The sequence below is a fragment of the Euprymna scolopes genome, chromosome 29 (assembly GCF_053919585.1).
Source record: "Euprymna scolopes isolate OS-2025 chromosome 29, ASM5391958v1, whole genome shotgun sequence".
Lineage (NCBI taxonomy): Eukaryota > Metazoa > Mollusca > Cephalopoda > Sepiida > Sepiolidae > Euprymna > Euprymna scolopes.
In genome coordinates this window covers 51587275-51659363 of record NC_136510.1, presented here as the reverse complement: position 1 = coordinate 51659363, position 72089 = coordinate 51587275, and positions in this window count along the sequence as shown.

Below are 72089 nucleotides of genomic sequence, written 5' to 3'. Positions count from 1 at the left end.
CTATAAACATTTAAGACCCTAAAATCTAGTAGTAAAAAACAATGCCCCCACCCTCAAACCACGAGAACAAACCAACGTCATCTATAAGTTAAAATGCCCCTTGGGAGAATGCAGCTTCTATAACAACAATAAAACTAATAGTTACGTTATATAACGACTAACCTATCACGTCGCCTTCCCCGTCATAATACAGAATTAAGCGCAATATTACAACATTTGTGTGTGTGTATATATATATATATATATATATATATATATATATATATATATATATATATATATATATATATATATATACAGGGGGTCACAAAAGAAGCAGATGGTTAAAAAAAATTCAGACCTTTCTTAATTTTTTATATTTTTCTTTTATTTTTTCAGATCATCTAAGGTAACCCTTTCAAGGTCATCATGAGTCGTTACACTACCGAGGAATAGATATTAATCGTAGAGTCGTATTTTCGATTGAATGAGTCGATATCAGAAACTCAAAAAGAATTTCGATGAAATTTCAACACAAGAAATTCCCCTGTTCCCAATGCAATAAAAGCTATGGTGGCTCAATTTCATCTGGTAGGCCCCATACGGCAAGAAGGGATGAGAATCGTTAGAGATTAGCAGAGAGTGTGGCCGAGGATCCATCCACATCAGTAAGAAGGAGATCAAGTCAAATTGGGGTCTCTCGATCTTCACAGAAGGCTTCATGAAGAGGGCAAATTTCCATATGAAATTCATTTGGTGCAAGAGCTTCAACCAAACGAATAATTTCTGGTGGCTGTGAGATAAATAGCCACCCCGCTCGCCAGATCTCACATGTACAGATTTCTTCTTTTAGAGGAGAAAATTAGGGCCATAAGCCCTGAAACCTTACGTGATGTGCTGGACAATGCTCTATAGAGAGCACAAGAGTGTGAAAATGAAAACAGTGGATATTTGAGGAACATCATTTTTTTTTTCATAACTAAAATTAGACCTTGTGAAAACATATCCTAGATTATATTGTGTAAATAAAATTAGAATAAGTAAACTATGATATTGTACGGTATCTCAAAAAAATCACAGAGAGGCCCATCTACCTACATATGAAAATTGGTAAGCATAACTTAAATATTGAGGAAGTTAATCAAATTTAAAATCCGTCAGCTTTTTTTGGGACACCCTATATATATATATATATATATATATATATATATATATATATATATATATATATATATATATATATATATATATAGAGAGAGAGAGAGAGAGAGAGAGAGCAAGTTGCCTAGAATTGCTCGGTTTTAAAATACCCTTAAGTATGATATTTTGATTAGTACAGGTTTCGTATTTATTATTACATTATATTGGACCAATATATTGTAATGATTAAAAAATTAAAAAAAGAAGAAAAAAAATTACTCGTGTGCCACCATTGAGAATCGAAACCGAAACATTTAGCTTACCATTTACTTCTCCCTTTGACGTTATTTCCTGGGCTATGAAGACATATTTTTGCTGCATGGCAAAAAATTAAAACATGAACCAATAGCTATTACATTACACATGCATATTCGTAATGCCGTTGGCAAATTCCATTTAAAAAACAATTTTTTCACACTTTCGCACCGATTTTCCTCAGCTAAACTCCAAATATAAAGTTTCGTATGGGTTCGAATACCCTATATATTAAGTTTCATGTCTATAGATTAAAAACTGACAGGTGTTTGGTATACAAATCGTTGTAAACAAATATATATACGCACACATAAATATTCATAGAAAGACGTTTTACTATAATCTTTTTATGCAAATATTACGCAAGTATAAATCATGTAGAATATCTGTATGGATATAATTACATGTAATAGTGAACTAAAGGTGATCATCCCATCAGAACACCGAAAAACTAATAGGGAATTAATTAAAATTAATGTTAAAAAGAATATGCAAATTAGCTAGATCTTCTGCAAATGAACGCAATTCCACGACATACTTATGTATCTATCTATATATCTATAAAAGTGAACGTGTCTGTGTGTGTGTCTGTGTACATTTTCCTTCGCAATAACTCTCTTGATTTTCAGTCTACAGGCTGGAAAGTTGATATACAGGGTACTAAGATTTGGGAAAATCTATGTGATCAGTTTTCGGCCAGAAATTTAGCTGTTAAGGGGTCAAAGTTCAAGGATTTGACCTTTGAGAACTCTACCAAACTCCTCCGACAATTTTCGGTATAAACAATTGAAATTTTAGATATAGATTCCTTGGACATGAATCTAAATTAATAACTTGATTTGAGCCCAAGACAATAAATTTTAAGGGGTCATAATAGGGGTCAAAGTTTAAAAAAATTGACCTTTTTTTTTTTACTCAGAATACACCCCCAAACACCCGGGCAACGCGGGGCACCCATGCTAGTATCTCTATAAAAGTGAAAGTGTCTGTGTGTGTGTGTGCGTGTGTGAGTGTGTCTGTGTAAATTTCCCTACGCAATAACTCTGTCAATTTTTAGTCTACAGACTCAAAATTTGATATACAGGGTACTGAGATTTAGGAAAATCGATGTGATCGGTTTTTGGCCAGAAATTTGGCGATTAAGGGGTCAAAGTTCAACGATTTGACCTTTGAGAACTCTACCAAACTCCTTCGACAATTTTTGGTTTACACACTTGAAATTTTGGATATAGGTTCCTTGGACATGGATCTAACTTAATAACTTAATTTGAGCCCAAAACAATAAATGTTAAGGGGTAATAATAGGGGGAAAAGTTAAAAAAATTGACTTTTTTTGTTTATTTGTTTTTGGTCAGCATACACCTCTAAACACCCGGGCAACGCCGGGCACCCATGCTAGTATATCTATAAAAGTGAAATTGTCTGTCTGTGTGTGTGTACATTTTCCTACCAAATTATTCTGCCAATTTTCAGTCTACAGACTAGAGCTTTGACATAAGGGGTATTCAGATTTGGGAAAATCTTTATAATCGGTTTTCGGTCAGAAATTCAGCTGTCAAGGGGTCAAAGTTCAACGATTTTACTTTTGAAAACTCTACCAAATTCCTCCTCCAGATTTGGGTCTAAAGACTTGAAATTTTCGATGTTGGTTATTTGGACATGGATCAAACTTTTTAATTTGATTTGAGCCGAAAACAATAAATGTTAAGTGTCAAAATTGAGGTCAAATTTAAAAACATTGACCGCTGTGGTCTCTACGAAATTTATTAGAAAATTTTTTGTCTAAACATTTGAAATTTTACATAAAGTGTATTACGAGATAGGGCAAGCTATTTATCCGTTTTTGGCCGAAAATTTGGCTACCAAGAGATTAAAGTTCAAAATATTTTACCTTTGCGGTCTCCAGTAAACTATTCAACCAATTTTGGGTCTAAAAATTTGAAATTTTATATAAAAGATATTCAGACATGCAGTAAGTTTTTAATCCTTTTCTTTTTGCAAAAATTCGGCCGCTAAGATGTCAAAGTTGAAAGAGTTGATCTCTACAGACTCCCCCAAACTTATCCCGGAGTTTTGGGTCGAAACACTTGAAATTTTAGATGTAGGTTACCTGAACATGAGTAAAACCTTTTAATGTATAAACACATATGCACATAAAGTTATGAATAGTACATAGGGCATGAGTAAAGCTGTATGTAAATGTTACAGAGAGAGAGAGAGAGAGAGAGAGAGAGAGAGAGAGAGAGAGAGAGAGAGAGAAAGAGAGAGGTGAGTAAACGTGGAGGTAGACACGTTTACCAGAACCGAAGGTCAGCTGACCAGATTACGTATGTGTGACGTGGTCAGGTTGGCTGGATCGGTGAGATTTGATTTGGGCTTTGAAGAAGACGGACGGTTTTCCGTTGTCTCCCCCTCTTAACTGGAGAGGGGGGAGACGAACGCTGACGTGTGTAGAAGAAGAACCCCCACACAGGCCGATTTCACTTCCACTTCTGCAGGACCTCTGGGGAAAGTGAAATAAAAACTATAAAACCCATTCATCGTCTTGGAGTGATAAATCTTCGTCAAACAGGTATCAAGTCTCCCCCCCAGGATGAGAAATTTCCAGATGGTCCAACATCGAAGAAGCAGAGGTAGGTTCTGAAATTACATGTCACACACACGATTCCCTTTATGATAATCAAACACACAACCATTTATATTAGAGACAATCATACGCACACGAATCCTTTTTGATGTTATACGCCCAAAACGTAAATGGCGCCCCACAGTGATAACTCTATTGAGAACTTTAAATGATAACCGATATGTAACAAACGTTCAATTTGGTGCCCCACAGATGATTAACCCTATATATAACATAAAGGGCGAATGAACTCTTTTTCTGGGTCAACGGCCAACTAGCACCGTGTATATTTGTGTGTGTGTATATGTGTATTGGGTAGAGAGGGCACCCGTAAGCCGTAGTGAAGGCAACCTTTCAAGGAGAAGCAAATCTCTGATTTAAAAAACCATAAAGCGGAAGACCAGTACCCGCATTAAGCTGGTCTGCAGTTTAATTTGTTGCTGGCTATCTTGCTCTTGCTTGTTGCTGGATCTCAACATTTTGAACCGAGAGAGAGACTTAGCTGTCGTACAAAGCTAAGACTCTGTATCATCATATTTGTATAGATACTCCCTCAGACATTTGGGCTCATGGATTTTAAATGTCTGAGGGAGTGGCACTCGTCTGACAAGACGTTGCAATCATCATATATATATATGTATATATATATAAATTAAAATAAAATATTTAAGCGTACTTTACGATCGCGCTACGCCTGGCATACCTACTAGCTTAAATAAATAGTTTTGCAGTTTTAACAAAAGAGCTACAATAATATCACAACGTCTCAATTTACGTTGAACATCTATAGAATGCCAACATCAATATATTACATATGAATGAGTCCCCTGTGAAATTTCGACAGGTCCCACTAGTATATATATATATATATATATATATATATATATATATATATATATATATATGTGTGTGTGTGTGTGTGTGTGCGTGTGTGTGTGTGTGTGTGTGTGTGTTTATATCTATAATATAAAGCTGAATGTGTGTGTGTATGTGTGTGGGTGTCTGGTCACGAATAGGCTCCTATATGGTTGACTATTTTAAAAAACTGATTACATATAATGATAGAAGATGTATCGAGACACAAGAATGGACATGTTTGATCCTGCAGAACGGTGGTTCATTAAAATTGTGGGGTCTGCGTTCGCGCCTGGTCCACAAAGTATGAAAATAAAAAAAAACAAAAAACAAAAAACAAAAACGTTTACAAGTGTTTTTGATATAGATGTACATAGGAATACTTTGATAAGTATGTTTTAACTTAAATAGAGATTGTATATTAAAATTGTGGGGTCTGCGTTCGCGCCTTGCCCCCATAGAATGGAAATTGGCACAAACTTTAATAAAGACTTTTCATATCTATCTGCGTAAGTATACATTGGTAATTATGTTTCAGTTTGAAGAAATATGGTATAATAAAATTATGGGGTGTTCGTTCGCGCCTGACCTCCATAGAATGGAAATATGTTACAAAGTTTAACAAGGTTTTTTAATATAGATCCACAGAATATTGTGATAAGTGTTTCAGTGTGAACATGTATGGTATAAAAAATTATGGTGTTTATCTATTTTATTTTTACTTTCACAATATTTTGCTTTGGTTTTGATACCCCGGAATTCGAAGCTATCTCTTTACAACCCTTCCTTTTCATACCCTATCATACTTTTATAAATCAGAGTCCATTTTCTGTAGGCTGTTTTTGAACCCAGTCAACGACGGATACTTTTGCTAGTATATATATATATATATATATATATATATACTAGTAGAGTGAGCTGACGTTGCCCGGGATTGAGTGATGATCAACGAATATTTCACACTCCTATATTTTTATTGTAATCGAAATCCATGAAATCGTCCGGGAGGAAGCTTCACATGCCTCTATGCAGTAACTTAGTTCAAAATATGTTATACTAGATTGCACTCTAGAGAACCTACTGTTTCTTTTATAAATTTATTTTATATAAACCATTTTCCAGTTAGCGGAAAAAACATAAAGAAATTTACGTGCGGGGTCTGAACTTACAGATCACATCATGCCCCCCCCCCAAAAAACACGTAAATTTTCAAGTCTTATAAAATTCTTTGCAGTTAATGAAAAAAAATTAAGACATTTACGTAGAATTTTCACGACCCGTTGTTCTATCATTGTTGCTAAGCGACGACATGGAAAAAGGTATTACCGATGATAGATGAATAAAAATAACAGTTACGATTATCGATTATCGGTAATTATCGGGGGTATTCTGGGACAAAACTGAACTAAGAACACTTCCAGACTTATACACTGTAACTTTTAAAGAAAATCTATTAAGCCGTTTCGGAGTCTATAAGATAGGATCTTACACTCACAGAGAGAAAGTTGCACATATATATATATATATATATATATATATATATATATATATATATATACATATATATATATATATACTAGCATGTACACACACACAAACACACACACACATATATATATATATATATATATATATACTAGCATGGTGTGTTGAGCAAAAAAGAAGTGGTAGTAGGAAGGCAGGCTCGAACCCGTACTGCGAAGGAGGGAAAGAACGTGAAAAAAACGTGACGTCTTTGCTGTTACGACCACCGCCAAACCGGAAGTGACGTAGGTTTAAATTAAGGCTAGACAATCGAAAAGAGGGAATGACTTTCGAAAATATCGACGATAAAAGCAACCCATACCTGTAGAAAAGTGCCCAGGTGAGGGTGAAGAAATTAATATTTTTAGAAAATTTTTCGGTATTTGTCGTCTGAAGAGTCGAGCTTTGAAACGATACTGAACTTGTGAAAATTCGTCGCCTCTCTCGAAAGTTTTAGGTAGACATGCAAACATACCTACACACATTTATATATTGGAAGCTCAAATTTTCGACCCAAACCGATTAAATAGCTTGCCCTATTTCTAAACACCCTTTATGTAAAATTTCAAATGTTCAGAAGGTGTCTGAGTAATTTGGTAGAGACCGCAGAGGTCAATTTAAAAAAAAAACTTTGACCTCTATTATGACCCCTTAACATTTATTGTTTTAGGCTCAAATTAAGTTATTAAGTTAGATCCATGTCCAAGGAACCTATATCTAAAATTTCAAGTGTTTAGACACAAAATTTGCGGAGGAGTTTGGTAGAGTTCTCAAAGGTCAACTCGTTGAATTTGTCCCCTTAACAGCTAAATTTCTGGCCGAAAACGGATTACAATGATTTTCCCAAATCCCACTACCCTGTATATCAAATTTCGAGTTTGTAGACTTAAAAATGTACAGAGTTATTGCGTAGGGAAATGTACACAGACAGACACACAGACAGACGCTTTCACTTATATATATATATATATATATATATATATATATATATATATATATATATAAAAGTTGTGCCTCGTTGATCCTCTGAAACACTTCGTAGCTGGGGTTGGGTCAATCCTAATGAGTTAAATGAATTCTTGTATCTGAGTTCAGCCAACGATATATATATATATATATATATATATATATATATATATATATATATATATATATATATATATATATACTTGTTTATTGTTATATAAACATGTTTACATCCCGCTGTATAAACAGACACTTGTTTCAATCAAACAACAGATATCATCAGGCAGCGACTTGACTATTCAAATGTTCAATGAAACATGTTTATATAACAATAAACAAGTATTATCAGCTCTTTTTATTGAGCACTATCTAACAACCTCGTTGAATTCATGAGTCCATTACTTTTGAATAAAAAAACCCCGAGAATATATATATATATATATATATATATATATATATATATATATATATATATATATATATATATATGGTATAACAATGACTTTCATCTATTTACATAGTCATTATTGTGTCGCTGATGAAGCTAGGAAGATGGCAGCAGTAGGATTTGAAGTCAAAGTTCCCATCTCTTAGCCTTTTGCTGTGACAAGGCAATGGTGTTTGATTTTAGGGTTGGTTCCCCTATATATATTATTCCTTAATTGGAATTCATTTTTTTTTTTGAGATGAGCATTATATATATTAATTTATTTTTTATTTCGGACTATTATTCTCATCTTTATTAGTTGTTGTTTTTCATCTTTTATTGGTTTGTTTATTCACAACGTTTCTGCTTATTTACTGGCTTATAAGACATTTTTAGGTTTTATAACACCAGTCTATTCCTGTCTCTTTGCATCATTCTAAGTTTGTTCATATGAATATTTAAATGTGGTCGCATGAATGTTATAGATTTGTAATACAAATGTTTCAAGATAATGTTTTCTCGAATACTGTTTCTTTCTTCTTTACTAAATATGTTTACTAGACCTTTCCCGCTGTATATGGGGGACAGGTTATTGGATTGACGAATATTTTTTTTTCTTTTGGGTTAGTGTGCTTTTCTTTCTACATGTTTTGTTGTGTTTCTGTTTATCTACGTATATGTTTCAAATTAGTATTGCTTAGTTATATTGGTTGGTTTACGCATTCGAGTATTTTGCTTAAGGTTTCGGCTGTTTTCGTCGTTGTAGGTCTCATTTTTTATTTTATTCTAAATATTGATTAACTCATATTTAGTATAATATCAGATTAGCAAAGAGTGAAGTATATACCGAATTATTTTTCCACTTCAAACTTATGCATTGATACTAATGTTTTAAAGCACCCTTAAATAAAAATTTCATCAAACATATTTTCTCGCAACAATAGAGTTTGAACATTTCGGAGTACATCTCAATGAAACAAAATGCACGTTTTTAACGAAAAAGTGAACTAAAACTGATTTCAAATCGACACGTGTGGCCCCGCCCATCGCTACGCTGAAACCCAGTGGAGCGAAAAGAAAATTGAGAGTTTGAAGTCACAGTGCAGTTTTGTTTTATTACAATCTGAGATTTTTATCCCTGTTCAGTTGCTTGCCGACGGTTGTTGCTGTCTCCACCGACATGTGGTTCAGCTTTAGTGTTGACGATTCGGGCCATCCACATAAAAGGAATCAAATTCAGCCGCTTCGTTCTTTTGATTACCTTTATAGCTGATCAATGTTCTCATACACTTTCTAATATATCTGACGTTCTGTGTCTTAAGGGAGTGGTGGGGAGTGGTGCTGATAAGTGAATGTCATCGGTTCGACATACTAACATAGCGGAAGTCGGCCTATTCATAACAACGGACACCTGCCGCGACACATCGTCAAAGTATTGATTTGAAATTATATATGTCTATTTAAACAACATACACAAGCGCATGTATATATATATATATATATATATATATATATATATATATAAATATATATATACATGCGCTTGTGTGTGTGTGAGTGTGTGTATGTGTGTGTGTGTGAGTGTGTGTGGTACATATCTCTACACTGATGATTACACGTGCCTATTCAGAAACATATCCATACATATACGCGTTATTCTCACCATCTTTCGACAACAATAGCGGTTAGGACTCCCAGGACGATATCCGCCATCAAATCTGGCCTGCAACGTTGCACCCAATACTTCAATGTTCATTTCTCAATCTATTTAAAACGTATCTGAGTGGGCTTGGTTTTTCTGTTTTACTCATAGATACCCTTCAAGGTTATTAGTGAAAATGAATTAGCTATGAATACAGACGGATACGTCAGCCCGAAGAGACGTTGAAATATGCGCTAAAAGCCTAAAGTTTAAGTAAATTATCAACTACAACTACGAACAGCGGTCAATTAAGGTGATTACTAGATTGTATTACTTTACACATAGATTCGAAAAAGTTGTCAAAAAACAAATATATAACAAATAAATGTTATCCAAGGCAAGATAAATTACTTTTCTACCAAACTGGATAATTTCTTGTGTTTTTTATTTAATGTAACATGTTTCTTCATCTCGAAAAACATACAGTGTTTACCGATGTATTAGAAAATTTAAAATGGCGCCGAACTCTCTGCTGAACGCTGTAAGTTCCGGAAAATGAGTTAAAAATAAAAAATATACAAAATACTGTTAGAAACTCACTCAATATATGTTACCGCTGACATATATTCGGTGGGTTTTTAACAGTATTTTGTATAAGATGGAGAATAAGAAAAAACAGAAACTAATTACGTAGTCTATATCTAAGACGAACTAAAGAGATCACCCAGCAGATAATATGGACATGGTTACGAAAAGGAAACTTGAAAGCGGAAACAGAATCGTTGATGACACCCACAAAAAGCAACAACAATTTACACGAAAGCAATGCTAAACAAGACATCGAAAATGGCAAATGAAAGCTCTATTGATATGCATTATTAATAAATAAAGCAAGCTCGCTCAAAAGGAATATAAAAATAAACATCAATGCGTTCGGAAGGTAGCTTTGAACAGACACATGTTGGAAACACAAACTCGAGACGATGTTGGTCAATAAAAGGTATAATAATAATAATAATAATAATAATAATAATAATAATAATAATAATAATAATAATAATAATAATAAACAGAAATAAAAGCAAACTAATCCAAGTTGAAAGAGTAGACATAATAGTTAAAAAAAATAGATTTCATCTTCACATCCGATCGCTGCGACAAACTGAAGTAGACAGAAGAACTAAGTAAATAAACGCAACTTTCCCGCGACCTTAATGCAGTAATGGGCGTGAAAACTACCGTAGTATCAGTAAATGTAGGGCGACTAAAAAAGTAGTAACAACGATTGCACTTTACTTTTTGCTGACCCCCTTCCATAGTCATTTTCATATCTTCCTTGCGCAATTTCTTTGGTCTGTTCTGAGAATAATCACCGATTGCTTTTACTCCCTTGTTTTCCAAGCACAGAATCGATACAATTTTCTAATATATTTTATGTATATTTTTTCACCCCCTTATAATAAAAGTATAGAGAAATACGTAACCTTTTATCAATTATTTTTCTTTATTTTTTCATCCCACATCTTATATATATATATATATATATATATATATATATATATATATATATATATATATATGTATATATATATACATACATATATATATGTATATATATATGTATGTATGTATATATATATAAATATATGTATATATATGTATATATATATGCATGTATATATATAAATATATGTATATATATATACATATATAGCATATTAACTTAATTAAACATAGTTATTTATAAAGATATGCGATTAAAAATCAAAAAAAATAACTGATAAAAAAGTTCACATATTTTTATATATTTTTATAAATTTTTTGTTCATGTATTTTTACAAACATATTTATGTTTTGTTTTTGTTTTTTCATATATTGTTAGTTTTTTATTTAAACCTGCGTGATCTATTACGATTTTTACGTTTCGACAATATCATCTACTGGATTCGTACTTATGTTGTTTGAATTTAATGTTTTTTAACATATGTGAAATACTCACATTTTTAAATTGTTAAAACAAAGTCGATTTTGAAATTTTCGGAGTAGTTGTAGAATTTGGTTACAAAGTAAACAGATTTTGGCTTACGTGAGAGGTCACCAGTTTGTGTCCTTAGACGCGTGATTGGAGTTTTACTGCCGTGATAGTTAGTCACCAAAGATCAAGCTGAAGAGTTGGCGAGAAACGCATTAACGATCAGACGTGTGAACGACTCTGTTGGAAGCAGCAAGAGAAAGAATCAGTGAAAACGCAGAAAGAGATTCAGCGTGCCAAAGTCTGATTAGGACATACATAAGATGAATAAAACCCGTGTAAAATATAACTCATTGATATGGCGTTCTTTTGGTGTTTGGACAAATAAGAAGGCATTTGTTTTTTTTTTGGTCTGAGAAAGCAGACATTTTGCTTGTAAGAAAGCTGTCTATAATAGTTTATATGTCGTATTTGTGGAGAAGAGACTGCACACGCAATGAATATTATATATACATCCAAGACACAATGAATATTTCTATATTCTGTATACACGCATTCATTAGATATCAAATATGATGTTATATAAATACTAGACAATACACGAGCTCACGTAATCTATGTTGATACATGTAATAAATAGGGCTGTGACAACAGCATATTCTTTTCATTGTTTTGACTCTTGAAAATATATCCGTTAATATCTTATATGTTTTTATATAGACTGATGTGGTTCTCGGTTGCTTGACTGTGTCTTACTGTGTCGGATATATGCTTCAGAGTCAAAAGAATGAAAAGAATATTCTGTTGTCACAGCCCTAGTAATAAATACAGACACATATATATATATACAAAACACACGTCTATATTATACACCCACCGGCCACACAACACTAATTCTAGTATTCAAATCGTTGAGTTAATGATTTGCTTAGTTTACGAAATGCCCGGAGTATTTTGTTCTTTTATACTTTTACGCTATTCAAATGCTTATTTCTTTTATTTGATTTTAATTACATTCTTTGTTGTCTTTTAATCATCTCTTTCATCTCGACTCATTCGATGGTGTCTGATTAAAAATGCTCAGTAATAACACTCACCAAGTGCCATCATAATCTTTTCAATGAGTAGATCTGTCTTTTGTAATTTTGTGTTCTCGCCTTTATCTCAATATTTCATGTTTCTTCTTCTTCTTCTTCTTCTTCTTCTTCTTCTTCTTCTTCTTCTTCTTATTATTATTATTATTATTCACACTATGAATATATATGATTATTATTATTATTATTATTATTATTATTATTATTATTCACACTATGAATATATATGATTCACAAGAGAAGATCAGTGACATGAAAGGATTAATTGCTAATGATAGGAATCCTCCTCATTGTGATTCATTGATTACCATTGATAACAGGCAATATTTAAAAATGGCACGAGGGTCGTTTCAAAAGTAATACCATCTATTTTTTTAAAACTAAAATAGTTGAAGAGATACGTAGACTAGAGTGGTACCATTAAAACAACCAAACTTTTTGTACTCCAGAATTTATTTTTCTACATAGTCACCACCATTCCCAAAACATCTGTCCATGCGATGAACGAAAGCTTTGATGTTTTGGTCGTAAAAGTCAGCGCCTTCCGAGGCAATCCATTTTTTCACGATTGCATTTCAATCCATTTTTTCACGATCGTATTTCAATCCATTTTTTCACGATTGCATTTCAATCCATTTTTTCACGATTGCATTTCAATACATTTTTTCACGATTGCATTTCAGTCACCTGTATCCGCCGATCAGCGCGGATGACTATGTCGAGGCACACAGTGTTTTCCGAAGCGCGCTTTGTCACTCACATCTGTAGACACTCTGAAATCTACGAACCTATCTCATAACTGTGTTGACATCAACTGCATTGGCTTCGTAAATAGTTAAGAGGCGATGGTGCGGTTCAATTTTTTTCTACATCGAGTCATTCAATGACGCATCTCTGCTTTTGACACGCGTCCATGACAGGGATAGCTGTCTTAGAGTTAATATCTGCTACCAGAGAGATGAAACTTTTAGGTCATGAATGCATAAGTTCAGTCACCATTACAATGGAACTCGCAAGCTCCCCCCCCCGCCGGATGTAGTTAAGGGAGTATTACTTATAATATACTCTTATAATAATATACACTTACAAAAATAATGACCAAAATTAAGGATGGGGGAAAGAACAGAGGAAATAAGAGAGAAAGGAAGAAGGAGAAGGATAAAGAAGGAGAAATGAAAGTAAAAAAAACAAAAACAAAAAAAAACAGACAGAACTTTTATGAATGATAACGAGTGCTAACACAATAGAAACAGTGCGCATTCAAGAGAACGATTTTAATAGATAAAAGGATAGTAAGAAAGATAGATAAAGATAGTGTTAGGTAGATAGATAGGAACGTGTGTCTAATGTTATAAGAATTAGGTATACTCCTATATTTTGTTGTTGCCTGAACATGACGTGGCTGACTCTAACAATTGTGACACTTAAAAGACTTAAACGGTTGAAACGAAAAGACGCCGTTGTTTGAAAGAAGATTACAGAGAGAGAATTTTTTTGCTGGACAACAAAAACAGACAAAAAAAAAATCAACAAAAAAGAGGTCATCTGAGGAAACGATGAAGCGTTGTCGTGGGAAGTATGCTGTAATGATCTGGTAGGGTGGGAGGTCGTTACCCCGCTTTGTTTCGCCAATCGATGGAGAAACAATCCCGAACGCGGTTCGATTGTGCTGTATTGAAATAATAAAACTACAAGAAAAGAAAGCAAATCTGCTTCTCTTTTTTTTACCACAAAAGACCAACGCTACGACCGTCTGCGGGTGGATTCGATCTAGACCCGCGTGTGGAAAAAAGGGAGCAAAAGGTGTGTGTGGATGGGAGGTGAGGGTGCGCGTTTGATCCATCCTGGAACTAAGCAGTGGTCATTTGGCGGTGTGGGAAAATTGTTTGAGTGTTGATCACTGTAGATGACATTGGCCGACAAAGACGCAGCAGAGCAATCGGTGTTCTAACCTAATTCGGAGATGTTCATTTCAAATGCCCTATTCAGTATTCAATTAACCATAAACGATAATGGTCGCGGTCAGAGGAGATTTTGTGAAAAAACTCATTTCCATTCAAAATCGATTTAGTATTATGCAGGTAAAATTGAGAAAAGCACGATTGAAGCATTATGTGAATAAATCAAAGCAAAACAAAATGGCTTCTGTTGTCTTTTATCAATTTTACATAGAAAATTCTGGTTCGGCTTGCTCCTCCCGAATAAGGAAGTATCTAGAGAACATCAAATCCACAAGCGTCTCCAGTCGCCCTGTGTGTCTCGCCAAAGCGAAATAATTTTAACGTCGTTTGATTTTGTAGTTTTCATTTTTACACATACGACTTCTGGCATTCCAAAATGGTCACCCATTTGGTACCAACAAGACCCAACGGCGCTTAACTTTTTCCATTAAACTGATGTGTTAACGTGATTATACCTCTAATTAATCCAACTCTATATCACGTCATTAATCTAAAATATAAAGTTATATTGTAAGATTTAAAAAGTTGAATCTAAACAGTATTTATCTACAATACACATTTTCTCATGGAGTAAGAGATGGCTTCGTTGTCGGGTTCGAATCTCCCGACCGGCGGTAATCATGACACCTTGCACTAATGATTCCCGAAAGGATGAAACACTAGTGTCTGTAGTTATTAAAAAATAGTAATAATTATGTCAGCCTCTTTAAGAACTCGGTTCTTATTGTTGAACACTCTAAGTTGAATTTTAAAAGTCGGTCACTTAAGCTTACACGCGCAGATCATGATGTCATAATCATTAGATCACTATCACCGTCTTGGCATTTAAAACTATATGTTTAAATTTCAAATGTATTTCTCGCGGATTTCTCGTTTGCCTTGTCGGTTTGTTCCTTGCTACTATTAGGCAGAGATAGCTTGGTTGCCGGGTTCGAATATCCGGACGGGCGGTAATCGTGACACCATGTACTGATGATTCTAAAAAGGATGAAACGCTAGTGTCTGTATGCACAACCCCCCCCAAGATAAATTATAGTAATAATTATATTTAAACGTTAGCAGGGTGCCTGGCATTGCTTACTCGTAAAATACGCTTAAATATGATATTTTAATTAATACAGATTTCGTATTTATTATTATATAATATTCGACCCAATATATAATAATGATTTAAAAAGTTAAAAAAATGATTCGTGCGCCACCCCCGAGAATCGAAACCAAAATGCTTTACTTTTTCTTTAACGTTAATGCCTGAGCTATAAAAATATGTTCGCTGCAAGGCTAAAAGTTAAAACATGAATCAATAGCTATTACGTTGCGAATGCATATTCGTAATGTCGTCGTTCGATCTTCACTAGCAAATTCCATTTTTTAAATTTTCATACTTTTGCACCGATTTTCCCCGGCTAAAACCCAAATATAAATGTTTTGCATAGTTCTAGTACCCTATATATCAAGTATTATGTCTGAAGAGAGGAAGTTTGGTCGACAAACTTTAAAAAATATACATACACATACATAAATTTTCATAGAATGAGGTTTGTGTTTACTGTAATCTTTTTACGTAAATATTACACAAGTGTAAATCATGTAGACTATTGGCATGAATGTAATTACACGTAAAAGTTAACTAAAGATGAATATCCCATGAGAAAACCGAAACAACTAATAGGGAATTGATTAAAATGAATGTTTAGAAGAAGATGCAAATTAGCTACATCTTTTGCAGATGAATGCAAGTCCACAACCAATGTTTAACAAAGTTGTATTTTCTATTTAAATAAATAGAAAAAAGGGTTTTAATATGAATATCAATACTCACGCACACGCACACACACACATACATACAAACAACACTTTATAGTATATATATATATATATATATATATATATATATATATATATGTGTGTGTGTGTGTGTGTGTGTGTATACGAGGGACGTGCAATAAGTAATTCCCCTGACCCACTTCCAGTTGTCTGATCTAGCTGAAATTTTGCACGTGCAATGATTTATATCTCTACGGGTTATATGACAAATTACAGCTCTGAACTAATTGTGGTTTCTGTTGAATGTCGAGCAGTGATCAGGTTTTTGTATTTGAAAGGACGCACACCACAGGAGACTTTTGATGAAGTGAAAGAAATTTATGGTGATAATGCCCCATCATATGACCTTGTAAAACGCTGACATCGTGAATTCAAACATGGCCAGAAGTCTGTGGAAACAGCTCCCAGACCTGGTCGCCCCCCCTTTTGCCATTGATGAGGCATCTGTCCGTCAAGTTGAGGCTGCCATTTTGGAAGATCGGCGCATTACTATTCGCCAAATAACCCAAGATGTCAAAATTAGTACAGGGTCTGTGGAAACTATCATTCATGACCATTTGCATATGCATAAGGTGCTTGCGAGATGGATTCCAAGGTTCCTCACATCATTCCAGAAGCGAGAACGCATCGAATGCTCGAGGATGAATTTGGAGATGTGCCAAGAAGATGAGTCAAAGTTTTTCAAAAGACTGATTACACAGCATGAAACCTGGGTCCATCACTATGATACAGAGACCAAAGCCCAGTCAATGCAGTAGAAGCACTTGGACTCACCACCTCCAAAGAAGGCAAGGGTGCAGCTCTTCGCTGACAAGGTCATGCTCACAGTCTTCTGGGACCAGGACGAAGTAGTGGTGACAGATTTCCTGACAAAGGGTACCACAATTACAGGAGCCTATTATGCTTCACTTTTGAGGAAATTAAGCGAAGCTATCAAAATCAAGAGGCGGAGCAAGATCAGCAAAGGTAGCCTCCTCCTGCATGATAACGCTCCGGTCCACAACTCGCATGTCGCTAGATCAGAAGCACGGGCGTGTGGTTATGAAATCCTCTCCCATCCTCCCTACTCTCCTGACCTTGCACCCTCTGATTTTCACCTCTTCCCAGCATTGAAGTTTTTTCAGATGATGCAGCCTTGATTTTTGAAGTCACGTCGTGGTTGGAGAGCCAACCTGGGGTGTTCTACAAAAACGGTCTCCAGAGCTGCATCAAACGATGGGAGAAATGCATAATTCGCTAAAGGTAATGAACATAGAAAATTATAATTAAAAGTTTTTTAAAGTTTTTAAATCATTTTATTTACATGCAATAAGAGAAATTAGATATTGGTGTGAAATGAAAAAGGATATTGAACTTCAGATCCAAATTGTATGGTATATATATATATATATATATATATATATATATATATATATATATATATATAAATATATATATATATATATATATATATATATATATATAATATACTTATATTAATATACTGAGTCCGTGTAATCCAGTAAATTTTCATATACCAATAAGTTTTAAGCCAAAAAGAGATGACTTAAAAAGTAAGCTACAAAATTATCATATTTCATAATGGAGCATTAATATACTGTGTAAGCAAAATCAAGACTTAAAAAAGGGTGTTGATGGCAACAAAAAGTGTGTTTCATTTTACCTTACAATTCTTTTCATGTCCAGTCGAACAATTTCAAACATTATATCGTTTGAAAATTTTCAAAAACCATCATTTCTTCAGATTTTATGAATAAAAAACACTCTTGACAATAGAACATTGTTTGAAAAGAAAGAAAAATTCTCTTAACGGAAAAAGCATGTGAGAAACATTTATCCTTGAAATAACCTCCACGGAAAGACCTTATACTAGCAAAAGTACCCGTCGTTGACTGGGTTCAAAAACAGCCTGCAGAAAATGGACTCTGATTTATAAAAGTATGATAGGGTATGAAAAGGAAGGGTTGTAAAGAGATAGCTTCGAATTTGGGGGTATCAAAACCAAAGCAAAATATGATGAAAGTAAAAATAAAATAGATAAATCCCATAATTTATTATACTATACCTGTTCACACTGAAACACTTATCACAATATTCTGTGGATCTATATTAAAAACCTTGTTAAACTTTGTGACATATTTTCACTCTATGGAGGTCAGGCGCGGACGAACACCCCATAATTTTAGCATACCATATTTCTTCAAACTGAAACATAATTATCAACGTATACTTACGCAGATAGATATGAAAAGTCTTTATTAAAGTTTTTGCCTATTTCCATTCTATGGAGGCCAGGCGCGAACGGAGACCCCACAATTTTATCATACCATCCCTATTTAAGTTAAAACATACTTATCAAAGTAATCTAATATACATCTATATCAAAAACACTTATAAACGTTTTTGTTAATTTTTAAATTTATTTCCATACTTTGTGGACCAGGCGCGAACGCAGACCCCACAATTTTAATGAACCACCGTTCTGCCAGATCAAACATACCCATTCCTGTATCTCGATACATCTTCTATTATTATATGTAATCAGTTTATTTAAATAGTTAACTACATAGGAGCCTATTCGTGACCAGACACACACACACGCACACAAACACAGGCATTCAGCTTTATATATATATATATATATATATATATATATATATATATATATATATATATATATACACCGTTTGCGAGACTGTTTCATCACTAAAGGTGAAAATATATATATCAGTTTGACTACGACCACTTTGTCGAAGATATTAACCATGCACCACTCCGCAAACAGCGCTATATTTAACCACTTGACTAATTAACATTCCTGTCTTCTGTCCCAAGTTAGGAAGATTTTAGTTGGCAACACATGTACACTTGAACAAACCAATAATAAACGAAAACTTGAAATACTAGAAGCATTAGTAATAAGACCTAAAAATCTACTATTAATAAAATAAACTTTACCGATATTAATAACACCTGAAGTGTTTGTAAAGTTATTTATTTAATCGCTTTGCAAACATTTAAGGATGCTATTAATGGAAAAAGGATAAAATAAATAAATAAAATAAAATAATTAACCATTGAATAAAAAAGTCGAAAATAAAAAAAAACTATATAAATTGTCCAAACCAGTAAGATAAATTTATCTCTGACGATGAATCCCGAAGGATTGGAAAGTACTAAGATTTATGATTAATATGGTGATTACATCAGCCATTTCCTGCCAGAAGTAAAGACTGTTATTTGAAAATTGCAAAGTGTCGAACATAGAATTAATAGACGCAAAACGTCTATTTTATATTTTATTTAATGAAATATTCCTTAGAGAAAAAATGCTGCACGTATATATATATATATATATATATATATATATATATATATATATATATATATATATATCAGTGTATTAGAAAGTTTTCATCTTAAATTCTATGCAATTATGCAGAATGTAGAAACCATGCACAAATAGAATTCAGCGAAATATGAAACCAATCATCTAATAAAAAACTCCATAAAACTCAATAAATTAATAGCTAGCTTTTATGCAGTCGGTCGCATATCCATGACTGAGTATATTAAAAAGTTCCGTTTTAATAATTTTTAAATAGAAAAGGTAGGTTTCCAAAATCAATGTCAGAACGAAAAAAATCTGAATTCCATATATATATATATATATATATATATATATATATATATATATATATATATATATATATATATATATAACTATTTAATTTACTCACATAAAATTAATATACGAAAGTATAGATTTATGCGTAAACTTTAAGTATTTATTTCAAAAGTGCTCAATACGTAGGTAGAGCTATTTTATAAATTACTATATATATATATATATATGTATATATATATATATATACATATATATATATATACAGCACTTGAATAACCATTGGAAAATGTATTTTACTTTAAAATACAAGTAACTCAGATGGGTCAGAATATATCCTACTAAATAGTCCAACAAGAAGTTTAAACTCGAGTCGAGTCTAGGATTTCCTATTGAGGGTTTACTCGGTGTATAAGGACTGCATTTTGTGTCTTGTTGTGGAAAACCCCTATTATATATTTATATCTGTATATCTAAAAATCGTTGATATATGATACCAGATTCTATTCGAAACGAGTAAACAGATAAAATTAGAACACTTATTACTTATTACTTATTACTTATAAACCAGTGTAATTCATTCTTATTCTTAACTCAATTCAGTACTACAAGGCCTCTGTTTAGGCCCCAAGAAACGAAATTATCTCAACGGGTTTGATAAGAAAAATTTCCTAAAAATAAATCCCTAAGACACAATAATAAATTGTAACAACTATAAATCTGTGCATCTGAAAAAGTCAACACAGGATAGTAGGTGTAAGATGAAAACAACCAGTTGTGATCAGATATATTTTTCAGAGAATGGATTCCTAAAAAAAATGCTCTACTTGATTAGGTCCTCGAGCCTTGATGACAATTTATCATATCACTTAGCTACAAAGATGGATTTATCCACCATAAAGTTCCGATGATATTATGAAACCGTGTAGCGAGCGCTTCACATAATAATTCTACAAGTCTTTAATCGGAAGGACATCAACTATTAGATGATGCATCTTTCCTACATTTGAGAAATCCGTAAGGCTAATAAGAAAGTTGATGCAACAATTTTCGCCGAAAACACTTTCTTGAATCAGTGGAGATGATTTTATGTAAAATCTTATTAACCGACTTACTAGATTAACGTGTTTCTCTATTATCCTGGAAAACCAGAGCAATTCTAAATCATTTCTGCCCAACATCTTCGTATATTCGTTTTCCATGTATCAGAAATCCCTATCTTTGCTAGTTGATGTTCATTGCCGAAACAATCTTCTCTTCAGTTAAGAGGTATTTCACCTCCTCGGACTGAAGGTAGAACATAAATGTCCGAGTTTCAGACAGAAGTTGGGGAAAATTGCTCAAAGTATCGACTCTCCCGACTAATATTCCCCCGGTAACTTCTCAGAATAATGAAGCACTCATATTCTATCCAATGTTAAAAAAGAATATAGTAGCTATGTAGGTGTGTCTTCTGTAGTATTTAATTTTTAGATGGACATACAGATACACAAACAATCGCCCTTTATGTAAGACTAGTACGGCTACTCGGCGTTGCTTGGTGTAAAAGTGTAACAGATTTCTAATAAAAATTCTATCTCCCCCCCCCGTTTTTCCCATCTCGTTTCTCATCTCTTATCTATCCAGCCTATTCCTCTCTCTGGAATACGCACTTTCATACGCATGAACAACTCGAGGAATGAGTCGCCATGAAGGGGATTAACTCCATGAAAAAATGGGGTTCTTCCCTTTAGTTAATAGCCGAGTAACAGATCCCTCCGGGCGAGATATGCACCAGTTTCGGGCCAAAGAATGAATAATATTTTCTAAATTGTAGATATTATTCATCTATGACAAGGCAGATCAAGAACATAGCGATTTTGTGCACGCTTGTTTGATAGTTTTAGAAGTTTAGCTGGACATGCCTACATACACACAAATTGTTCTTTATATAATATATAATGCTTACTATACTTCAAAGTGTACTCCAGCTAGTATGTATCTATCGTATTATATGCTCTTTGTTTTTACAACGCTTGTGTTATTTTTATTTTGTACAAACACCTCCCCTCAAAACTTTTTTCCGTAGACTTTTTTCTTAACTAGATGCATTGAATAAGACATCCAAAAAGACACACACACAATGAAAGTGACAATGAAAACAACAAAATGAAAGGGACTTTAACGACGTCGACCAAGACGAGTCTTGAATGTAGTTACAATAAGAGAAGATGGCGGTAAGACGGGCTTTAACAAAAGAGGCGAAAACACTGCAGAGACGCCCTCTCCATTTATCGCTTTCTTTGATCGTCTGCTCGTTCCAATTCGTATTATAATCATGACTGCTCCTGGGCGTCTGAGACTTAAAAAGAAAAAACACTGAAAGAAAGGCAAACTATTTTGCAGATTTTTTTTCTCTCACTCATGAATCCCAAAAGGGAGCTCCGCCAAAAAAACAAAACAAAAAAAAAAAAAACACCGTTTTGTCTTCATTATTTTAATAAGTATTGGAAGATATTCCAACCCTCGGGAGTTTATGAGTGAATTTTAAATTATAACTACACTGCCACTCAGCAGAGCGCATGCTTCCAAAGCACAGCATTAGAAATAAAACAATACTAAATTATATCAATAAAATACAAATAAGAATAACGCAAACAATTATTTTAACACTAGTTCATACCCGCTACCTGAGTAGATTCCATGAACAAAGCTTCTTTCTTAGAAGTGCATACTTGAGTATGTCAATTTCTATCTTATCTAGCTTCTACCGCTTTATTCTTAGTATGAAGAAAAATATTTATAAATTTTGTGGAATAAAGGAATAGATATGCTGATGAGGGAGTTTTACATAAAAAATGCTACTTTTAAATAATTTAAAATACAATTTTATAGTGTTTTTTTTTTTTTGGCTTCTAACAGTTTTTTTAAAAATTCAAATATCGCAATACTTTAAAACAGAGGAACTATCAATAATTTATACTTCACATAATTTTTTAGAAATTATGTTTTAAGCAATAGATTTCATTGAACTAATTTTGAATAGCATTTACGTCTAATTTTGAAAACTGATCATCAAAAAAAGTGTTGCTTGATAAAATATATTTAAATAATGTTCTTTATGTTATTATATTATGTTCATTTCTTAACATTTATAAATCACGTATCCAGTTAAAATATTTTTCGGCTTACATGAGATTCGAACCTGGTTATCATAATGCCAAATGCCTTAATAATATGAATCCATTCCGTTTTTGTTAACAAATCACACGTTTCTATTTTCGTACAAACAAATAAACCAAAATGCACCATAAAATTTTATAGTATATAGATTTATTAGCATATTAATAAAAAGTGTAAAAAAGGTATATAGTACTAAAAAAGATCTTATTTTCTTTTTATTTTTGGTTGGATAGGTACGTACTAAAAAAATAGAATCTCGTGTGAGGTCAACTTTCGTGGTTCCCATTTAATCGTTTGTTATATAGCAATAACAGTAAGTATATTAATGTACACCTGTTTTATATCTTTCGATACACGGATCTCAAATATTTAGCGGCTAACGGGAAACCGTTTTGTGAACAAAATATTTCAAATTTTTAATGAGCTTCATAAAGGTGTTTTTGGTCTCTTCTATACTTTTGCGTTGGAAATAGTAAACTTAATCCATTCACCAGGTGTGTATAGGTATTCAACTAATTCTAACATCAGAAAAGTCAGATTTTGCTGCTCTCTGGGTTAGAAAAAGTTTTAGCTGAGAAGAGAAAAACTGTATCGTCACCATCATGAAACTCATTTTGTGAATGTGATTTAAGTAATTTTTGATGTTCAAGCAATAAAATATGTTTCTACGAGTGGTCATGTCCGGTAACTATGTTCCAATGACCTATTTGTATCTGTAAGTGTAAACGATCCAGTTTTATTAAAACATCCTGTGATGAGTATTGCAGCTAGTAAAATTTATGTTGCATTTTCATAAAGAAACTCGTCACGATCACAGAAAACAATCCAGACGGTGAAGATACTAAAAATGACATTCAGCATTACCTCCCCACGAAGGCAGATTTAGGTACAAGGTCGGATTTTAATGTAGGGAAAATCCAGCTATTGAAAAAAGAACACTCTGCGAAGGAAGAAAAATAAAAATGTCCTCAGTTTATGAGAACTTGTTCACTGAACGAGGACAGAAAAAGTACATGCAGCATAAGAACGCATACTAACACATTACTTCTAAGTATTGTGCAGATAAATTTAGAAACACTGAATCAAAATGGCGCCGTTTCTGTTTAACACTGAGTTGAGACGTTGGGGTCAATAGAAGGAGAGCCATTTTATTGATAAACAGTTTTAACGTTGTGTCACGCGATTAGGCCGTTAGCCTCTGGCTTGAACGTCCGGCATTATACATCTAAGCAAACCATGTCAAGAAAATGGTATTTATGAAACCGAAATGATAAATAATGTAAATGAATACATTCATAATTGTTTGTAGCAAAAAAAAAAAAAAAAAAAAAACCCCGATGAAATTCCACGGTGAATATCAAATATATAATTATAACAATTATAATTTACTTGCTCATGTGTCTTCAACTGAATTAAATATTCAAAACAACATTAGACAACGTATTTAAATGCGTTCTCACAACTTAAATATTTTTCCGTCGGTTAATTTGTCAAGCTGAGCTTCTCACATTGTGATACACAGGAGTTTATCGACAGTAAATCAAACCTCTTTATTTGTATAATTGTAATAATCATCATTGAAGCATAACATTTAACTAACAACTAGTGGAACCAGCAATGTGAAGCCAATAGAATAAATATGAGATAAACTGCATTGAGTTATGTCGTGGCTCATCTTGTCTCTACTTCATGTCAAGATCAACCACCATACATCGTAAAACGCTTCGAATTCATAAATGTCGGAGAGGACAATTACAAACCTCACACATTATAAACAAATGTGAGTCATTATAACCTACCCAGAAAAATACCAATATCGAAACTCTTTAATGTGTAGTTGTTTTTAATGTTGAAGAGAACTTCCCGATTACTTTATTATACAGTTCTTCAAACTATTCACTGTTGAACGCTACACATTAGAACATCGTCTATAATTTCACGATTTAATTTATACATTTTAGATTAATGTTTAGATGTTTATGTCGGCGAAAACCCAGGGTAATGGGTGTGTATGGCCTTGAGCTGACCAGAAAATATTTTCGACATAATGTTAAAACGAAAGGACATTTCTGTTTTTTGCAATTTTATTTTTTGTGTGTTCTGCTAATAGATGCCAAATACATGCTCGCTATTTCATATATCCTTCTACCGCCCAGAAGATATCTCACTGCTGATACAATTCTTTATCTATATAAAAGCCAAGTACGTCGAAGGATGGAGTACTGCTGCCATATCTGGGTAGGAGCTGCTAAAAACAGCCTATCCTGCCTTGACACATTACAAAATAGACTTCATGTCTTAGTGGGGGATGCCCTTTTCTCTTCCCTGCAACCTCTCTCCCACAGGAGAGATGTTGCGAGCCTGTCTTTGTTTTATCGTTACTTCCATGGTAGGTGCTCGTCTGAGCTCCAATCTCTGCCCCCCCTCGTTAATCTTTTACTATAAACACCCGTCTAGCTAAAACCACTGTCAAAAATTTTCCCCACTCTTTATATGTGCTAAAACCGAAACGTAGATTCCATGAACAAAGCTTCTTTCTTAGAAGTGCACGCCTGTGGAACACTGTTCCGTTTGCCTGTTTCCCACCTGACTACAACTTGGATGTCTTCAATTCCAACATAAGTAAGACACTTTATCAAATCTCCAATACTAACGTACTGTACACGCAATAACCCTTATCGCCGAGTGGCTTCCGGGCCTTGATAAGTGGTGACTACCTTGTAAAAAAAAAACTCAAACGGACAGAAGTCTGCAGAATTCTAACCATCCTGTAAGTACAATTGTTTGACTATCTCTTGCATTTCTTAAGGTAATGTTTTAACGTTGATTATTTTATAAGTCCTGTGCTTACAATGATTACTTAAATAATTATAATCTTCCTAAGTTTCCAGTTTCTTTTCATGTCGTACGTAAAACCCTAGTATTTAGTTCTGTTCTCCATCTCTTTAAACTGGCATCATTAGGGACACTGATTTCAACTAGGGTTGTTTCTCCATCATGTCCCATATCATGTGTGTGTGTGTGTGTTTTTTCAGCTGCATTTTCTAAGAATATAACCTTACAGTCATTGATTATAGCGTATGACTTATTTCCACAGTTATTTAAGGTATATGTTCCCAGGACTTACTGCTAGACTAGGTATTATATTTTTTGCAGATGGTCCAGTGAAGAAGATAGCTTCATAAAGGTGTGTATATATATATATATATATATATATATATATATATATATATATATATATATATATATATATATATACATGCTTTATATAGATGCATTGTATAGGCATATATATATACATACATATATATATCTTTATATATTTATATATATATATATAAACACAATGCGTATATATATATGCATTTTACATTATACTGGTGTAAAGGTTAAACTCTATTGTGTAACCTTTACACCAGCAGAACTTTACAAGTAGATGTCAGGTGACTCATACTCCCCACTTCCGTGTTGCAGAATCTTAATCTTTCTCGTTGATAACACACACATTCTTATGAGAATTATTAATCAGACCTTGGTCTTTAGCAGCAATTATCAATTGTGGAGTGATCCTCTTTTGACCTTGTCTACACAGCCTTTCTTATTTATATATTCCTGAGATAGTTCTTCCAGAAAATATATGGCACACTGTTCGTTGGTCCATTCTTCTAGTAACCAATGACAATGGACGATGGTACATTGCGACTATCAAACTGGATCACGTGGTAAGAGAGAGATTCAAAATGGTTGGATGTGATCGTTATAGAATGACATAATTTTATAGCTTTAATAAGGGTGTTTATACACTTGAGGTTGATCTAAATAACTATACTAGTTGACGTTAATGAAACATTTTAATCTATGTATGTATGTATGTATCTCTCTCTCTATATATATAGATGCCGCGACACACATACAGAAAACTTTTCTTTTTTATATATATATATATATATATATATATATATATATATATATATATATATATATATATATATATATATAAAGTTTTCTGTATGTGTGTCGCGGCATCACAAATAAACTTCCGATCTCAGATCTAAACTCCTTATTTTCAATCCGATGTCATTATGTACGTTAGATTTTTAAAAACCTTTTTAAATTCATTATTCGGAATTTAAAGTCTGCAAAGAATTACATTAGAAACAACTATTTCGCCATTGTTAGCATTCATTTTTTCTTTTATCAGTCGAATAGACTTATCAATAAGAAAACTAAATAAACACATGAAAACAAGACAATATGATTAAAAAAAATTACCTCATCGTACATATCTGACATCTTTTTTTATTATTAAAAATGGAATTTTTCTGCGTTTCCTAGGCAATCTATTATATATATATATATATATATATATATATATATATATATATATATATATATATATATACGTAGTAAAGTATCTCTAGACCGAACTCATAAACTGTTTAAATGCGATAAAAAGACATGCTTTTCGTTTGAATAGTAGCCGTGTGAATAAAGCGTCTGTCTTCAGTTCAGTTTTATGCCATACTCCAGGGTTCGAATTTCATACTAAACAATTGTTTTTTTTTTTGCTTTATTATTCCAGTTTTTTCCTAATTGATTTAGATTATCATCCTAAACCCGAACTATACTTTTTAAATATTTTATTCTGATTAAAATAAATAAATATAGAAAACGTTTGAACTGTCGGAAAAAAGAGAAAGGTTTGCAAACCTAGCGTTGACGATTCTATAGCTAATATGTCCTGATTTTAAAGTTGGCAATTTCTTCTTTATTGATATATGGACATTTGCAGTTGTAGCCTGAAAGTTACATCACAAAGTAACACAACCTCAACGCCCCCACAACATCGCAATGTTGAGAGATTCATGGCCGAGCAAAAATTGGGGTGAGATGAGACTCAGGAATGAAGAGGTCACATCTTTGCATCCGAAATACTTTATGTTTCCATCTTGTCAGTGAGCAACCGACATACTTGAAATGTACTCGCATATATGTTCTTGAGTGGTGTTGGTACAGTACCTACGTCAATTTCATCTTTACATAGATTCTACTGAGTTATAGCTCATACGAAGAAAATATTTGTGAAATTTTATGGAAAAAATACGGTACTTTATATTTGCATAAGAAAATAAGTATTGATGATGAATACAAAAAAAAAAGAAGAAAAATTTTGACTCAAGCGAGATTCGAACTCAGATATTGACATCGTAAAAACTGCTGCCCTAGTAATGTGTACTCTGTCTATTCCTTTTTTTGTCAACGAATCAGATGTTTGTGCTTGTAGAAGCAGACAAACTCCAAATACATCATAATTTTATTATAGTATATAAATTACACAGCTGGGAGTAAAAATTCAAATTATAACAACGGTAAATTAATAAATTCAAACTATTTTATACCTGCTCCTTAAGTGATGCCACTCAATTTAGTGGTTTAGTCAGTTTCTGTCTTTACTTAGCATCTACTGTTTTATAGCTAGTACAAAGAAAGATACTTGCGAAATTTCATGAAAAATACGTATAAAGACTAAGTAACTACGATGATTATATCTACGATTGTTTTTATTGACAAAATACATTAAAATGTATATCTTTAAGCAAAATAGGTCGTTTTGAACCAATGCCGAATATCTTTTATATTCATTAAGTTTAAAAAATATTTATGTAATGTTTTATTATTGTAATATTCTATGTTTATTTCTTTAAATTTATAAAACACCTATCTAGTTAAAAAAGTCCTTTAGACTTAGGTGAGATTTGTACTCTGGTATTGACACCGTAAAAACTACCGCCTTGGTAATGTGTACTCTGCCTATTCCTTTTTTGTCGACCAATCGCATGTTTCTAGTTGCGAGCAAACAAGCTCCAAAATCCCCTAACTTTGTTAGTAATATATAGACCTGCACATATTTAGTGCCACGTAAATACCTAATTTCCATCCAAACAATATACAAATGACTATTACTAATAAAGCTGCTGCTACTGCTGTAAAATGAATACATTTAAGGAAAATATTTGTTCATTAATCTTTAAAAATAAACCCAGTTACTTCCCCAAGGAGCATACACAAGCACTCCTCATATTCAACACGATCTCCCCACCCAGTGTACCTTTATTCCTTCGACCCCCATATCCATGGAAAATGCTATCATGCAAAAATTAAGCGATCTATCATTGCGAAACGCCATTGCGAATCCGGTATGTTTTTCTACACCAGCCACTTCGCCAAGCTGCAACCCTTCCTTCCGTCACAAAACCGAACTGCGCCGAACTGAGAGGCCTGCAATTGAACTTTGCATTGTGACCCCATACAAATCACGTGCACTGGGGTTGGGAGAAAAAGATTTGTTTTGGTATTGTTTTTTCTTTCTTTCCATTTCCTTCTTGTCCAATATTTGTTGTTGGGACATGAATATGTTAAGACTTTTGAGGCCGGAGATGAGAGACTAGGTCCGCTAACCCCGCCGACCCTGCCAAAGTCCATCACCAGCGCCTGTCGACGAAAAGATAGATATTTTAATAAAAAGGGGATAGATAAAGAGATAGATACGGAGAGATAGAGAGAGAGAGAGAGAGAGAGAGAGAGAGAGAGAGAGAGAGAGAGAGAGAGAGAGAGAGAGGGTGGGTGGGTGTTTGGGCATATTATAGGAAAAATGTAAACGCGACAAAAATAAACGAAAATGGAGAAATTGTCCCAGAGAAAGAACGAATACCTGTTAATGATGAGAAAAAAGGTCACACACACACACACACACACACACGCACACGCACACGCACACGCGCACACATACACACACACTCGTTACATATATAAAATGATAGTTTTCACTTAGCGTAATGCAATAGTCTTCCACAAAAAGAATTGAATACTTTCGGTTTGCAATGAAAGGCAATTTTCAGTTCAAGCCAAATTGTATAAATTGAATTGAATTCTGTTAGTCATCAATATCGTAAAGAATAAGCAAATGAATACAAAAGTTCATTTATAAGCAATATCATTTTTTCTCTAAAAACGTTTTGTTCGTTGGTTCATAAGTTAGTGTGGCAGACTCTCTGGATCACTAGTAATTAAAATTCGAGGTCCGATTCCTAGATTAGAAGCGCTTGCTGCGAATAGTCACACTGATGAAACTGGCAAAGACAGAATAACCGTTTGGTTACAACTGCATTATATATATATATATATATATATATATATATATATATATATATATATATATATATATATATATATACAATTTAATTCTAATTTTTTTTTAATTGTGTAGTGATATTCATATTAAAACCCCTTTTTTCTATTTATTTAAAAAGAAAAAAATACAACTTCGTAGAATTGCAGTCACTAGCAAAAGATCTAGCTAATTTGCATATTCTTTTAAACATTCATTTTAATTAATTCCCTATTTGTTTTTTCGGTTTTCTTATGGGATGATCATCGTTAGTTAACTATTATGCGTAATAATATTCATGCAGATATTCTACATGATTTATACTTGCATAATATTTGCCTGAAAGGTTTATAGTAAACACAAAACTTTTTCCATGTATATTTATTATGCATATATATTTTTGTTTAAATATCTTCCACGAATAACGGCTGTCACGACCGGTAATGACTAAGGTCCACAGTTTAAATCTCGTGGTGATATGCTTGGTCATATTGATTTTTCTTTAAAAAGATGAAACAGCTGTCTATAAATGGCTAAGGAGGTTAAAGAACTAAAACGATTCAAGATACCAACACAAGATCAATTAATATATTAAAAAAATAGATCTTATATATATCCCAGATGCAGCAGATAGAAAATAAACTCAATAATAATAACATTATGACATAATTAAATTAAGTTTTTTTAAAAAATATGTTATAATAAAGTATCTTAAAATTAACACTCAACAATGTATATACAAATATACGCAATTTTTTGAGCGATTACATTTCCATGTTTTTATTCGTTTTTTTTATTTTTATTTTTGAACTTGTTGTGGGGTATTCGACTTTGCCCATGATGAAAATGATTAATATCCTTAGTTTCGCAAGTGTGTTCCAAACGGAGCTTCATGTCAACCCGGGGAATGCCGGGTACCCATGCTAGTATATATATATATATATATCTTGTATACGCATATATGCATTGTATACACATATATGCATTGTATATATAGATAAAATGAATATATAAATACGACATATATATATATATACATATATATATACATATGTATATATTTTATATGCATATATACACCACATGCATTGCATATATATATGCATTACATATACATTTAAAATGGAATGAGTTCTTTCAAAAAATCTTTAAAAAATTGAAACTTGAAAATAGGACCATTCTCATGTATATATACTAGATGCACCTGGCCATGCGTTACTGTGGGTCAGTTTGATTAAATGAAAACAAAAAACAAAAAAACAAAAAAAGAGAAAATGCATGTTCTTATATGCTTCATTTCTCAATACTGGTGGATACACAATATTTTTGAATGTTCAATTTTTTGTGCAGATGTAGAGATTGTCTGGTTTGCCGACTGTAAGACACGCAACATATAATTTCCATGTTAGAAGCAATCAGTGTATAGATGTAATCCACATAATTGTAAAAATTGTCCCTGAGCTTTGTTGATAGTGATTGCCAACACAAATCGAATTAGAGAGTACAATCTCTAAAATTGAAATTGCATATCCGTTGGAATTATTCTATGCTCGTTTGGCTGAGAACTACACACCGCGCTGCTTATATTCTGCGGATACGACGACCCAAGTCTAATATTCTGTAGAGCATTTTAACTAAGAGAAAGACAACAAAAATTGTAAACCCTTGATGTTTACAAAAAACAAAAAGAAAAAGTATGGGGAGTGGTTTTACTATAGATATGTATGTGAGCACCAACGTAAAAATGTTAAATTAATTAATTTAGCCGATTATTTTCATGAAGGTTTAGTCGCTTATCAATAATAAATCAATGGAAAAAATTGAAAAGAAAATTTTTAAAGCAAATCTGTCGATTAAGCCCACTGAAATTCAGGCTACAGAGCTGGAGTTGCAGGCTTAATCTTTTCCCAGAAGAGCATCTGTTAAGCTCTGTAAATCGGAATGAAAGACATATTTAATAAACTAACAAAGCTAAGTGGAGGATCGATAATAATTCATAAAAAAAGGAGAAAAGAATGAAAAAATGTTATTGGATGAGTTTAAAAAAAGAAAGGAATAGTTTGATAAACTGCTGTTTTTTGTACAAATTTTAAATTGGCACTTATGACGGCAATTATAAGTATAGAAAATACAGAAAAGTCTGTATGATATACGGACCAGTTACGGAACGAAAATGAAATATTAAAAAAAAATCACATAATTTGATCAAGTAGTTTTTTTATTCAATAAAATCATAATTCACGGCTCAGCGAGTTGTAGCGTTTTTGTCCGCCATGATGAAATCCGATGAAATAAATAAGGGGAAGATAACTCAATTCGAAGTGCACTTAGTTTTATGTAAAATCGCTAAAAGTCATAAACTTTGGTTTTCTTAGTAAAAAACACTTAATTTATATATTTTTTGGAAAATGGCAATTTCGTTCAGTGATAAGTACGTACATCGTAAAACAGTTTATGTATCCCTGTTTTTAATAAGTGCAATTATGAACATGCACCGTTTTTGATACAAATAAATATGCTTATTTTTGCACATTTTTAAAGAAAAATATTGCTTTAAAATATAATAAATGAGAATATCCGTCAACTATTTTCATAAAATAAATGTTTACGCTTTTAATGCTTAATAATTTTTAATACGCCCTATTACGTTAGAATGATAAATATGAAAAATAGCGAAAATAAACATATTTATTTAAAAAACGAATTATATGCGATGCATTAATAAAACACTAAAGCAAACATATTTATATAAAAAAACAATTTACGGATATTTGCGTTCATTAATTACTGTGAAAATGTATCTGTAAATAAATATATTTAAAAGAATATGTAAATTAATTGTAGTTGGCCGGTTCGAGAGATAAACAGATTTAACGTAAAATCGCAGAAAGTTTTTTTTTCTGACGTGCATTTTAGCAGTAAACAAAAATCACATTTTGTTAAAAACAAGCAACACTCAACAAAAACAAAAAAAAGAAGACAAGATATATAAAAATAATTAGAGATGTCGTATTAAAAAAGATGAAAAAATGATATATTTATTAAAATGTAGACTTTTGTCATTTAAATACCTCAATATTAACGTCTTTTATTAATTATTCATTCGGATTTGCAAACTGAGCTAGTTTGTAACACACATAGTATATTGAAACACAGTTCAATAACGCAACTGTAAAGGACAACGTATCGTAGTTATAAACAGTAAGTAGAAGTATTTTAAAAAAGAAAACACTGTGAAATATGTGAATGCAAATGTTGGTGTATTTTGTTTTTGTTATTCATTTACCATTTTTGTTTGTTTTCTGTAATATGCGCACCCGAACTAATAGTGATTGAGGAAAGATTGAATAGTTGTTGTTTAATGAACAGGAAATGAATTACCGGAATAAATAATAAGAAACACTAAAAGTACGTTATCCATGATGGGCGCTTACATCATGGCAAATCTATCAGGATGAGTAATTGACAGATTGTATCATTGAATGTAAGATAAGTGCAAATAGATGTAAGTAGTTATTAAAAAGAAATATACTTGACCTATTATTATGATACACAATTACGCTAAATAAAAGGTGTAATAATTATTGTATATTAATAGTATTAATATCTGGTAGCCAAAAGAAATAAATGTAGACTTTTTAAATGAATATAGTAAGCGAACGCAGTTTTTTTGTGTTATTTTAAAACGTATTCATTGTAACAATTTTCCTAAATGGAAAACGTATTAAAACATAAATTGAAAGGAAACAAACATTGGAAAAATTAATCATTTATCAGATTCAAGGCTATCGGCTGACATTTTTCTATACTAAAAGATAAGGCCGGCAAATCTTGAGTTTAGGATTTTATATTGATGACTGGTTTGTGTGCGTGGGTCGCGAAAGCTATCATATATATATATATATATATATATATATATATATATATATATATATATATATGATGCCAATGGGAAAATACCATTATAAAATCTAACATGGTTTTTTAAATTTTATTTCTAAATTTCTAAAACTTTTCTCTTTCAATCATCAAACTAAGACTAAGCGAACAAACTTTAGATCCTGGCTAACCATTTTTTTTTCACTGCCTTCCCAACAAAATAACGAAAATAAAATAATTAACAAAAACCTCATTCTACTTTATAAATTTTGAATCCTAACAGCTATGATACGTTTGAAAAAAAAAAACAACAAAATGAAACAAGCTGTCATAATTCACAACATAATCGCACCACATTAAAAAATTCATACGAGTTTTTTGTTCGAAAAAATATTCTTTTCATGTTACAAACGCATTAAATATTTTTTAATTAATGTGCTGCTGAGTTATTTCTTCAAATAAATCATATTGAGATAGCTTTGAAATAAAGACGAAACGTCGATGCTATGAAAATAATTTTTTATAATTTTTATATAGACTTGTTCAGTGCATAAAACTTTTACGAAGCATTGATCTAGATTTGTAATGTTAGTTGCCCATCTTTGCTCCGACGATTGGTTGTTCAACGTGGTTTACTCATTCTGTGCTAATTCTTGTTCATATTTCATGTATTTTGCGCGTCGGGTCGCGTGAGCTAGTTCATACCCAAATCCTGAGTTAGGATAAATCAAAGTACAAATTTTTCTGTTGATGGCTGGCTTAATGTGTGTGGGTTGCGGTGTGTGCATAATTGTAGTAAGCAGTTATGTACATGCATGTGTGTGTGTGTGCATGTGTGCAAAAGAGTATATATATATGCATGTATGTATGTATATATATATATGTATGTATATATATATGTATATATATATATATATATATATATATATATATATATATATATATATATATATATATATATATATATATATAATCTCACTCGCTTGCGTACACACACATGCGTGCATCGAATGTTTTAGATGACAGGTTCAAAGACTGTGCAACAAGGCTAACTTAGCAACCATTCCTCTCCCAAGCAGACACTCGCCCCGGTACTGCTCTTCATTTTTCTATTCTTTCAATTTTACAACAAAAACACCCTCTCCCGACCGTGCCCCGCCTTTCAATTTCAACGCCCCTCCTCTTTATGACATACATGGAAATTTCAACAAGCCTTCCATCTTTTTCCTCGGCGGGCCCATTCGCAAATGAACGGGGCTTTAACAACGAAAGGTGTAATTACTCTGATCTCGAACCCTCATTTCCTAAAAAAAAAAGAAGCTTTTATGACGTCGCACTGACACTGGGGACACCGCCTAGATGATGGTAGTGGTGGTAGTTGGTATTAATTGTAGAAGAACGATGACTACTTCTTACAGGGTTGATAAGAGTGACAAACAAGGTTATAGTGGCGGGAGAGACAGCGTCTCTCGCACGCTGATTATTTTGCGTCGAATAACTTGAAAACAAAATCTTGGCGATTCTGTGGTAGGATTCACACGAAGTGCTAACAAAAAGTTATAAAAATCTGCAGAACCAGTTTCAGAATGATCTTAATGCTAATTGGAACCAGTTGAAATTCCGCGATGGTATTTTTCATTATTCTGTATAAAAAAAGGGTCAACATAAAACTAGATTTTGACCGGCTTCATTTAATTAGTGGCATCGTTTTCTCCGATTTTTATTTTTTTTAGAATGAGGCACTTTCAAGAGGAACCTGCTGAATATTGCCAACATTCATAAGAAAAAATGACGCAAGGGAACTAACTGAATTCGAACTTTGCATACATAGATCGTCAATCCGTATCGTTAATATGTTCATCACCACCATTCAACAAAATTTACTTTTATTCCTAATAAATGAAATAATAGATTTGTTACATAGCGCAGACGTAAGCAAGTCGTGAGCTAAATGATGTCACGGTTAGGAAAAAGAAGGCTATAAAAAGGGGAGAGTACGATCAGGTTAGGGACGTTCGAGAGCAAATGGAAATTCCACGGCGGTATCTTTTGTATGTAATATATTGCTGTTGGGCATTCTGTGGGCGTTACAATATTATTGTAACAAGACATCATTGTATGGACGCCCTGCGCGAACGGAAACCCCATGATATCATTACACCATCTTTAAACAGAACATATATTACTCCTGGATCTTAGCCTGAAGACCAAGAAGGTATATTTTAGTTTCACGTACGGCCCAAAAGCGAAATCATTTAAATTTTTATTTATTTATTACATTACGTCTTCAGGAGATCCTATTTATTAAAAAAGAGGATAGCAAATGATAACATACTACGAACATTAAATTGACGTACCTATATATATATATATATATATATATATATATATATATATATATATAGGTACGTCAATTTAATATATATATATATATATATATATATATATATATATATATAGGTACGTCAATTTAATATATATATATATATATATATAGATACGTCAATTTAATATATATATATAGGTACGTCAATTTAATATATATATATATATAGGTACGTCAATTTAATATATATATATATATATATATAGGTACGTCAATTTAATATATCTATATCTCTATATATATGCATACATATATATACATACATATATATATATATATATATATATATTAATTTACTGATTGTAATATGTAATCACCTTCTATCCTCCTTTTTAATAAATAGGATCTCCCGATCGGATAATTTATAATCTGGAAACCGTGACACAAGTACGTACGTACCTTAAAACACTATTAATTCATAGATATCTAAGGTTTGATGAAATATAAAAAAATATAGTATCTTTCTTTTTTCGTAAAAATAATTATCATTTAAAACCAAAGGTTATTTTTTTTATTACATTTTCACCTCAAACAAGGCACATTGCCACTTTGATGTAGGGGGCTACTACCAGGGACATAAGCTACAGGAGTACTATGTTGGGATTTGGGCAGCAAGATGTCGGTTCACGTTACATTTGAACTTCTACATGTCAGTACAGTTGGGGAAGCAGGGACCCGGAAGAGAATTCCAAAGTCTAGCGGTTCTGGAGAAGAAATTACTGGAGTAGAAAACTCTCTTACATCTAGGGATCTCTACTGTGAAGGGGTAGGATTTAGCAGCTTGTTGGGTTTGTCGAGGTTATTTACGTGGAGGGGGTGCAAGTGCTTGCAATTCGTCGGAGCATTCATCGTTAAAGTACTTGTAGAACAGGCAGAGAAATGCAACATTTCGTCAATGGGACAGAGGCTGAAGCTTAGATGACAGTTCAAGACCTATCAGGTTGGCGACTCTCTTTTGAATTTTGTCTAGGAGCGAGAGACTAGTAGCAGATACACCAGCCCAAATATGACAAAAATACTTCATACATGGGCGAATGGTGGCCTTGTAGAGGTACAGGATACTTTCGGGCGTTAGTAGCTTTCTAGCACGATAGAGAGAACCTATATTCTTCGCAGCGGTCCTGGCAATGCTCTCAATTGTTCCTACTCATGTTTCCTGTGAACGTTCGTCCGAAGAGTTTAAAAGTTGTACTTTCAGATCAAGATTCTTTGGCCATTGCTATTGATGATCGAGAAGGTTTCTTGTAATTATTGAAGGAAACAAGTTTAGTCTTGGCAGCATTGAATGTGACCATCCATTTTCGCCCCCATTCCACTACAGATTGGAGGTCATCCTCTAGTGTTTCTGCCATTTCTTTAGATATATGTTCATTTGTTTTTCTGTCGTGTTTGTTATAGAGCGTGGTGTCATCAGCATATATATCCATCTCACAGACAATTTTGCCAGGGAGCTCATTTATGAATATTGGGAATAATAGACGTCCAAGGATAGACCATTGAGACACTCCCGCATTTATATCATATTGTTTACAAGTACGACCATCGAGGACAACCTGGATTTTTCTCTTATCTAAGAAGGATTTAATTATGTTAAGTATTCATCCAGTGATACCGTATGATCTGATTTTCCTGAGAAGCCCTTCATGCCATATCCTGTCAAAAGCCTTAGATATATCTAGAGCTACCGCTCTACTCTCCATTACTTTGTCCAGCGAATGGTATATACGTCCAAAGATTACAGTTAGGACGTCTACTGTGGAACGGGCTTGCCTCCATATTGTTGCTTGGTCAGAGGTTTAGCAGCTGTAAGGTGATTGACTAGAGCTTGGTTAATTATGGACTCAAATATTTTGGTGAAAAGTGGGAGGAGGCTAATGGGGCGATAATTTACTGGGTCAGTTCTTTCGCCAGAATTCTTGAAAACTGGTACCACAGAAGCAGTTTTCCAGCAGGCAGGACAGCAAGATTCATTTAGGAATTTGTTGTAAAGTTAGGAGAGAGCTGGAGCTATTTTTTAATAGCACAGCCGGGATGAGATCAGGTCCACATGCTTTTGAAGTGTCAAGGTTTTTTATGATAGCATGCAACTGAGAAGGGGTGATTTTCAGATCGTCTAGTGTGACGCCTGTCCGCAAAGGAAAGTCAGAGAGGGGTTGGTTAGCAGGGTCCAGTGTGGAGTTTGAGGCAAACCGACTGGCAAGTATGTTAGCCTTCTCGGTTGCTGAAAAAACAACCTCATGATTGTTGGATAGTGAGCGAATTGTTTATTGCCCATTATTTACTACACTGTTGTAGATTTTCCAGAAGTCACGGGTTCCTAATTTCTGTGCTTCGATGCGTTTTTTGGTGGTTTCAATAAATTTTCTCTTAGCTGTCGCTATTTCTTTCTTACAGTTACTTCTGGCTTCTATATACTTCTGTCAGTTTGAACTGCACATGTCGGTTAAATCTGCGGTACGCATGCTGCTTTTGCGCAATCGCAGCTGCACAAGTAGAAGTAAGCCATTCAAGAGAGTGGGGCTGGCTATAAAATTTCCGCATGGGAACATGTGCTTCAATTGCCGTTTTGAACCATTCAGTGGTCTCATTTGCGCACTGTTCAACAGGAAGTGAAAAGATATTTTGCCATAGGGCGTCTCTGATGAGATCCCTGATGGCTTCCCAGTCAGCCTTTTTTTTATAATATCTCGTTGTTTGGAGTAATGGCTCTTCAGTTTTGGCTCTAGAGTTTAGGGCATGATCAGCGTTCCCAAGTGGGCTGTTGCCTTTCGTAACACAATCCTCAGAAACTGTGGTCAGAAACAGATCTATAAGTGATGCGTATTATTCTTGCTAGGAAACGGGTTGGAAACGTAACGATCTGTGATAGGGAGTAAGCTATAGAGAGGCTATGTGTTGTGCTACCAGCTGCGTCTGTGTAAGTAGAAAATCGAAGCCAGTTGCTGTGGTGGACATTGAAGTCACCAAATACATGCACTTGTGCGCTAGTGTCGAGAGAAAGTGCTGTATCTATGCTGCTAGAGACGTTGTTTATTAGGGTACAGTCCTGAGTCGAGGGAGAGCGGTAGAGAAAATAAAAGTAACTAATGTTATGTTGCATGTTAAGTCTAAAGCACATAAAGCCTTGGTCGTCCGATTCTAGTTTTGTTTCTCTAATCAAGGGGAGGGTGTTTCGGATATAGACTCCAAGCCCGTGCATATGTCTGTCAGAGTCCTTACGGCAGAATGGGAGATATCCGGGCACGTTAAAGTAGTTATAGGGGATGGAAGAGTGTAGACTAGTCTCACTTAGTACTAAGATATCCGGAGTGTTTCTTAGGAGAAATGCTTCAACATCATTTAAAATATTTCTAAGCCCACGGATGTTTGTAAATGCAAGGGAGGAGGCAAGTTGGTTTTGTTTGAATTTTGGCCTGGTTTAAGCGTAATTTTTTTTTTTTATTGTACTCTCATTTTTTAAGAGTTTCAGTTTAGATAAGGGGTGCTGAACAAGAGGTTATGCAGAATACCAGACATACAACACAAGTAGACCATCAGTTGACCTTCTATCTACTAGGATTGCGGCCTCAGGAAAGTATAATAAATAATAAATAAAATGAATATGAATGTCCTTTCTTTAGTTTTTAAAACTTATAACATGTAATATGTATTAAAATGGTATTCAAATAAATAGATTTTTAACGTTAAAACGAAACGACAGAATACGGTTTTAGAACAATTGGTTAATAGATAAAAAAACAGAATATGGGTAAAGAACATAATTTTAATTTCTGTTTTGCAAAGTATTTAATCTTTTGAAATCGGCTGATCTCATTAGTATAAATTGTAACGTTGTCCGGAAACCAACACGTTGTAGCCTCAGTCTCAAATTAGACAAAGAATAGAAAAGAACTCCAACTTGCTTTTTTGTTGTAGAACGACCTTTATTTCCTCATTCTCCCGCCACACGCGACGTCTCTCATGTAATCGTTTTCTCTAACGTGATTTCGAACGTGATCTCGAACGTTATCCCATTTACTGACGTTCGTCTTCTCGAACGTGCTCTCGAACGTCATCCACATCCTTAACGTGATCGTGCTCTCTCCTTTTTATAGTCTTCTTTTTTCCTTACCGTGACGTCATTTTGTTCACTACTCGATATATGCATATAGCCGTCTGCGCTATGTTACAAAATGAGTGTGAAACGTGACAACGTACGTACCAACATGAAATACCTTAACGTATGTGTCTATAAATTTCTAAACAGATTTTTTAAACATGGATCACTAGCTATCAAGACTAAAAGCCAAAGTGTTAATAAAATGAAATGGTTGTCAGTTGAGAGAGAGAGAGAGAGAGAGAGAGAGAGAGAGAGAGAGAGAGAGAGAGAGAGAATTATGAGAGGATTGAAAATGTTTGGATAGACGAACTTTGAATACTTACGGGGAAGATCTATAAAGAGGAATATACTAACATTGAATTTGGAAACCATGTTGTAATCAGGAGATAAGTAGTCCCGTAGTAACGTGTTCCACGGGCGGTAAACCCCTGTACACGACTAAAAACGGGAAACTCTGTTAATAGAAATTTCAGTTGGCGCTAGGCATACGGAGGAATAAAAATGAATGTTTAAACAAGAAAGAAATCGAAGATTGGAACTCAGTCGAGCACATAGGAGAGAAAGAAAGAGAAATGGGCATTTGAAAAGAAGGAGAGAGAGAGAGAGAGAGACTAGTAACATCTCTTCTGCGAGGAAGAGGTTGTAACGGTTGATTAATACGATGAAGAGATTACTACTAGATTTCAAAATCGATTTAGAAAAAAGAACAAGAAGTTTCAAAGTTTATTTTTCCTCATGAACAGAATTATTCACATGTAGGTAATTACGAGCAAAAAAAAAAAAACAAACAACCAGATTGATACCCTTAAATCCAAATAACCCTACTAAAAGATCCCCCATGAAACTAAGAATGAAAAAAGAGAAAAAAACAGGAGTGGATACTACGATTTTTCCATTTAATCAACGCGTTTATCGATGTGAATGTCAGTTCAAGTGTGACAAAATCTCGCCTGTTAACGGAACTTTGTCTAGATGTGTGTGTGAGTTTGTTTCCTATGGACTCGAAAAAGACTGGGTCGATTTTTATGAAATTTCACAAAGAGTTACTTTATGTACCTGGCAGTGTTCTTAGATAGGTTTTGTATCGGAATGTCTTCGATAAATATCGGTAATCGAAATAATCCGATGAAAGAATGACCAGGCGATTTTAACTAAAGTTAACAGCTTATACAGCTTAATATCACAAGTGCATTTACAAGCTTAAAAGCCTGACATATAAAATCAGCAGTGTTCTTTGATATGACAGGGGCGCATCCGAAATGAATGTTTTTGTTTAGAGGACAATTGAAGTATGATACTTGACATTTGTATTTGAAACTTTATTTCAAGCCATTATATGTAAAAAATAATTTGATAAAATCAACAATAGGTTCTCTACAGTGCAATGTATACTACAATGGATTATAGACTAACTAACTGTAGAGAGGCATGTGAAGTTTTATTCGGGTTCACTGCGATAGTTCCCTAACTAGAGCCGGCAATTAATCGACTTCACTGATTTTGATGATAAAATATGAGAGTGTAAAACATATGTTGATTCTCATTCCATCCCGGACAACGTCGGATCTCCTTGCTAATTTAAATTAATATTTAACTGACAAGGACAATTATTTTTATGGAAGTAGAAAAAAGGGTAATTATTTCTTTATGATATTGACTCTGACAGGTATTTATTATTTCGAAAGGAATATTATTGTTCACAGTAAATTATGTAGAAAACACCATGGAATTTCTACGGGGCCCAGCTAATAGATACGCATCTAGAATAGCTAGTGATTCGTGATCATCGCGAGCCTTTTAGTATGTTTCCTTTTTCTTTCTTATTTTTTTTCTTAAAATTCTTTTGTTACAATTGGGTCTGGTTCGTGTGTGCCTGGCACGTTCCGTTATGGTCAGTCGATCAAATATCTTCCCACCAAATAAATATAAAAAGGGAAAACAACCCCAAACAAACAACTTTGCAGCCATATTATTAAATAGTCAAAAGCGGAAGAGAAACCGCTCCCATAATTACTAGTTCGTTTTCCAGAGTCCTTAAAAAAACAAAATGAGATTTATGAGAGACTTTGCCTCATCGAAGCACACTTTGATCGAGCCCTCACACGCGAAACCCACAATATTATCCCAACAAACTAATCCCTACCCCATTTCTTCCCAAAAGGATCGTTCTGCACCTTTGTCACTCGCGAAGGTTCATCCACCCGGTTGGATGCTCTTTAGTGTACCTAATCACCCTTTCCAACCGGGGTAACTTTCACGTGGTTTGCTCATTTGTCCAGAAAACCGTGTAATAGTGTGTCTTATTGTCTGGACCATCTAAAACATATGACTTGACAAGCTCTAAACAAGCTTAAAAGATTATAGAAGACAAACAATAACAGAATGCCTTTATCTACTTTACGACACATTAACACATTCGCGAATCATTTTGTGCCAATAAATAATACTTATTATAAACTATTGATTCGTTTCATTGATGTTTTTTTTTTTACAAAGGGGTTTCTACATGTCAAGGCTCGGAGGCCACTCGAGAATAAGAGTTAATGTGTGTATTTTATTCATTGGGATAGTAGTGTAGTTATCGTTTGTGGTAGAAATTTGGTATAATCAGATTATTTGCGAGAATGATTCAATCAGAACTTATTTACGTTGGACTTGAAAACGAAAATATGGTAGTCAGCTGGAAAGCAAACCAGCGGAACAGAGTTCCACAGACGGGTAGTTCTAGGAAAAAAGATTTGTTGATGGAATCCACGTTTAGGTTTAGGCACCAATGGAGAGTGGGGGATATTATTGATAGTGTTTTTGTCTGGATGAGAGTTTTTTGTGAAAGATTGGCAAGGCGGAACCATAGATTGGAACTCAGTCTAACACTTGCTATGAAAATAAGGATGGAGCAGAGAAAGTCTCGCAACGTCTCTCCTGTGGGAAAACGGTTGCAGAGAAGAGAAAAGGGCATCACTTACTAGATTGCGAAATCGAATTTGAACTCTGTCAAGGCAAGATAGGGTGCTCTTAGCAGTCCCTTTCCCAGACGTAGCAACAGTACCTCATTCTAGAGCTCGTATACAGGTAGAGAATTGCATCGGCAGTGAGATATCTACTGGAGCGGTAGAATTATCCCACCACCTTTCCAGCGAGCTAGGCAATCGATTTGATGTATGTGCTCCATTTCAGATCAGGAGTGGAGGTTAGACCAAGAAGCTTGTCTCAACATGAAGCATCCTCGAGGCGTTCATTTCAATAGGGACCAGATGTGGGTCAGAGCGTTGATGATGGAAAGTGAGAAGTTTGGTTTTAAATGCATTAAAATTAACCAGCCACCTTTTCCCCATTACACCACGTGCTCAAGGCCAAAGGAGAGAGAATCAGAGAGATCTTGACCATTTCCGGCCTTTGAAGTGTTGCCATAGACCGTAAGTATGTCTATGAATGATCTTAGATATTACAGCACATCAACCCTTTTTGAATTAATTCATGCGAAAACAATACATATTAAAAAATCATTTTATTGGTTTGGACCCGTCTACGTTATCGCATATTGATCCTTTCTTTGATATATGTTGTTTTGTTTTTTATATCAGATTAGGCATTATTTATGTTTTAGACTTTTTTCTTTTCCTTACATAATTTTTTTTTTCACAAAGTTTCAACGATCTACTTCAAGTGTTTTTTTTTTGTGTGTACTGATTGGCAATCTGACTATTTCAAATTGCACTCTTTATTTCGTTTGTTCTCCTTCCGTGTTTCACAATTATTTATAATATACTATGTGTCAGTCAATTTTGTTAAAAAATGCTTTCATAGGCGTTCGATTCATCCCATCGAGGTTGAATACGCTCTAAAATATATCTCAGCAAACGCCTTTAATCATTGGGTCATATTCCCGATAGGCTGCATTTGAAGAAAGAATATAATGGTTGAAACATTGTGAAAAATAACAACTAAGCCGAGGATAACTATCCTTAACATAATGGAACCAACAATAACTTATCTAAAAAATATCGGACAAAATAATTAGTTTTTTTTTTGTTTTTTTTACCGAATATTAACATTCTTGTTGATGATTTTATATCCAGCTAGTTTATAATGAACGATAAAGTGTTTGGTTTGGTTTAGTTAATTTGCGGCAAATAAACCTGTTTGGGTTGATTTAATGCAGAAACGTAACTATTTGAAATGAGTCCTTGTATACGATGACTTGAATATAAGTTGCTATTTTAGCGATGGGTGAGAAGAAAATGCGGCTCCATGCTTTTACTAAGAGTCGAGTATGGTATCTGGTCTATTGCAGCACTTCGTCTTTTCTGTTTTCGGCCGATGAGGCATCCTTCTTGAATGAGGCAGTTTTTATTCTGTCCTTATCTGGAGTGTTTCTCTTAGAGAGTTGGATTTTTCCCACATTAAAAACCGACCTTTTGTGTCTAACTCTATCTTGGTGCTGATACACGTAAACATGGACCAGATATAAATCAGATTGTATAGGTTGCGATGTAAACAATTTTAAATAATTTTGGTGACCGAATTTAGTGATAGTAAAATGGAAGCTTCATATATTTGAAATGATGTATCCTGCTGAAATGAGGGCTGTGTTCAGTAACATGAATAAACACATTTTCTTCTTAAATCTGTTTCATGAGTAATATGCAATGAAAATAGTGCTTATAGTTGGATGGGTAGTATCCGCGCGTTTTAATAAATGAATAAAATGAAAATGAAAACCGTATTTTCGACAGTGTCATTATCTGAACTGTAAATTTCCTTTAGCAAATATTACACTGAAACAAAAAAGTGTATATTTAATATGCCTCTTTTGGCTTCATTAACAAGAACAACACAGAGAAATTAGTGTAACTGGTTCAATCGAACATGATTGGACGGTGTTTAATGTTATCTTCTACATGAGACCTCAAATGAAACTCGGGAACAGATAACCACTTTTTAATTTTGTTTCTTATTTCCATTTGAACTTGGAAACATATTTTTGTGTATCTGGTAGACACGCCAAAAAAGTCTGCATATATTAAAGAAGTGGGCGGCTTACAAATTGTTTTCTTGGTTGCATCAGCAGCAGTGGTAATAGACATGAGAGAGAAATGGAACAGAATCTCGAATCCTTTTATGTATAAGCATTTCAAGAACAATAGCGACAGAAACAAATAGTAAAAGCAAAGAAATCGATAAAAGCTTTCTAACAACATAAACTAAATATGTGGTAGAAATTACTAAGTGAATAGATTTGTGTGATTTTAATTATCCAAGAAATCGAGCACAAATTTGGTTACTTTACATATAAGATATAACATTTACATATAACTTTATATATAAGATATAACATCTACATATAACTTTACATATAAGATATAATATTTACATATAAATTTATATATAAGATATAACATTACATATAACTTTATGTATAAGATATAACATTTGCATATAACTTTACATATAAGATACAACATTTACATATAACTTTATATATAAGATATAACATCTACATATAACTTTACATATAAGATATAACATTTACATATAACTTTATATATAAGATATAACATTACATATAACTTTATATATAAGATATAACATTTGCATATAACTTTACATATAAGATATAACATTTACATATAACTTTACACATAAGATATAACATTTACATATAACTTTACATATAAGATATAACATTTACATATAACTTTACATATAAGATATAACATTTATATATAACTTTACATATAAGATATAACATTTATATATAACTTTACATATAAGATATAACATTTACATATAACTTTACATATAAGATATAACATTTACATATAACTTTACATATAAGATATAACATTTATATATAACTTTACATATAAGATATAACATCTACATATAACTTTACATATAAGATATAACATCTACATATAACTTTATATATAAGATAGAACATTTACATATAACTTTACATATAAGATATAACATTTACATATAACTTTACATATAAGATATAACATCTACATATAACTTTATACATAAGATATAACATTTACATATAACTTTACATATAAGATATTACATTTACATATATCTTATATATAAGATATAACATTTACATATAACTTTACATATAAGATATAACATTTACATATAACTTTATATATAAGATATAACATTTACATATAACTTTATATATAAGATATAACATCTACATATAACTTAACATATAAGATATAACATTTACATATAACTTCATATATAAGATATAACACTTGCATATAACTTTATATATAAGATATAACATTTACATATAGCTTTACATATAAGATATAACATTTACATATAACTTTACATATAAGATACAACATTTACATATAACTTTACATATAAAATATAACATCTACATATAACTTTATATATAAGATATAACATCTATATATAACTTTGCATATAAGATATAACATCTAAATATAACTTTATATATAAGATATAACATTTACATATAACTTTATATATAAGATATAAAATTTACATATAACTTTACATATAAGATATAACTTTTTCATATAACTTTATATATAAGATATAACATTTACATATAACTTCACATATAAGATATAACATTTACATATAACTTTACATATAAGATATAACATCTACATATAACTTTACATATGAGATATAACATTTACATATAACTTTACATATAAGATATAACATTTACATATAACTTTACATATAAGATATAACATTTACATATAACTTTATATATAAGATATAACATTTACATATAACTTTACATATAAGATATAACATTTACATATAACTTTATATATAAGATATAACATTTACATATAACTTTACATATAAGATATAACTTTTACATATAACTTTATATATAAGATATAACATTTACATATAACTTTACATATAAGATATAACACTTACATATAACTTTATATATAAGCTATAAAATTTACATATAACTTTACATATAAGATATAACATTTACATATAACTTTACATATAAGATATAACATCGACATATAACTTTATATATAAGATATAACATTTATATATAACTTTACATATAAGATATAACATCTAAATATAACTTTATATATAAGATGTAACATTTACATATAACTTTACATAAAAGATATAACATTTATATATAACTTTATATATAAGATATAACATTTACATATAACTTTACATATAAGATATAACATTTACATATAACTTTATATATAAGATATAACATTTACATATAACTTTACATATAAGATATAACATTTACATATAACTTTATATATAAGATATAACATCTACATATACCTTTACATATAAGATATAACATTTACATATAACTTTATATATAAGATATAACATTTGCATATAACTTTACATATAAGATATAACATTTACATATAACTTTACATATAAGATATAACATCTGCATATAACTTTATATATAAGATATAACATTTACATACAACTTTATATATAAGATATAACATCTACATATAACTTTACATATAAGATATAACATTTAGATATAGCTTTATATGTAAGATATAAAATTTGCATATAACTTTATATATAAGATATAACATTTACATATAACTTTATATATAAGATATAACATGGTTCCAAAAAGACTTATTTTTTGTCAATGTCATTACAATTTAAAATAAACACGTGGTTTCCAGTCGAGTTGATCTGTAGAAGAGACGTAGACAATTGCTTTAACTAGGAGCCTATAAACAGTATGAAAAGAAAGTAAGAATTATTAATCAAGAAAGTTGCCCAAAGTATATATTCATCACTTATAAAATTCCCGGTCGATGGCACTGTGTGGACAGTTTAAGCATTAACATGTTTACATGGATGTTGTTGCTAGTTTATTCTAAGCATTTTGCTTTTAATATTTTATGTATTTTATGGTAACAATCGACCGTCTTCAATATGTATCTTTCCGAATTCTCATTATATACCGTAAAAAGTGTCCGCTATATCGGATAGATGCATGTTTGTGCGGAGGAACCGGGTGGCTGTTGTTTGATAATCTGCTACATCCAATGATATACAGTATCGATTTAATAGCAACTCAAAAATAAGGACGAAATGTAATCGTTAACAAATCGATTCAACAACTAAAAGTAAAATAGAAAGGTAGAAACTACACAACCTGAGATGATTAAAGTCTGTGATGCGAGACACTTTTTTGTCTTTCTCTCAAACTATCATGGCAGATCTGTTTCTTCCCAAGGACGATAACTATTCCTTTTTCGTTTTAAAAGAAATAACTGCAGGGGAGGGTAGAAAGAGTTGGCCACGAAATTTACCGTTTCTTTTTATATTTCTTTCACTAGCGTTGAGGTGATTGGTTGTATCAAACTGAAAATTTGCACATATAAACAACATTTTTTCATGATATGGAACAAATTTTATTCATACAAGTATGTAAAAACAAAATTCCAGAATGCGATATATGGGGAGAATTCGCCAGGGTATGGGGGAACTTGGCCACTTTATTGGGCAGATTTTCCCACAGATGTGGAGAGTTGACCACATTAAAAGAAGTCAACCAGAAAAGACTGTCAATAACAAAATACAACAAAATGAACATATTTACTAGTCTTCTCCACTATAATAACATCTGATAATATTCTAAAATATGCACTAGACTAAGCGATATAGTGGTCTTTGTATGATTAATACTAGATATGAATGATAAAATATAAACACGCACACATACACACACACTAGTTAGAAATGTGCTCCAAATGTGTTTTAATTCGGAAATTTTCAAGTTTTTCAACGATCCTTAAAAAAAGAAAATATTTTTTGGTGCGTTCTGTTTTTCCAGAGAGTTTGGTTCGAGTCAGCTTAGCTTTGATGATGCTAAGCAGCACTCTATCAATATCTAGAAATGTCTGGACGTTCCCGCTTCTTCTTAGAAAATCAATTTTTATTCTACCCTCTGTGTTCATGTCCTTACGACTTCACCAACGTACAAAACCTTGAACTTTTTGCCTTCATACTGAGACAACACGAAATCTCCAGAGTTCATACTGTCTACGCTGCCCAAAATCAGTTCGCAATCTTCATCTTCATTACTTTTACTTTCGTAGTCATTGGAATTGTCATCAACAAAAGTGTCAATCTCCATATCACCGTTGTCATCCTCCTCGATGGGGACAGTTTGGCTAGCTGGCTTGGGTGTCATCTTTCTTTTTTATTTGTTTTTTGTTTTGGCATTTCATCACTTTTAATCACAACTTTTCAGTTAGTTCCTCAACATGTTCCAGCGAAATGAAAATCACGCACTTGCCTCTCTTCTGACCTCTCTTGCAGTTTGTCTTTGTCAAATCTTTGGGAAATCCCCTGACATGAGCTGAGGAAACAAAAGAGTGTTGCATAGGGGGTATGTTATATAGTTGAGATATTATTTTATATGAGTTGCGTATGGGAGAGAGAGACGATATATATATATATATATATATATATATATATATATATATATATATATATATAAAGAGAGCCGGGTAATACATTTGAATGTGGGAGATATAGGTAGAGATGCATTTATACTGTTCTGGGAATGTTTCTATAACATATTTTAGAGATGAGAATCGGTTCTTATGACACAAGGAGGGGACAGTCATTATTTCTTGATAGAGAGGGAGACATTTCTTAAGATGATGGAGAGACACATTACTTAAGATGGGTTTATACACAAAGTTCATTATACAAATACAATTTCACTTTACCTTTGTTTTGGTAGAATGACACAACACAAAACGGCAGTTACAAAATGATGACGTTCCTTTATTTCTTGACCAGTCAATGAATCAAAAAATTCAACTTCTAACCTTTCGATTCCAAAGGGACATTCCTTCTGACCAATGTCAGCTGTGCCTGCCCAACACTCCCGACCCTCTCCTGACTCTCTGTCTGTTTGTCTCACTAAAACTCCAACTATATTGAGAACTCATCTCTTATCCATGACGTCATTGCATGCCCAACAACGTGCCCTGAACTCACGTGCCTGATCACACATATCTCCAACAAGAAGTCTCTAACCTATTTTTGGTTTAACCCATTTTTCAATATGTTTATTATTTACTATTGTTCGTTTTCAAATTCCTTATTTTAATTTCATTTTCATAAACAGAATTGAATCATCAGATTCCTTTTTCACAATAACATTTCTAAACAACGAATTCCTTTTCAACAAACATATCTGCTATTTATTTAAAACTCTCCTGAATCTTAATTCCAAACCTAGCTTTCTAGGTTCGAATTCTCGGACTATCCTATCTCATTTTTACTTACTTACAAGAGGGTGGCATTGCTTCTTTGACAGTGTTACAAGTTTTTCCAGTTCATATAGATGTTAGTTCTGCTCCTGACAAAATGGTGCTTACTCCAGATATGAAAAATGTGGAGAATGAGGTGTTTGATCTGTTGTGGGTAGGGCATGGTTGGGGTAATTTTAGACAACTTGTTAGGGGGAGGAAGACACAGTTTCTACAGGAAGAAGACGATTAGTGACATCGGATGGAGCAAAGAAATATTCAGGAAAGATGTGCCTGTCCAGGGGCCCCATACTAGATGCTTTGAAGTCGGCGGTGATATTTACTGGGGTTGTCTCTAGAATCAAGCATGGCTGACCAGGTCAGCAATGTTGTAGATGGTGATGATCTGCTCAGGGTTGCTTACCATCCATGAAGTGGTTCTGTAATTGAAGAAAGGCTTCATTGGCCCATAAACAATGCGATCTAGAGGCTGCGTTTTGTTGCTGTTATGAGGGGCGAGGGTGATAACGGGCACATGTTTATTTTTGTTAATGCTCGCAATAACAAGTCACTTTGATGATTATCCAGCACCAAGACGACGGGTTTTTTTCTCAGAAGGCTGCACATATTATAGAAAATGCTGCTATAGGCTCGAAGGTAAAACTGAAAAATTGAAAAAATTATCCCCCAAATGAGATAGTGCTCCATCTCAGCCATTTGTAAAGGGAGGTAATCAACAATCGGCCAGTTATTTCTCTCCACAGAAGAACTCTCCAGAAACAAAGCTAAAAATTAATTTCATAATTTAGTTTCAATTAGATACTGGGGTGGCTAAGTCTCTTCACTAGCCAATTATCCCCACTCTCCCCATATTATTTTTAGGTTGTGCCTAACATAATCTTTTTAGATTTATGACTTAATAATTAAATTAGAACCGCTCTATGCCGATCCATCGAAAGAAAAAATCTATTTGATGAAACCTGCATAACAGAATTCGAGCAAGAGGGAGAAGAAATGAAATTTCTGGAAAGCGAAGAAAATTAATATGTATTTATTAAGGAGAACAAAAGTCCTGTGTCTAATTGATCAAATTATGAGACAACTTCCTGTGTATATCTCATAAACACAACTTTGATAATTACAAATTGAATTATATTTTTATTTAGTACTAGCAGGCCTGCCGGCATTGCCCGATCGTAAAGTACACTTAAAAACATTTTAATTCATGCTGATTCAGTATCTATTATTATAAAACTAATTTTCTATTGATTATTATATTGTACCTAATATATAGTAGTGATTTCAAAAGTAAGCAAAAATCACTTGTGTGCCATCAGTTAAAATCGGAACTGAAACATATAGCGCTCCAGCCTTATTCGTTAGCAATGACCTAAATCTATACATAAAAACTACCAAAAAGTACCGTTGCTTAACCTATAACTTTTAATTAGCGCATGCGCGGAAAAAATGTGTATAGTCAACTTGATCAATGTTCGTTTTTAAATTTTGACTACTTAGCAGCTATTTTATCGGCTGAAAACCAAATCGAAAGTCTGTTACAGGCCCAGATGCTAATTACATCAAATTTCAACTCCGTTGACCAAATATTCAGAGGGGCGATTCCTAGAGGCATCTCTCACGCACACACCAAGGTAATTATATATATATATATATATATATATATATATATATATATATATATATATATATATATATATATATATATACTAGCAGAAGTACCTGTCGTTGACTGGGTTCAAAACCAGCCTACAGAAAATGGACTGTGATTGATGAAAGTATGATAGGTTATGAGAAAAGGAAGGGGTTGTAAAGAGATAGGTTTTGATATTCAAAAATTTTACCCTAAGCAAAATATGATGAAAGTAAAGTTAATTTTTGCAAAAATATATTTTTTTACATCAACTTTGTTTCCATTCGTAGCCAAGCGCGATCAACAAAATGATTTTTCCTTAGAAAGAGAAAATGTTATATATATAATAATATAAATATACAAGAAATAAATGTTACCATAGTCAATAAAATTTACTTTTATGGTAAAAAAGTTCATTGGTTTGTATTTTTAAGTAGTTTGTAAAAAAAATTTTTTTTTCATTCACTAACCGATTTAAAAAAAATCAAAATGCTAGCGACTTTGAAATGGAGAGCCCCGTTTACAATTTGAAGGAGGGGTACCTGAGCATTCTGTGTTAACAATTTAAGAGAGTTCCGTCAACGTAAGGAATATTTATAAATATATTTTAATGTTTTCCGTTATTTTGTGCTTGAGAAATATTCGATTATGTGTAGTTTATATAAAAAATTCATTTAAGTAGTTATCGACTCAAATTTCGTTTTAATTTCGGTTCGCTGAAATTATTTCAAGTAAAGAATATTAAACACTATTTCAAAACAAAAAAAAACATGAACTGAACTTTTATTGACTATGGTAACATTTATTTCTTGTATATTTATTTTTTCGGGTAGTCGTTTTTTGGCTTTTCTGCTAAACACTCTTACTAAATAATATCGACGAAATATCGAAAAACAAAGAAACAAAAACAGTTTTGAAAAATAATAAAGTTTTACTTACTTTAGTAAAATAATCCGAAACAGCAAAATGGGATATTAAAAAGTAAACGCGTAATTACTTTAGTTTTTTAAAGCAAAGAATCGATATAAATATGAATAAGAAGAAAATGGCGCCCTTTTAAATCAGAACAGCTTCGTTTCAGTTTTACAGTATTGAACGGTGTGGTATTGCGGCGTCGGATTCAGGGTTGTACTATTGTAATGTAAAGAACACACAGAAAGGATTGTAATCAACTGAATTCCTTCTAGTACACTGACAAAAAAGCTAAAACAGATATATAAATAAAAATAAAAAGGTTATGTAAATGTTTTTAAAAAGATACGTAATCACGTGAGCAGGATTTTTTCCTTCTTTAGACACGATAACAAGTAACGTTCTTATCTTTTATTATTTATCTATTGATCTATTTTCGAAAGCATGCCCCGTGCAAGTGGTGAAGGAAAAAAACAGAGTTATGTAAAATGTGTGTCGAGAATTGTCTAAAGTTCCGACTTTTTTTTTTTTGCTTTAACTTTATAAAGAACGTGAATTTATGAGGTGAATTTATTCGACTATGTGAATTAAGATTAAAGTTTAGATGTTATTGTGGACTCTCACCCCTTTTAAAAAACCTTGTTAAACTTTGTGACATATTTACATTCTATGGAGGTCAGGCGCGAACGAACACCCCATAATTTTATTATACTATATTTCTTCAAATTGAAACATAATTATCAAAGTATACTTACGCAAATAGATATGAAAAGCTTTTGTTAAATCTGTGCCATATTTCCATGGAGTACAGGCGCGAACGCAGACCCCACAATTTTTATGAACCACCGTTCTGCCAGATCAAACATACACATTCCTGATCCTCGATACATCTTCTATCATTATATGTAATCAGTTTTTTAAAAATAGTCAACCATATAGGAGCCTATTCGTGACCACACACACACACACACACACACACACACACACACACACACACACACACACACACACACACACACACACACACACAGACGTTCAGCTTTATATTATAGATATATATATCTGTGTTCTAGAACGTTTTCATCTTAAATTAGACGCAGAATGTAGAAGCTATGCGTAAGTAGAATTTAGCGTAATAGTGAAATGAAACGAATCCTCTAATAAGAAGCATTAAAAAAGAAATATGCAAATTAATTAACTTTAATAGATCGCTCGCATATCTATGATTTTAATAACTTTCAAGTAGAAAAAGTGGGCTTTTAGTATCAATGTCAGAGCGATAAAAAATCACTTTTATAAGTATATAGATTAATTTAATATTAAAAGAAAAATGTAGAACACCGGTTAAATAATTGAGTAGATAGATGTTAGAATTTTGCAGTAAAGACTCCTGTTTTTTTTACAGAAGAGATATTGCTAGTCTTTCTTTACTTTACTGTCTACTAAAACGTCCCATCAGTAGAGAAAATACCACAACGCTGCCTCCCAGCTAACTACAGCATTGTTGTATTCAAGTCTAATATAAACAAAGATTTGTTGAGCCGTTGTCCTAGATAAACAATTACTCTCAAATCATTGATCGCTTACTGGAAACAGCCGGGGCTGTTCGATTGAGTCTAAGAGACAAAAGGTCTCCCGAGATATTCCGTACTTTCCGCTTCTTTCGATTACTCTTAGAAGTCACTTTACGTTCTCACAACAGCCGTTTATCATACAGTTTTCATTTTGTTTGGTTATTAATTTTGTTAAACAATTTTTGCATAATATACTTTGTATTATATATATATATATATATATATATATATATATATATATATATATATATATATATATATATATACAACAAAGCGCAATCACGCCCATAGCCATGCCGAGCACGGTAAAGAAAAATAAAAAGACTATAAAAAGAACGTGATCACATTCGGAAGGAGAGAAGTCAGAGAAAAGGAACAGAATTACGTTTAATTCGGGGATAATATTTGGAAATAAATGTCGTAGCTTCAACGGAAAAAGTGAATCGAGTTATCCTTTGCGACGGAGTCTACAACATGTTGGGTCCGAGCATCTGCATATTAACACGTGTGTAAACGTGTACTACGTTATATATCTTATTTAATTAACTTTGAATTTATTAGTTTGTCTTTTTTGTTCTTTTAAAATCACTTATTATCATTTCATATTTCATATTATTATTATCATTATTATTATTATTGACGTTATTATTATAATTTAGGTTATCATTATCTAATTATGATCATTATTATTATTATCATTATTATTATCATTATTATTTTATTATTATCATAATAATTTACGTTATTATTATTATTTTATTATTATTATCATTATTATTGTTTATTATTGTAATCATTATTATTTTATTATTATTATTATTATTATTATTATTATTATTATTATTATTATTATTATTTCCTTTACTAGTATTGTTATTTCTTTACGGTATTATCAATATTACTATTATTACTACGATTATCACCATTACAATTATTATCTGCATTTTTATCATTATTATTATTTTTATCATTCTTTTTCTTTTCTTCTTCTTCTTCTTTTTCTTCTTCTTCTTCTTCTTACTATTATCATTATTGTCATCATCATCAATCTTTTTCTTATTATTTACGGTTTTACTATTATTATTATTTTTTACGCTATTATTATCATTAATTTTATTCGGATTATTTACGTTATTATTACAATTATTATCATTCTTTTTTCTTTCTTCTTCTTCTGATTATTTTTTATTATTTGCGTTATTACTATAATTATTTTTGTATTATTATTTCTATTCTTATTATTATGATTATTATTACGTTATTATTGTTATTGAAATAATTTTTATTTAAGTCATTATTTTTATTATATTTATTTACGTTATTAATATTGATTATATCAGTTATCTTATTAATTTAATGCACTTTATTATTATTATATTCTCCTTCTTCTTATTATTTACCTTATTATTTATTTTGTTTTTATTTTTTACGTTATCATTATTATCATTATTATTTGCATTATTATTATTATTCCTCTTCTTCTTCTTATTCTCTATATTGTTATTCACATTATAATTATTAATATTTTTGTGTTTTACTATATTACTCTTATTAGTATTTACGTTTTTCTTTTCTTTTTATAATAATAATAATTATTAAAACTATTATCATTATTATCATTATAATGATCATGCACGTTATTATTTTTTATATTAGTATAATATAATTTTCTTATTATCATTTACGTACCTCTTATTATTATTATCATTCGCTTTCCTATTATTGTTATTATTTTCGTTATTATTATAATTATTATTATTTTTATTATTGTTATCTTTATTCTTATTATTTACGTAATAATTTCTATTATAATTATTATTGTTATACTTTTTTCTTGTTTTTATTTACGTTATTATTTTATTATTTACGTTATTACTTATCGTCTTATTCTTATTATTTCTTTATCATTTTCTAATTATTATTATTTGCATAATTAATATTCTGATTTTATAGTATAATTATCATTTTTCTCATTATTTTTACACTATTATTATCATTATTATTATCATTATTTTATTTTTATTTGCGTTATTTTTGTTATCATTCTTCTTCTTCTTCTTTTTCTTCTTCTTATTATTATTCTTATTATTATTATCATTCTTCACGTTATAATAATATTGTCATTATTGTTATTCTCCTTATTATTTTTATCAATATTCTTATTATAATTTTCGTTATTATTTTTATTATCATTATTTCTTTTTATTATTATTTACATTATTATTTTATTTTTATTTTGTTATTATCATTCTTTCTTATTATTATTCTGATTATAATATTATAATATTATAACATTATTCTCCTTATTATTATCATTATTATTTACGTTATTTTTATTATTTTAATTATTATTATTATTACTACTATTATTTACGTCATTATTATTTTTACTATTATTGTCATTAATGTTATTATTATTTAGGTTATTATTATTAATATTATTTTCCTTATTATCTTCTTCTTTCTCCTTCTTATCATTATTATTATTATTATCATTCTTCTTTTATTTTTATTTTCCTTCTTTTTCTTTCTTCTTCTTCTTCTTCTTCTTATTATTATTATTATTATTATTATTATTATTATTATTAGGATTATCATTTTTATTAGGATTCCAGTGCTCTTTGTTTGCTTTCCAGTAGAGGTCTCGACGATGCTTGATTCTTATATTTTTTCTATATTTGTTTTTGCGTTGACGCAGTGTTATTTATTAGATTGATCGATATGCTATATTGGTTGGTTTCCACACGAGAGGATTTTTTAAAATGTCGATTATTTCCATCAGTACCGTGCTTTGTATGATGTTAATCTACCCTTAGACTCCAGTTTATTCTAGTCTATTTTCAAGTTTTTCCGAACAGTTCCTAATGTTCATAGATTATACACTAATTTTTGTAAAAGTTCCATTTTCCCTTAAGTGTTCTAGCAAGTCCTGTGTATATGCTTATTTTATCTGCCTCTTTGATCTTCACTTGATCTTCGACTGCAGGAACGATCAAATCTACTATTTGGCGTTTTCCCCTTCTTGCTGACTTTTATCGCGTCCGGTCTTTTTGTTTGAGAATTTGATTATAAATAAGTAAAATTAATGAGACGAGAAAAAGGAAAATACGTTTGAAAGTTTTTATTTTTTTATTTTTTTAGATTATTTGTTCGGTTGAATGAAGATGAATGAAATCGCAATGTCATTTTTTATTTACGGAAGATTTACTTGAATCGACGGCCATTTTGTTTTGTTATTTGATCGATGCCCAAGTATTGTTCTGTGTTTTATGAACGTGGCTGCTCGAAATGGATTGTAGAAGAGAAAGAGAGAGAGAGAGAGAGAGAGAGAGAGAGAGAGAGAGAAAGGAAGAAAAAGAAAGAAAGAGGGTGAGACGGGGAGAAACGAGAAAGAAAAGACAGAACCGTGAGTGAACGACAAAAAGATAGATATTAACAAATATAATAGAAAATGAATTCAACAAAGAAAGAGAGGAGAGAGAAGTCAAATGAGAGAGAGAGAGACAAATAGAGAGAAAGAGAGAGGTAAAGAGAGGAGTGAAGACGAGTATATGAGAGATAAAATGAAGATAAAGATAGGAGAAGAGGTTAAACAACGTTACAAAATCTGCTCCATTAATATTTGATTATTCATTATTGCTATAGATTTGATAAACGAGGGTGGATTAAAATTTGCACATAAATTTAACGTAAAATGTTAACAGTGCTCAATACCGAAGCAGAAAAGAGTATATACTTTATTTGTTTTTACATTAGCAGTAATATATTACTACAAAGACATGAGCATGTTTCGGCCAGCTAGTTACGAGTAACTAGAGACCTCTTTAGGCGATGCAGCTTATACGAAAGCAAAGTTTGTAATGAAAACATCAGGTCTTCCTTGAATTCACTGTTAATCGAATATAACATGCATAAATTTAAACTGGAAAAATATTCTTTTAATAGAAAAAATAAAGAAACATTATCAAAGATATATTTGAATACGAATTAAAAATGAAAAATAGTAATATACTTTGCAGATTAAAATTAGACTAAGTAGAGAAAAGGGTGCAGGTGACCGAGAAGGGATGAGAGAATGAATGATGAAATACAGAGTCAGCCGAAGTCGGACACGGGGAGATAGTATGTATCAACTAGTTATCTAATAGAATAAAATAATTTCGAATGTGGAGGAGAGACGAAAACAAAAAGAGGCGGATATCAAGTGAAAGCGAGGATGGGGAAGAAAAGTGTGTGCGTGAGAGAGAGAGAGAGAGAGAGAGAGAGAGAGAGAGAGAGAGAGAGAGAGAGAGGTGGGACAAAAAACGAGTGGAGAACTGAATGAACGAACCGGAATTCGAATCATTGCATTTAACTTTAGAATATCATCTGCATCACATGTTGCTCTTTCAGAAATATCTGTTGATCGATTATTGCGAAATGAATTATCTTACAGAGATCGATCAACAGATATTTTTTTGATGATTCGCCCAAGCGAATACATCATCAGTCCTCTCTCTTTTCATCTCTCTCTCTTTCTCTTTATATATATATATATATATATATATATATATATATATATATATATATATTGCAACTTTTTCTCTGTGTGTGTAAGTTCGTTCCTTATAGTTCCGAAACGGCTGAACAGATTTTCTTTAAAATTTACAGAACTTTCGTGTATAAATCTGGAAGTAATCTTAGTAAAGTTTTGTCTCAGAATACCCCCGATAGTTACCGATAATCGATAATCGAAATCGTTATTTTAATTTATCTATCATTGGTAAAGCCGTTTTCCATGTCGTCGCTTAGCAACAATGATATAACAACGGACCGTGTAAGTTTTACTGTGTGTAAGTTGATAACATGTTCTTTTTTTGCTTTTTATATTTTTATTTTTTTTTATTTATTTCATATATATTGATTTACTTTTTTATTCTGCGCTATTTTTTATTCTTTTATTTGGTTTTAGTTTTTCGGATTCCTTATTTATCTACGTCTTTATTTGGTAAGTAGTTATTTTAAATAGATATATGGGCCTATTAAGAAGATTTAAATAAACGTGGTGTATTGGTAGTTATATTTTCCCTATACAGTGATGTTTGGAGTAATTATCGTGGCAAAGGTATTTATTGGGATTTTACAGGGATTGTTTTACTTAGCCTCACACTGTCAATATCCATAATAGAGAGATGAAACATCTGACAAATTACACCTCTTTGGATCAAGCCATCCACTCGCCATATTATCGCCCATGACCGCAAAACCCCCAAGCGACATCCAAAAGATATTGAAAACTTATGCAGAATCTTGATGTTAACAGAGTAACTGGCCTCGAAAACATTCCAGTTATACTACTCTAGCAACTGCAACTTGAAATACGAGGTGCCTTTAATAAGTTTCCAAACATTTTTCGTACGTGCGCTTTTATTGATAGCACACACATGAAACTCTAATTCCCTTCGAAGTAATCTCCTCCGGCTGCAATGCACTTGTATGGTTCCAACAACTTCTGAAAGACCCGATGGAAGTCCTCTTGTATGAACGTTCAATGATTCTCGTCACGGTCTCTTTCATCTCTTCAATTGTCTCATAACGACAGCCTCTAAGGTTTTCCTTGCGCTTAGGGAATAATCAAAAGTCACAGGGAGCAAAGTCTGGACAACAGGATCTGAATTAGTCAGCTCAACTGTCTTCCTGCTGTCATGGTGACGTTTTTCTTTCTGATCTTCTCTGAGCACCCCTGGAATAAATTTCGCGCAAATCTTTCATATCTTCAGTTTCTCGCGAATAATTTGAGATCAATCTGTGCACATTGTCTCTATAGACACACAACGGTCCTTAGCCATGAAATTCTATATTTAGCCAACCAACTCTGATGTAATTTCCTTACTCCTTTCACACTTCTCACAAACTCCCTGCCTTCTTTGAACCTCTTATGTTACTCAATTCATTGCTCGATTCATACAAGATATTCCAAAAGCAGTCTGAAGCATTCCATACGTTTCTGTGGCATTTTATTGCATATCTCTCTTCAAAAATGTCCTCGCGTCTAGATTGAAATCCACCAACTTTGACAATCAGGCTTTAGTAGAGTGTATCCCAATTTCTGCTTTAATTTGAACCTGGAATCATAAAGATTGGCCAGTGATCCTATAGATGTATCGCAATATCATACTGAATTTTCAAGAGTCTACGATAAATTAAAATGCCTATACAAAAAAAAGTATTTAAGGCACCTCATACTCCTTATCCTTACAAAGCTGATTAATTGTTGTATAAAAGAAAAAATGCTTTCCATCACGCTGGAAAACTTCGCTGCTCTGGCCAGTATTTAAAATGTGAGAGATCAATTATCTGGATCTCAGTACAGACCAATCAGTCTCATGTGTATTATGAGTAAGTTGCTCAAAACTGTAATAAATCAAGAAGTTGTCAACCGCCTACGCAGCAACAATTAACTTATGACAAGCAATATGAATTTCGTCCTGCGTGCTGATTATCGCGCAGTAGATATATTGACGGGAATTCGTTTATTGGGCAACAACTCTTGATATGTCAAAGGTCTCTGATATGGTTTGGCACAAAGGTTTGCTTATGGAATATTTTGAAATGTTTTCTGAAGCATCAAATATTTTACCACTAATAGTTCTATTCGTTGACGGGCAAACGTCTCAAGTCTAACATATCCATGCCCGCGTGCCTAATTGTGGCCCTACTCTCTTCCTGATCTTCATTAATGATCTGCCAAATCGTATCCTGAGAACATTCAGTGAGATCCACCTATATAACACAAATATCTATGGCAGCGCCCCAAAGAGCATTAATGACTAAAATCTTTCTGACTCGCTCTCTTCCGATTTGTAGCACATATAACAATGGGGGAAAATAGCATGACACTTTTAACATCTTCAAAATAAACTTTTCTTTTCGCCACAAAAACTCGGATTTTCATTTCTTCGCGGTTGGAAATCTGCTTTGATGTCTCTTATTCAAGACCTGAAATAAAAGATTGACATCATATATGTTGTTAAGGTTTCTGAAAAAAATGGTTGAATCATTCTATCGCTTCAGAACGTACTCCCCTTCTGACGTAATCCTTTATGAAAGCAAGATTCGTACCAAGATGGAGTACTGTTGTCATCTCTGTGCACGTTCCGTTCGGATCATTCCTTTTTGTCTTGGAATAGAAAACGACTTCACAGTCTAGTTGAGGATGATCTATTCTCTTCTCTGCAGTCTTTTTGCAGAGGAGAGGTGTTGCTACCCTTTCTCTACTGCATCAATATGCTCATGGTAGGTACTCGACTGAGCTCTAATTTATCGCCTTCCCATAACAATCCAAAATAAGAATCCACCTGACTACAACTACAGCAGAGGACTCTCTCTCCCCCCTCTCTCTCTCTCTCTCGATCTTTCTCACTCCAAAAACGAAATGGAAATTTCACGAGAAAAATTCTTTTATCATAGTGTACCGTCTGTGAAGCAGATGACCACAACATGGTCGTCTTCAAGTCTAATAAAAATAAATACTTGGTCTGTCCTTGTGAATATCAATTGCTTCGTAAGGCATGTTTGTTAAAGTTGCCAGTGGTTAAGTTTAAACAGACTAAGACTCGACGTGATGTGAGTAGTGTCAATTTACTTTTATTTGAGACTAGTCTGGGTGCCCGGCGTTGCCCAGATATTTGGAGGTGTGGGTTGAGCAAAGAAAAAAAAGTAGGAGGCAGGCAGGCTCTAACTCGTACCGTGAAGGAGGAAAAGAAAGTAAAAACAAAAACCCCGTAATATCAAGTAGCGAAGGTTTAAATTAAGGCTAGTCAATCGAAAAGATGGGGAAGACTTTCGAAAATATCGGCGAAAAAAGCGAACCATCCCTGTACAAAAGTGCCCAGTTGAGGGTGAAGGAATTTATGTTTTTAGCCAATTTTTCGTGTCGTCCGAAGGGACGAGCTTCAAAACGATACTAATCTCGTGAAAATCTGTCGCTTCTGTCGAAAGGTTTAGGCAGACATACATACATACATACATACATACATGTGAAATTTATTTATTTGGGATGTTGACAATTATCACATGGTCTTTATTGTGGGTAATTGATTAGATCTGAGGAATTCAATGCCGCCCAAACGAAATCAAACGGATTTAAATAGCGTAACTTCATGCACATTGCGTTTCCGTTTATATATCCACGTATAACGGCAATTTGAAAATTGACGTGATAACTTATAAGCTTTAATGATTTTATTCAACTGTAAGAGAAATAAATTTGATTACAACATTTGACTAGCTATACTAACTCGGTGTTGCCTGGGGATAAATCGACTAGCTGTTAATTAATGTTAGTGATTGTACTTTTGTAATCCAATTATTTTGTGAAATAAATGTTTAACATACACTTCGTCTTTTTATTTGACATCAATCGATTAATAATAAAGAAAATATGTCTAATTAATGTGGAGGCAAGTCAAACGTATCTAAACACACACACATGCGGTTGAATTAGCATAGTTCAATTAATTCGAAGAACAAAGCGAATGAACTTTATTGTTCTGCTTAATTGAACTTGCCAACATTCCTTCAATCTGTTTCCACGAGCAAGGTAAAATGTCTCCATTATAACAGTTTATTTAGCCGGAATAAAATTTTCAAGATTAAAAAAAATGAGTGAGATAAAACATATTTATACTAACAAAATAGTAGAAGAAAAAAAAATTAGTCTCAATCAAATGTCGATTGCTATTTGGGTTTGACATAAAATCCTGAGAATTAACTTTATATGTTAGATTGCTCTAGTATAAGCTGGAACAAAGTTATAATAGTAGAGCACATAGTAAGAATTGCTTCTTAACCATAGACTTCAATTAGTTGCCTCCAATATCTTCAAACAGTTAAGCAGGTGCTTTTTCGAGCATTGGAATTGCGAAAGCTAAATATAGTCTTTGTGTGACTTCACAGAATTCACAAAAAACTAAGTAAATTATTTCCTCCTTTTTGTGCAAATAAAACAAGGAGCGTTTTCTTTTTATTGTTGCGATTCGTTTTAAATCGTAAATATTTTTAAAGATAGATAAAACGGAAGTTTGGACGATAAACTAGCCTTGTAAGGTAAATTCAAGGTAGTCGTGCGTCGGCCTCTAAAGAGGCCGTCAATTAAGAAAAGCGGCGCATGTCTGCGTCGCTCCGCTAATGACAGACCCGGGACAGATTGGTGGGGATTTGCCATCAAAAGCCTCTTAAGTAGGGCCAGATTAATACGATATGTATAAACTTGCAACTTAACATTGTGATCTGAATGTCTCACTTCTAAGGAAGGATCTCTTTGTGATTCGTATATATTTGATGGCAAACAAACCAAGGTCACCTGTGTATTAACCATAAGATGACGATTAAAATAGACAAACAATGGCACTCAGTTGAGCGTGTATCTCCGCCAAAGCTCGATAGCAATAAGGTGGTAGTAACGAGCTATTCTACGTTCTATACAAAAACTAATTAATGACTAAAAACGATGTTTCTACAGGTATTATTACACTTTTTTTTTATTTCTTACTGGCAAAATAACAGGACTGGGATCTTTTGTAGATCCCCCACCCACGAGAATACGTATCATTCCACGTAAATTTGAAATATCATCTGCATCACATGTTGCTCTTTCAGAAATATCTGTTAATCGATTACTGCAAAATCAATTATCTTGCAGCGATCGATCAACAGATATTTCTTTGATGATTCGCCCAAGCAAACAAAACATCAGTCCCCCTTCTCTCTCTCTCTGTCTCTGTCTGTCTGTCTGTCTGTCTGTCTGTCTCTCTCTCTCTCTCTCTCTCTCTCTCTCTCTCTCTCTCTATATATATATATATATATATATATATTAGGGAACATATTTGTTTTTGCAATTATATTCAATAGTTTATTATAAACCAACCTTTTCAAGGTACAATCTCGAAGAAAATACACTCTCCAAAAGTAGACAACATGCTGGTTGTAGCAAAAAACGTTTATCAATAGAATAGAATCCATTCATATATTTTTATAAAAATAGATTGATCTTATATTAATGCCCCTACACACAGCTGTCTAGCATTTCTGTGATGCGTTCACAGTGGCGTTTATCTAGCATTTTATGCAATTAACCCTAGCTTTAACTGTAACCCTAACCCGCCGCATATCTAGACATATATCTGTGAGGTATATGGTTAGAAAGAAAAACAAACAAACAAAAAAAACGTACCGGGTGTATCTGCATCGCTCTTTGGGAAAGAAGAATGAAAGGATGGCTAGCTCATGTATATACACGAAGAGCATCTTGGGAAGGCAGGGCATGATGGGAGAAGCTATATTCCTGTCTCTTCCTTTTTTTTCTAGATAGGATATAAAAGCTTGGAAAATTGTTCAATCGACGTCGTTCGGACGTACGGTTAATTCGCGTGTCAGTGGGAAGAAAGAAAGACGGATTTTCTACGAACGTCGAACTGGAAGAGAAAAAGGATTGTCGTTTTTTTTGTGTGTGCCGAGAGTGTTGCAAGCTGAAGAAAAAACTTCTTTTTTTTTGCATGAACATTTAACAGTATTCGGCAGTTAAAAGGAAAACTTTAATTTCAGTACTAGAATATCACCAAAAGTAGATCATGGTTGTATGCACGCACTACGCATTGTTGATTGTACTTTTGTTTTTGTTTTCGGAAAACAAAATTTCCATTCATAACGGGACTCCTTTACAAAATTTTCATTCATAACGGGACTCCTTTACAAAATTTCCATTCATAACGGGACTCCTTTACAAAATTTCCATTCATAACGGGACTCCTTTACAAAATTTCCATTCATAACGGGACTCCTTTACAAAATTTTCATTCATAACGGGACTCCTTTACAAAATTTTCATTCATAACGGGACTCCTTTACAAAATTTCCATTCATAACGAACTCCTTTACAAAATTTCCATTCATAACGGGACTCCTTTACAAAATTTTCATTCATAACGGCACTCCTTTACAAAATTTCCATTCATAACGGGACTCCTTTACAAAATTTTCATTCATAACGGGACTCCTTTACAAAATTTCCATTCATAACGGACTCCTTTACAAAATTTCCATTCATAACGGGACTCCTTTACAAAATTTTCATTCATAACGGGACTCCTTTACAAAATTTCCATTCATAACGGGACTCCTTTACAAAATTTCCATTCATAATGGGACTCCTTTACAAAGTTTCTATTCATAACGGGACTCCTTTACAAAATTTTCATTCATAACGGGACTCCTTTACAAAATTTTCATTCATAACGGGACTCCTTTACAAAATTTTCATTCATAACGGGACTCCTTTACAAAATTTCCATTCATAACGGGACTCCTTTACAAAATTTCCATTCATAACGGGACTCCTTTACAAAATTTCCATTCATAACGGGACTCCTTTACAAAATTTCCATTCATAACGGCACTCCTTTACAAAATTTCCATTCATAACGGGACTCCTTTACAAAATTTTCATTCATAACGGGACTCCTTTACAAAATTTCCATTCATAACGAACTCCTTTACAAAATTTCCATTCATAACGGGACTCCTTTACAAAATTTTCATTCATAACGGGACTCCTTTACAAAATTTCCATTCATAACGGGACTCCTTTACAAAATTTCCATTCATAATGGGACTCCTTTACAAAGTTTCCATTCATAACGGGACTCCTTTACAAAATTTTCATTCATAACGGGACTCCTTTACAAAATTTTCATTCATAACGGGACTCCTTTACAAAATTTTCATTCATAACGGGACTCCTTTACAAAATTTCCATTCATAACGAACTACTTTACAAAATTTCCATTCATAACGGGACTCCTTTATAAAAGTTTCATTCATAACGGGACTCCTTTACAAAATTTCCATTCATAATGGGACTCCTTTACAAAATTTCTATTCATAACGGGACTCCTTTACAAAATTTCCATTCATAACGGGACTCCTTTACAAAATTTTCATTCATAACGGGACTCCGTTACAAAATTTCCATTCATAACGGGACTCCTTTACAAAATTTCCATTCATAACGGGACTCCTTTACAAAATTTTCATTCATAACGGGACTCCTTTACAAAATTTTCATTCATAACGGGACTCCTTTACAAAATTTCCATTCATAACGGGACTCCTTTACAAAATTTCCATTCATAACGGGACTCCTTTACAAAATTTCCATTCATAACGGGACTCCTTTACAAAATTTTCATTCATAACGGGACTCTTTTACAAAATTTTCATTCATAACGGTACTCCTTTACAAAGTTTCCATTCATAACGGTACTCCTTTACAAAGTTTCCATTCATAACGGGACTCCTTTACAAAATTTCCATTCATAACGGGACTCCTTTACAAAATTTCCATTCATAACGGGACTCCTTTACAAAATTTCCATTCATAACGAACTCCTTTACAAAATTTCCATTCATAATGGGACTCCTTTACAAAATTTCCATTCATAACGGGACTCCTTTACAAAATTTCCATTCATAACGGAACTCCTTTACAAAATTTTCATTCATAACGGGACTCCTTTACAAAATTTCCATTCATAACGAACTCCTTTACAAAATTTTCATTCATAACGGGACTCCTTTACAAAATTTTCATTCATAACGGGACTCCTTTACAAAATTTCCATTCATAACGGAACTCCTTTACAAAAGTTTCATTCATAACGGGATTCCTTTACAAAATTTCCATTCATAACGGGACTCCTTTACAAAATTTCCATTCATAACGGGACTCCTTTACAAAATTTCCATTCATAACGGGACTCCTTTAAAAAATTTCCATTCATAACGGAACTCCTTTACAAAAGACCCAAAGCCCATATTAACATCTTCACTCATTTTATGTTTAATTTTTAAGTTTTAAATAAAATTAAGTAAAACGTTGATTTTGCTTTATGGATATTCAATATAAATGCAGATGCAATGATATTATTCAAATCCATCTTTAATAAAAAAATTAATACAACACAACTCTTGAATTCAATGTAAAATTTGACTGTAGAAAAGTATTCTTTGATCTTGGTATAGTTCTTAGTTTTACACTGAATCATCCTTAGATGTATATATGTGTTTACTAAAACTTTATACGCAAATACTACGCAAGTATAAATCATGTAGAATAGCTGCATGAATATAATTACACGTAATAGTACAGTAAAGATGAGATAAAAACAGGAATTAATTGAAATGAATGTGTATAAAAACATGCAAATTAATTGAAATGAATGTTTATAAAAACATGCAAATTAATTAAAATGAATGTTTATAAAAACATGCAAATTAATTAAAATGAATGTTTATAAAAACATGCAAATTAATTGAAATGAATGTTTATAAAAACATGCAAATTAATTAAAATGAATGTTTATAAAAACATGCAAATTAATTAAAATGAATGTTTATAAAAGCATGCAAATTAATTAAAATGAATGTTTATAAAAGCATGCAAATTAATTAAAATGAATGTTTATAAAAACATGCAAATTAATTAAAATGAATGTTTATAAAAACATGCAAATTAATTAAAATGAATGTTTATTAAAACATGCAAATTAATTAAAATGAATGTTTATAAAAACATGCAAATTAATTGAAATGAATATGTATAAAAGCATGCAAATTAATTAAAATGAATGTTTATAAAAACATGCAAATTAATTGAAATGAATGTGTATAAAACATGCAAATTAATTAAAATGAATGTTTATAAAAACATGCAAATTAATTGAAATGAATGTGTATAAAAGCATGCAAATTAATTAAAATGAATGTTTATAAAAACATGCAAATTAATTAAAATGAATATTTATAAAAACATGCAAATTAATTAAAATGAATGTTTATAAAAACATGCAAATTAATTGAAATGAATGTTTATAAAAACATGCAAATTAATTGAAATGAATGTTTATAAAAACATGCAAATTAATTAAAATGAATGTTTATAAAAACATGCAAATTAATTAAAATGAATGTTTATAAAAACATGCAAATTAATTAAAATGAATGTTTATAAAAACATGCAAATTAATTAAAATGAATGGTTATAAAAACATGCAAATTAATTAAAATGAATGTTTATAAAAACATGCAAATTAATTAAAATGAATGTTTATAAAAGCATGCAAATTAATTAAAATGAATGTTTATAAAAGCATGCAAATTAATTAAAATGAATGTTTATAAAAACATGCAAATTAATTAAAATGAATGTTTATAAAAACATGCAAATTAATTAAAATGAATGTTTATAAAACATGCAAATTAATTAAAATGAATGTTTATAAAAACATGCAAATTAATTAAAATGAATGTGTATAAAAGCATGCAAATTAATTAAAATGAATGTTTATAAAAACATGCAAATTAATTGAAATGAATGTGTATAAAACATGCAAATTAATTAAAATGAATGTTTATAAAAACATGCAAATTAATTGAAATGAATGTGTATAAAAGCATGCAAATTAATTAAAATGAATGTTTATAAAAACATGCAAATTAATTAAAATGAATGTTTATAAAAACATGCAAATTAATTAAAATGAATGTTTATAAAAACATGCAAATTAATTGAAATGAATGTTTATAAAAACATGCAAATTAATTAAAATGAATGTTTATAAAAACATGCAAATTAATTAAAATGAATGTTTATAAAAACATGCAAATTAATTAAAATGAATGTTTATAAAAACATGCAAATTAATTAAAATGAATGTTTATAAAAACATGCAAATTAATTAAAATGAATGTTTATAAAAACATGCAAATTAATTAAAATGAATGTTTATAAAAACATGCAAATTAATTAAAATGAATGTTTATTAAACATGCAAATTAATTAAAATGAATGTTTATAAAAACATGCAAATTAATTAAAATGAATGTGTATAAAAGCATGCAAGTTAATTAAAATGAATGTTTATAAACCATGCAAATTAATTAAAATGAATGTTTATAAAAACATACAAATTAATTAAAATGAATGTTTATAAAACATGCAAATTAATTAAAATGAATGTTTATAAAAACATGCAAATTAGCTGGAGGTGAGCACACAAGAAGGCCTATCAACTGACTTAGATCAATCAAACCACAGCGAAATCCTCGTACCAAATATGGGACGTGATCATCACAACCAGCTATAACCCAAGCCGACGTCTCACAAGTAGGAATTTTATGCTCGTAAAGAACGATGACATCACGGCAATCACGGCGAGCAACAAGCAATAGAATCTTCAGAATGTCTGTACACATGCGGAAATATACGTTAAAATTTTTTTATTTTATAAAGCTTTGAATGCGTATGGATTTTATAAAGCTTTTGAATGCGTATGCATTTTATAAAGCTTTTGAATGCGTATGGATTTTATAAAGCTTTTGAATGCGTATGCATTTTATAAAGCTTTTGAATGCGTATGGATTTTATAAAGCTTTTGAATGCGTATGCATTTTATAAAGCTTTTGAATGCGTATGGATTTATAAAGCTTTTGAATGCGTATGGGTTTTATAAAGCTTTTGAATGCGTATGGGTTTTATAAAGCTTTTGAATGCGTATGGATTTTATAAAGCTTTTGAATGCGTATGCATTTTATAAAGCTTTTGAATGCGTATGGGTTTTATAAAGCTTTTGAATGCGTATGCATTTTATTAAGCTTTTGAATGCGTATGCATTTTATAAAGCTTTTGAATGCGTATGGGTTTTATAAAGCTTTTGAATGCGTATGGATTTTATAAAGCTTTTGAATGCGTATGGATTTTATAAAGCTTTTGAATGCGTATGCATTTTATAAAGCTTTTGAATGCGTATGGATTTTATAAAGCTTTTGAATGCGTATGGATTTTATAAAGCTTTTGAATGCGTATGCATTTTATAAAGCTTTTGAATGCGTATAGATTTTATAAAGCTTTTGAATGCGTATGGGTTTTATAAAGCTTTTGAATGCGTATGGGTTTTATAAAGCTTTTGAATGCGTATGCATTTTATAAAGCTTTTGAATGCGTATGGATTTTATAAAGCTTTTGAATGCGTATGGATTTTATAAAGCTTTTGAATGTGTATGGATTTTATAAAGCTTTTGAATGCGTATGGATTTTATAAAGCTTTTGAATGCGTAGGCATTTTATAAAGATTTGGAATGCGTATGCATTTTATAAAGCTTTTGAATGCGTATGGATTTTATAAAGCTTTTGAATGCGTATGGATTTTATAAAGCTTTTGAATGCGTATGGATTTTATAAAGCTTTTGAATGCGTATGGATTTTATAAAGCTTTTGAATGCGTATGGATTTTATAAAGCTGTTGAATGCGTATGGATTTTATAAAGCTTTTGAATGCGTATGGATTTTATAAAGCTTTTGAATGCGTATGGATTTTATAAAGCTTTTGAATGCGTATTGATTTTATAAAGCTTTTGAATGCGTATGGGTTTTATAAAGCTTTTGAATGCGTATGGATTTTATAAAGCTTTTGAATGCGTATGGATTTTATAAAGCTTTTGAATGCGTATGGATTTTATAAAGCTTTTGAATGTGTATGGATTTTATAAAGCTGTTGAATGCGTATGGATTTTATAAAGCTTTTGAATGCGCATGGATTTAGGTCATACGGTAACGACTTATATGTATGTTCTGGTTTCGATTTTTCTGAGACACGCGGGTCATTTTATTTGCCATTTCAAATTTATTAAACACCAGGAAGACATTTTATCCTTTTATTTCATTTTTTCATTGAGGAGAAAACAAATATAGATCGAGATAATTTTAACTGCCATCTTATAGAATACAAATCCCCTCGACTAGATTTTACGGTATGTGACTGACAACCTCGTCGATGACATGATCCGTTTTCTTACTGCCACTTTCACACACATCAAATCTGACCCTATTATTTCGACAGACAGCCACTTCCTAAGGCTGTCCTTAAAAAAATTCAAAATAATATTCACTCTAATATACGACAATACATGTTCACC